The sequence below is a fragment of the Rhyacophila brunnea genome, unplaced genomic scaffold (assembly GCF_057557595.1).
Source record: "Rhyacophila brunnea isolate RB1 unplaced genomic scaffold, BYU_Rbru_1.0 scaffold_12, whole genome shotgun sequence".
Classification (NCBI taxonomy): Eukaryota; Metazoa; Arthropoda; class Insecta; order Trichoptera; family Rhyacophilidae; genus Rhyacophila; species Rhyacophila brunnea.
The window spans coordinates 230,970-303,058 of record NW_028232774.1 but is presented as its reverse complement, the minus strand read 5'-3'; the positions used below and the strand labels follow the sequence as shown (position 1 = coordinate 303,058).

The 72,089-nt window shown below is 32.8% G+C and overlaps 1 protein-coding gene across 2 annotated transcripts; it reads left to right on the top strand.

Moving 5' to 3' along the window:
• The first annotated feature begins 17,631 nt into the window (after positions 1 to 17,631).
• Positions 17,632 to 64,355, top strand: LOC147077604 (alpha-N-acetylgalactosaminidase). 2 transcript variants are annotated; one of them, XM_085940113.1, is made up of 9 exons: positions 17,632 to 18,072; positions 20,971 to 21,145; positions 57,643 to 57,736; positions 58,219 to 58,394; positions 59,111 to 59,272; positions 59,383 to 59,580; positions 59,789 to 59,953; positions 61,045 to 61,117; positions 63,834 to 64,355. In XM_085940113.1, the coding sequence occupies exons 1-9, from the start codon at positions 17,900 to 17,902 to the stop codon at positions 63,938 to 63,940; spliced, it is 1,323 nt and encodes a 440-aa protein (XP_085796239.1). In that variant the 5' UTR covers positions 17,632 to 17,899; the 3' UTR covers positions 63,941 to 64,355. The 2 variants fall into 2 exon arrangements, with proteins under 2 accessions (XP_085796239.1, XP_085796238.1); XM_085940112.1 differs by having other exon boundaries at positions 17,762 to 18,072; positions 61,045 to 61,120; positions 63,834 to 64,071.
• The last annotated feature ends 7,734 nt before the right edge of the window (positions 64,356 to 72,089 follow it).

The window sequence follows — 72,089 nt, the reverse complement described above, 5'->3', positions numbered from 1 at the left end:
TTTTAACACATCGAATTATGAAGTTGTGGATTATCACTATTTATCTGGTCGACCCGCCACGCCGGCCCCCTTGAGCGCGGGCCCAAGGCTAGAGCCTTGTCAGCCCCCCACCCTTGTGAGGGCCATGCATACAATCATCGCTTGAATCTAGTCTATTGGATCTATAGTAAAATAACATTAGCCCTGGATATGTGAATGTGTATTTTATTAAAACAAATGATGATTTTAAATTGATATCAATGAGCCGTTATGGAATTCGTCGACCCTCAATGTTACCGCTAATAATGAGCCTCTCTAAATTGTCATCAACTATGGACACATATCCCTTATTTCTTCTGGTACATATATATACGTATTTTATGCAGTCCACGGAATCCTCGCCATGCGCCTCTAATAAAGCCGACTATAATAGACAGGCCAGAGCACTGAATAAATTGCGAGTTATGTGATAGTGTTGGTCATTGATTATTTTAGAATGCAATGCAGTAAGCTGTTTGCAGTAAATGAAGATTTCGGTAGTGTACTTCGATCAAATCATAAAACGTATTACCATTTATACGTGCTTAACATCGCGGGTCCAGGGTTCGACTCCCAAAAATATATATTTTTCAATGTGTGTTTGGACCCATAGTATGGACTTAATAGATTGATCAAGAAGCTAAAATACATTTCTCGTAAAAAAAAAACTGTTAATGCCCATACGAACTTCTTAGGATCGAACGTGGTTAAAAAAATATGTAGTATTTAATATGAAATTATGATATAATCATCATTGTCTACAAACAATTTACTATATTGCACTCAAAGTATGAGCAATAACTATCACTACGAGAGAAATTTACAGTTTTGTGTCACAGCCTGACTTTTATTAGAAGGCCTTATCATCTAACAACCACAGAACAGATAATAAATAGAATTCCGATAGGCTATATACTAATACAGTAAATTTTGATGCAGGATTTTGAACTGTCTTTTGAATGTCCTACGAAAATGAGCCACGCATTATAGACATGCAATAATGTGTACAATACACCAATATTAAATGAGCTTCAATGCATTGCAATGTCAGTATTCGACGTATGACGTATTCTTGACACGTGTTTAAATTTATCCCGCATTCTTCTTTACTCGAGATCGGTTGCCTGCTTCTCCTTACCTGTTAGGTATTTCAGTTCCCATTATTTTTGAGTTCCCTGCTAACAACACATTGCGAAGCCTTGTATCTATTATTAAGGTTAAAATAGACTATATTATGATGATCCGGCACATATATGCTAAGAGCGATTTAGTTTCTATGATCATATCTATGCCATTCCGACATATTATACATACATATTGTATGACAGCTATGACATCGTATTTACACTCTGTGACACCCTGTGATACAGGACGCCAACATAAGAAACGGGTTTTTCGGCAATTATATATGACCGATCGTCATAGAGTCTATTTGAGCCATTATGTACTTACAAAATAACGAAACGTCAAAACAGGCAATATGGCAACATACAGATAATAATTATTTGTTTATGGCTACGAGGGTGGGTCAATAATTCCTTAGAAAAAAGCATTAAAACAGGTTTTATTTTTGTATTTTTTTTTTATTTCTCAACATAATTTCCTTGGAGCTCAATACACTTGGTTAGACGTTTCTCAATTTTTTTTTAAACCGTCAGAAAAATAAGTTTTCGGAAGGTCCTCAAAATAAGCATTTGTCCGATCGATGATTTCTTCATTTGAAAAAAAACGTTGCCCACTTAGCCATTTTTTTAAGTTTGGGAAAAGGAAAAAGTCACTGGGTGCTAAATCTGGCGAATACGGTGGGTGGTCGACCAATTCGAACTTCAATTCTTCAATTTTAGCCATTGATCGTAAACATGTGTGAACACGGGCACTGTCCTGATGAAAGAGGATTTTTTACCTGTTTAAATGAGGCCGTTTTTCTTCAATTTTGTTTTATAGCTGGTCCAATAAAGATGCATAATAATCCCCTGTTATTGTTTTTCCTTTTTCCAAATAGTCAACGAAAATAATTTCACGTGCATCCCAAAATACAGTAGCCATAACCTTACCAGCTGATTTTACGGTTTTCGCCTTCTTTGGACATGGTTTGCCTTCGCAATCCACTGCTTTGACTGTTCTTTCGTCTCGGGAGTATAGTGGTGTATCCATGTTTCATCTACAGTCACAAAGCGACGAAAAAATTCATCCGGATTGCGTTGCATGAGCGACAACAGGGCTTTAGAGGCCACCACCCTACTGCGTTTATTGTCGACTGTGAGCAAACGCGGCACCCATCTTGCAGAAATATTTTTCATGCCCAATTTGTCATGTAAAATAGAAATGACGCTACCTTTTGAGATCCCTGTAACCTCAATTATCTCACTCAACTTTAATCTTCGGTCACTTAACACCATATCGTGGATTTTGTTGATCATTTCTGGTGTAGTCACCTCTACAGGACGTCCTGAGCGTGGTTCATCCTTTGTTGATGTACGACCACGTTTAAATTCATTTAACCAGCTATAAATAGTTGCAAGTGAAGGAACAGATATGCCGTGAACTAAATCCAACTCATTTTTTATTTCCTTTGCTGTTAACCCTTTTATATTAAAATGTTTAATAACAGCTCTAAACTCAATTTTCTCCATTTTCCATTTTTCCATTTTCCACAAGCAATTTTTTTTTTTAAATGTACGAGAAACACACAACAACCCGACCAATCTGATTGAAACTTCGCAGCATACTGAATCGGTAGTGCCGCTGCATGAAAACAAACCGCTTGCAGTACTAGTCGCGCCACCTGTCGGCTTTTCTAAGGACTTATTGACCCACCCTCGTACCAATCCAACTACACTAAAGTCGTTCCGGAATCGCTGTCAATATTAAAAGTTCATAACTCTCTCTATGTTTCCAGTTTAATAGCCCAACTTCTTTGGTATTTTCTTATATGATACACGTCATGTTATCAAATCAAAACCGGTGGATGTCCCTGCATTACATATTTTGTTGTAATAGTTACCAATACGTAATCAGAAATTAGCATAGTAACGATGTGAAAATATTGCACCGTTCAAAGAAAGCGACAGGTGAGAATATTGTAATGGCACCATTTTTATTTAACTCGCAAGTGTAACAGTTACTGAAGATCTTATTATGTTGGTATAAAGATAAGCCATACTAATAATACTATTATTATGCTGTGAAATTACAGCCGTATAAAAGTGTATTTACATGATATCAATGTTAATATTATTATAGTTTGCATAACCAATTAAAGACGTTGAAAATTTTGATTTTTGTAAAAGACAATAGCTACCTAGATAATTTTCTTACGTGAGAGGTAAAATAACATTAATAGAGACATAAAACTGTTTTACGATGGTGAATTATTTATTTATTGTATCAGTAGCTTGAAGGAACTCATTTAATTAGTAAGATTATTTTTCATTTTCCTCGTGTACCTAGGTCATGGCCCCTACAAGGGGGGTGACAGGGCTCTAGCCTGGGGGCCCTGGCTTAGGTGGAGCCCGGCCTAGCAAATTGACTAGCCAAGTGAGATAAAACACATCAAAAAATTGCACTAATAGTATAAAAATAGGCGCTAATTCACTTATGCCATGATTAAAAATTTCAATTATGTGGTTATGGGATGCAATTTTTGATTATTGTTTGTCAATATTCGATATCTCTATATTTCAAGTAGGTGTTTTAAAAACATAAACAAACGCTAAAAATACACTAATTTTTACCTCGAACACTATTTAGAATACACAACTGTGATAGTCACACTGCCTTTAACTTTAGTGATAGGTAGGGAGGCCTTAAAAGATTCTAGCCTGGGGGGCCCGCTTCAGGATGTGGGGGCTATGACCTAGGTACATAATATTGAAATAAAATATACACCAACTGGTACACGGTAGGAATGTATACCTAATTGTGGCATTGAATCATATATTCATTGCTAAATATACGTATCAAATAAATAACTCAAGCATTTCCTTAATAGAACGAAAAAATCTATAATTCACATATTATTTATAAGTACATTAGTTTACATAATATAACCGTCTTTATATACGTTAGTAAATAAGAGATCTCACATTTTCGTATGTTCGTCTGTATATTAAAGGCAAGCGAGTAAAGATGTTGGACCACGTAAACTACCTCTGATGCCGTCTACGGGAATACTGGAGCGCGGATCTGTGATGGAAAAAAAACATTTTTTGAAAAAATGAAACATAATCTTCTGCTATCAAATCTGGGTAGGTACCTACTCGCTCGATGTAGGGCGATCGGGTGCTATATTATAACCGTACTTATCTACGGTTTTGAAACCTGGACGTTCAGATGACTTATTTGAGCTATCTCATCTCCATTACACTAGTTCAGCTACCCAACCTCCAAAAGTGGCTCAATTTCTTAGATGTAGGTGATTTGATGCGATTGGCCCAGGATAGGGATATGTAGTTAGATATTGATGTTTAAAACTATTTCAGTCAAAGCCACTGTAACGGAGTTCTACCACATAAACGTCAGTTTAATTCATAATTCATAATATAAATTTAATTACTTATAGCATATATTATCCTCGTTATATAATATACTTCACCTCAATAAATAGGTAAGTTTGTATTGTTCGCGCCCTTTTAGCCCAGTTCGTAAAGTACTAGGCTCTTACCCAAGGTCTTCAAATTTTATTTATGATGAGATTGGCGTAAATAATTACTTTCATAGATATTAATTTTTCTTACTATCCCTCCGGAATAATCTAATTTCTCCGAATATGTTGACATTCGGGATGCATATAGATTTACTATTCCGACTATAAAGGGCCCCCACATTGAGATGCATGTCACGGTGCTTGTCGCCTGCTGTCGCGGGCTACCGTTACGGGAAAAAAGTGTGGAATGTCATTGTTCTTGGTGTTTAAAATGTTATCAGACTGATGCTCCCATCCCGTAGCACATTTTGAACCTTTAAACGAACATTGTCAGTTGGCAAAATCTTCGGTAATCATTAAAACAAGAATGAGCGCACTTCACGTTGAACTGCACTGCATCAGCACTTGCATGATTCAATGAACGACAATTGAACGTTTTTATCATATTCCACATGCCAACACTTTTAGTCTGTCATGTCGAAATGTCAAACTAACGTACTTTTTTGTTTTTCGCAGTTGCCACTATATATTTTCCATGAGAATGTTGTCTATTATCTGTGGTCTGCAGGTTGTGTTATATTATCTATGAATGTCATGCCGCATGTATTTTAACGTGCGCACACGTAGAAACTGTTGAAATTATTTGAAATTAGCATGAATAATTTATAATAATTCAAATTATTATTACATTATAGTAGGCACTCTTCATCAGTGTCATTATTCAGTGAATTTACGAGATGGTGCACGTTCAAAATATTCTGAAAAATGACGAAACCATAGACGTTTTTATCGCCGTGAGTTCACGTGATAGTCCGCGACATGCACCTTAATGTGGTTCCCGCTTAACTGTTCATTTAGTTTGTCTTATGCCAGTATCTCTTCAAAAACCACAATCTTTGGCCCCACAACCCAGGATACCGGACGTCTCAAGTAGCAGATTCCACATTTTGACCACGGATCTTATAATTACGAATTAATTATGCCTGCACATTCGAAGTGACAATGTGTTTAATTAATTTTCGTTACAGAACATGTTTTAATGAAATCAACTCGTTTTCTTTAATGAACGTCAGCTGAATGCATTATTCAATGTGTTTATGACGCGATGTTAATATTGTTATTACGAGAAGTGAAAAGGAAAAGGAAAAGTGCAATATCATTCGTGAAGCATACTTATGTTACTATTAAATATTTTCATTTAAAATGTCTCTTAGCACGATAGCAGCTTTTTAAACAAAAAGTTTCCGGGTTCTTTAGTTGAGGTTTTACATTGTAAATGTGTATACACAGTTGGTAAGTGAATATATTATAAGTGAACGGTTTTAAATACATGCAAATTACGACCTCATACTGACGGAGATCAAAAAAATGGGTTACATGTAAGTTGTACGTATGCAGTTCATCGTGGAACACTTATTCGTGCGCCGCAGTACGCGAAACATGAGTTCGTATAACATTTTATCAAATAACGAGTTCTTCGTAGAATATTTCACCGTGGAATACATTTGTACGTAATCTATCTTACAAAATGCGACGATAGTTTGCAAATAGTATTGTTCCAATTAGATTAACCCTAACTTAACTTAACCTAGTAAAGACATCTCATAGAATTCGCCACATGTTGTAGCATATGTACAAATATACTCCACGGTGAAATGTTCAACGAAGAACTCGTCATTTGATTAAATGTTACACGAACTCATGTTTCACGTACTGCAGCGCACGAATAAGTGTTCTGCGGTGAACTGTTTACGTAAAAATTTCCGGATACGATATATTATATCAGATAACCTTCATTTCTTTTTATAGACACATAATCCGTTATTAACTCTAAATACCTAAATTATTGACATAGGTACCAACTTTTGGCAGCAACCCCAGGAATGTAGGTACCTACAAAACAGAAACAAGAGACTAAATTAAATACATATATAAAACTACATATGTTTTGTAGTTCAACCGCTTAACTAACCGATTAATTCCTGTGTCCTGTATTCCTGTCCATGGGTCAATGAGAAATGGGACCAATCTCAAGAAATAAAAACTAGAATTGAGATCGCAAGGAGCGCCTTTCTCAAAATGAGACGCCTCCTAAGCAATCGAGACCTTAACCTAGGTATGAGACTGCGTACGGTACGTTGTTATGTTCTCTCAATTCTTTTCTATGGTATGGAAGTATGGACGCTAAACCAAGTGATGTCACGGAGACTTGAAGCTTTCGAGATGTGGCTGTATACTGTATAGACGCATCCTCAAATTCCTTGGACTGACAGGGTGATAAATGTTGAAGTTCTCAATCGAATGGTGAAGGACCGAGAAGTTCTACGAAGTATCAAAACCAGGAAACTACAGTACCTCGGCCATAATGAGAGGACAAAAGTACAGCATTCCCCAACTTGTCATTCAAGGAAAGATCAACGGTAAGCGTAGCAGAGGACGGCGCCGCATTTCATGGCATAAGAACCTCCGTGATTGGTATGAGTACAGCTCCACTGAACTGTTCTGGGTAGCAGACGACAAAGATAAGATCGCCTTGATGGTGGCCGACCTCCGCTAGGGGATGGCACAATAATAAGAAATTTATAATACCTAAATGAATATGAATTTGAAATAAATTTCAATAAATAGTGATTTTAATTATCAATCAACGCCATCTTTTATTCGATCCGACGAAATGAAATTGGTCGCCCGTAAATCACATAACTACTAAGGAATTTTATGCCCTAATAATTATTATAATATGAGTATAGTATTGCTGTTACGTATTTGGTCTGAAAATATTTTTTACAGTGCCGAATCGAAGAACGAAAGTAAAACTGGATTAACCAGCCTCACTTAAAAATAAAATTCTGTATTACAGGCGCGTTCGTTTATATTTATTACATTAAGAACCGGTTTCGCGTTTCATGTAGGTTATCAACACTTTCGATTTGACCAGTCAGCGACTCGAAAAAACAGGTAATAATATTGTGTTAACTAGTTAACTGTATCACGCGTGGACAATAAAATCACTTTTATTAGTTCGATTTCTCGTCATGACTGATCATCGTGACGCGTTTTATCTTCTCGCCGAAGTTATTATGGGTCTGAGGGCGTCATGGTGACTTAACGTCGTTGTCATGGTTACTATACTTTCTCTTATTTTATTGCATCAATAGTTTGGGGTAGACTTTAAGAGCATACTTCAGTCTCTCTTCCACGGCGCTACATCCCGGGGTGGGATTTGGCCTCCTCCACAACCGCTCTCCACTCACTCCGGTCTCTCGCCACACTTCTCCAGTTACCGGGTCTTCCTATATGAAGCCAGTCCACTTCTACCAGCATACTTCAGTGAAACGGCAAATAATTTTCAACTATAAGTGCGACGAAATTTCGGAGTGGCTGCCAATTGGAGAGCGAAAGTCGAGCTGTGAACACGTCAATTTGTTTTGTGATGGCGTTGGGGGAATTAATTCTTAAATCGTGTAAAGATGACTAAAAAACGTTACCCTTTTACTTGAAAAAGAAAACTTGTCAATGAATATATTATTATTACTACAAATAGAACAATAAACATAACACTAAATGAACGCATGTTACATTTTTATGACCGATTATTAGTTCTGCACGCGTCGTTTGCACAATCTTCGCGTCGCGCAGTCACGATCGTTTTAGACCAGGGGCGGGCAAACTTTTTGGATGGAGGGCCAAATTCAAGAATTCAAAATGAGCGGCGGGCCGCAAGTAAAACACCATTTTTAGATATACACTATTTATTATCACGAAAATTAAACATTACAAAAAAATGAATGAGAAGAATGAAAGTGTTGTAAATTTTTTCAAATTCAGGTGTTAATTTTATGGTTGATATTTTCAAAACTGCTTGTAAATGGGCATCGGAGATATTTGATCGAAAAGAATTTTTATTGAGATTCATGATCGAAAATGTTTGTTCACATATATAGGTTGATCCAAAAACAACGAACATTTTTCTTGCATAATCTTTAAGTTGTTCGAATTTGTCTGAATTAAGGGCATTGTAAAATTTGGATATATCTTCACGACGATGCAATTCTCTTAAATCAGTGTCACAGTGCAGACCAATAATCTCAAGTTGTAGGTAGCTCTGTCAGTACACTATCAATATCTATTGAAAATGGATCGCGTACTGTTGCTAAACTTGTCTCAATTTTTCGGAAGTCACCAAATCTTTGTAAAAAATCGTCATTCAGAGTTTTAATAATTTTACCATATTCTTCACATTTATATTCTGGTATATTCAGCAACTTCAAAGTTGGAAAGTGGTCCACGTTCTTATTCGATATTTGTCGAAGGAACAACTTGAGTTTTAATTGAAATCCATTCAAACTCTTCACCATATCGTGGGCGTATATTATTTTTCCTTGCAACGCAGAGTTAAAAGTATTTAAATATATCACGATGTTCAACATAGAAAATAGTGGTTACATAGTGTGAGACGAGACGCAAGGAAGACATACTGAGATAGTCCATTAACGAAACAACAAATTCTTCAAATTTTAATCTATTGTCAATATTTTTTAAAAATATATAAAAAAAGTTATTCGTTATCAGAAGTACAATTAATGATGGCGGGCCGCAAAAAAATACCCGGCGGGCCACATGCGGCCCGCGGGCCGCAGTTTGCCCTCCCCTGTTTTAGACCGTGCCCCAGCTGAAGTATAGAATATAATCATCATCGCCAGCCGGGGTCGATCCACAACTGAATGAAGGTCTCTTCTAGCTCCCTTCACTCTTCTCAGTCCCTAATTCTTTGCTGCCATGTAAATCTAACAAACTTTATGAGTTTCTCTATACAGAGGGTTTTGGAGAGCGTCTGTAGGTGTTTAGTGTCCCTTGGGTACACTGTATGATAGTGAGCCCATTGCCATTTCATCTGCTTAGCGACATATATCACATCGCGTATTCTTGTCTGCTTCCTTTAATATTGCTGGTGTCATATAAGTTAAAAAATAAAATAAATAATCGTTCTTCTTCAATAATATTTTGAATTATCCACGGGCACTATAAAGGTTGTGAATTATTATTACCCATTTATGAATCAGAAATAGCAACTGATTTTATATTATGAAAAGGCTAATATTATTAAAAATTAAGTTTTCATTTGATTTTTTTATTACTTCAATCAAATCGATTATTTGCAAGAATCGAATATCCCTAATATTAAAAAGTTTTTTAAAGTTATGTTTGACATTGGCTCAACCGTTCTTCTGCATCAAATACACAACTTGTGAATATTATACCTGATGCGGAATTCGAACACGCGACCTACGGCTTCAAAAATAGACACTGCCCATATTCCACGGTAGACAAAGCTAGTATTTACATGTTATGAATAATGTCTACTATTATTAATGGTCATTGAGACATTATTTTTTTGTTTATGCTTAGCTTCAGGCTGTATTTATATGAGAAAGAACAAAGCTTCGAGTACATTAAAAAGAAATTTCAAATCATAATACGTATGTAAATCTAAAGTTTTGACGTGTTATTGACACGCTTTCAATTTCCATGACAATCAATCACGACCAGTGTTAAAACGAGAGTAAAAAAATGTAATTATTACCTATCTATCTGTACTATATAATACTCACATAATCAACGTTACCAGGGCCGTCGCTAAGGATATAGCCACCCGCGTATGAAAAAATATACTATTAATACTATCGACTTGATGGAATTTGAATTGAAATTCTAATGGATTCAAGCTCTGCACTATTCTATTTAAATCGTTTTTTGCGACCCGGGTTTCGCCTTTCGACATCTTCAGGCGCCGTGTACATTCACCAAAGGCAAACACACACTGACAACGAACTCTCTTTACTCTAGCTTATATAATAAATCAATACAATAAAGTAGGTAGTAGTAAAAACTCCATTACCCACCTATCAATTCAAAGGTTACAAAAATTACAATAAACAAATTATGAATAGTACGTTACGAAATAGAATTAGGAATATATTATTATTATTACTAATATGACAAATTATTTTTTTGTTCTGCACGCGTCGTTTGCACAATCTTTGCGTCGCGTAGTCACGATCGTTTTAGACCATGCCCCAGCTGAAGTATAGCCTTAAGTCAATACAAAAGTGCATACTTAATAATTGTATTTCACCAATTTTTACATTTCGCCACACACATTGATAATTCAAAATTTTATTTTGTATTCAGACTGGCGTAATACATAAATTTATTATATTATACGACGGTGTAGGTAGAGAGAGAAAAGAAATGAGATTGCCTGCAGCCGCCCCTTTATTTGGCCGCCCATTCGTGCCGCACACATTGTTCATAAGAATACTTCGGCCCTGAACGTTACATACTCTCAATGTACTCGTATAATGCACTTGTTAAAATATATATCACGATTAACTATTCTATTCTACCAATAGCCAGCTTGTTGTTATTTTGGTATGACTAAGCTAAATAGGAAATGTCATGTTTCCGACCGTATCTGCATAGTTTTTTTCTATTGAAATATATTTTGAACTCACATGCTGTACTTATAAGTAATTCATATTACGATTTAATACCCTAATGCATTTCCTACTCATGCACGAATTATAAAGAGTGTATAATTTTGATAGATTGGCTTATCACGTTGACTTTAATTGGTATCATAATATGAACAAAGTCGTAAAATTACATACTCACTTTTGCAAGTAAATTAAAATGAGTAACTCTCTATTATCTATAATAAATCTCTCTCTCCTAAATCTCTCTCTCCTAAATCTCTCTCTCCTAAAAGGTGAGTATCAAAGTGATTGAACTACTATATTTAATGTACACGTCTTATAGTAATAGTAATTAATAACAAATAATTACAAAATAAAAAGAACTTTTTAAATACAACGTTTTTAAATTTTCTGTTGAATTATTATGCTCAATATATGCTCAAACTTGTACTTGATATGAAGTAAATAAAAAACAAACAAACAAACAATTATAGAATACTGAAATGTCATTTTGACATTTCATTTTGATTTCCATAGTAACGCACGTATATATTAATATTTTAGTTGCTAGGACCACCCCTTAGCAACCAATAATAGTGGATTGTATTACGGATTTCTTCCGAAATAACTTTTCATACAAAACAGTATTAACTGAAAATGAATTCAATTCTACTTAAAGATGGCTAAAAGTATTAAAATAATGCATTGGCATCGTGTTCTGATATATTCTAAAAGTTTCAAATGTCTAGCTAGTCGGGAAGTTAGTTAAAAATCGATTGCAATATTTGTACTGGATAAACAACCACCGGACAAACAAGAATACGAGCTAATAAAAACGTTGTAAAATAATATTAGCCGCTTTGGGGGCACTGTAAAATGTGTTTTATTAAGTAGGTACTTTTTTTTTGACAAAAGGTAAAATAACAGAAACATTTATGATTTTTTTTATCTATTGTAACACTGGCACATTGTTCAAATAGCCGGTTTGGCTCTTCTGACAGGTGGCTATTATTATGTTCATGTTTTTCACGATTAAAGAGAATATAAATCTATGAAATTTAAGAATATAAAATTCTTTTATTACAAACACAATTTGAAAACTCGTCAGAGAAATATATAACCATTAGATTTTTTTTAATACGACACCCTGCAGATTACCGATTGCCAATAAGTAACACAACTTAGAAAGCGCTTCAGAGAGTATTGTAAAAACCATTCGTTAATTTCATGGCAATAAGTTATGGATATGTGTAGCTTAGTGGTAAAAACACACGGATTCGAATCCTCCTGGGTGTCGTATTTTTTCCAAAAAGATATTTTCTAGTGTTTTCAAATTATGTTTTATTGTTTTATTGGTTAAACGTTTGAAAGTTTTTAAGCAGAAAGGGGTAACCTGTTAATATATTATGTTGTTTAGTATCAGGAATAGTTTTAACAACTAGCAAGGAACTTTATCTTTGAAAAAACTCCAAAAAAGAAGTCCAAAAGAGTTATAGGCATCACATGGGCTCGGAGGTCAGTAAAGTTAACGTCGCCAAAACGGGAAATAACACAACCAGGAAACTTGGTCTGCAGTAACTTCTGTGTTTCGCGCGTATTATGACAAGTGGTGCCAACATGCTGAAAACATATGTTTTACAAGTCCATTGCGTCTAATTCGTGCAAAATAAAATGTTATTATGTCACCGTAATTGTTGCCATCCACCATAAGCGCAATTCCAATTTAATTTCCAAAAAATACGGCCCGATCACACCACCTGTCCAGAAACAACACTGTAACTTTTTCAGGATGTATTGGTTTATTTATACCATAAACTACTTGATTTCATTCAAAAATATCATGTAATTTTTACTACACAATAATTATTTGAACCATTTTTGATATTTTTATTTACGATTTCTACCGGTTGTTGTGATGTATAGTTTTCCATGACTAATTTCTCTTATAACTCTAGATTATGTAGGTCAAATTTTATATGATATTATAAAAAAAAACATTGACATCCGGGGAACACACAATTAATGGGAAGTGGTTTACTCTATCGGGTCTGGTATAACAAGGTGTAATAGATCGCGGGTGTGGAAAAATATGTGATAAACTTATACACGTATTAAGGTGTTGTTATTTTCAAAATCGGTTACGTCTTTCTCATAATATGCTTTAGAGTTTGAGACGTAAGCTTAACGATCATTTATTTTAATATTTGCTAACAGTCAGGTCGGTTTATGTCCCTTGGTTTTATGACCTAACTTAATTAAGTGTACCCTGTTTCAAAACTGCTACCACAACCCGTATGATAAGCCAATTCCCATTAATTTAAAAAGAAAATAGTGGTCTGATGATGACGCAATTCTTTGGTTACTTACTTGTGTAACTATAATTATTATTTTATGTGAGTTCCCATAGTAACGCACGTATATATTAATAATTTAGTTGTTAGGACCCTAGCAACCAATAATAGTGGATTGGATCACGGATTTCTTCCGAAATAACTTTTCATACAACACATAATTAACTGAAAATGAATTCAACTCTACTTAAAAATGGCTGAAAGTATTAAAAATGCATTGGATTCGTGTTCTGATATATTCTAAAAGTTTCAAATGTCTAGCTAGTCGGGAAGTTAGTTAAAAATCGATTGCAAGATTTGTACCTGATAAACAACTAACGAACAAATAAGAATACGACCTAATAAAAACGTTGTAATAATAAAATAATGAAATACTTCACACCACCTTTTATTTAAGAAGCCTTGCGCCTATTACTATATAAGATAACAATAAAAGTAAAATACTATACAATGTATCGATTGTTTACATTAATTTTACAATACAATAATGATTGGTCAGGAATGTATACAGGTATGCTAATGAAAAGAAGCTCTAGGTCAAAAGTCATGCAATTTATTTTACCGTCAGGTTCAATGACAATGCAATGCATTTTAATTACGCTCATTTATGTCGCATACATAATGGCAGTGATGCGACTGATGATTTACGATCAATACAAAGGTATATTGATATATACCTACAATGTGTCATGGAAAACTGAATATATATTAGATGTTTAGAAATAATGAATAATATTTGTGTTGAATAAGGCCCGTTTCAGACGGGACACCGGTGTCGCGCTCGATATAATATAGGAGGCATTTGTATTATGTTTATGAACGCCCTAGAGCTAATGCACACCCACGGTGGCCGCGCGGCATAAGCGTTGGACTATAAAGCCGTGGGTCCCAGGTTCGAATCCTGGGTCTGGCAAGTACACATATTGTTTTTCAATTTGTGTGTCAGGGTATGGACCTAATAGGTTGAGCAAGTGGCTGACATCCATTTCTCGTAAAAAAACAAAATCTGTCAATACAAACCTCCACTCTGTGGTGGCCCATATGATCCTATCAGGATCGGACATGGTCGAAAAAAAAAAAGAGCTAATGAGTCAACGCGTATTTAGTACACTTTTCCGTCGGCCGCTACATTCTCGAGTCGCTGATATTACCGCAGCCAGTTTTATGGTCTAATTTATAATGCGAAATTATGCGTTGACTCATTAGCTCTGGGGCGCTCATAAACATAATACAAAGGCCTCCTATATTATATCGAGCGCGATACCGGTGTCCCATCTGAAGCGGGCCTAAGATAATATCGCCGGTGTTTTGTAAAAAGGGCGAATTAACCAAAATGCTATTTTACAGGAGGAGGATTTTTAACTTTTGACATTTATTTGTTAATTACCTGTGGATGATTATAAATGTCTAACAAGTTTATAATAAAGTTTAGAAAGAATACTGTCATTATAATAGGCATTATTATATAATATTTTAAAAGACCTAATATGTCACATTCGCTTTTTATTCGTAATACTAAATGGATATTCGCCCATACGATTATCGTTGTTAAGTACTTTTCTGTGGAAATACAAATTCGCCGTGTTTACACAACAAAGCTAGTGGGGTACATATTTTATTTTCATTAAAATCTCGATTTCGCCAAAATGGTTGATTCGCCCTTTTTACAAAACACCGACGATATGTCAGCGATTAAAGAAATTAATGATCATTGGTTGGGCAATATGAGTGCAAATACACTCCCATCTTCTTATTCCCATTTGTAATAATACTTCCCTATTAATAAAAGTCTTTTATCAAAGACCAATTACCTTATATTATTTGAATTACCTGTAACGCATGAGAGAAAACATATTATTAAAACATGTAAAGGCCTACCCACATTGAGGTGCATGTCGCAGACTATCACGTGAACTCACGGCGATAAAAATGTCTATGGTTTCGTCATTTTGCAGAATATTTTGAACGTGCACCATCTCGTAAATTCACTGAATAATGACACTGATGAAGAGTGCCTACTATAATATATTAGTAATTTGAATTATTATTAATAATTATTCATGCTAATTTCAATTATTTTATCAGTTTGTACGTGTGCGTACGTAAAATACATACACAGCCTGCAGACCATAGATAATAGACAACATTTTCATAGAAAATATATAGTGCCAACTGCTAAAAACAAAAAAGAACGTCAGTTTGACAGTATGACGTGACATTCGAAAAGTGCAGGCATGTGGAATATGATAAATACGTTCAAAACGTCATGCAGGTGCAGATGCAGTGAAGTTCTACGTGAAGTGCGCTCATTCTTGTTTTAATGATTATGGCAGATTTTTCCAACTGACGATGTTCGTTTAAAGATTCAAAATGTGCTACGGGATGGGAGCATCAGTCTGATAAGATTTTAAACATCAGAAATAACGACATTACACACTTTTCCTCCCGTAGCGGCAGCCCGTGACAGCAGACGACAAGCACGTGACATGCACCTCAATATGGGAGAGCCTTTAGAGGCAGTTCCAAGAATTCTAAATTTGAAAAATCGGAGGAATCGTTTATTTTAATCCAGTCATCAAAGAAAACAAATGATAGTCTCATAATAGTTTGACAGTGCGGTAATATCATGTCAAACCATTAATGTATTGAGAAATTTAGTGTGTTTCCAAGATATTTAAGGAATATTATAATATGTATAAGGTTCTGTAACTATGGCCCTCACATCCTGAAGCGGGGCCACAGGCGGGCCCCTATAACTAAGGTCAAAAGGGCAGTGTGATTTTATATACTTTAGTGTTATCTAAATGGTATCCCCAATGGAACCTCAGGGTTATCATAGTACAATTAAGGCCGTTCTGTGTATTTTAGAGATTTTTCGTATTTTTATAAACCCTCTTGAATTATTCAGTTTTCGGCACTCGGCTTTCAATTATGAGGTACTGATCGCGACCCCATTTTGTGGGACCTATTCAAGTAACATGCAATTCTGCAATATCTTTGATAAATAGCCATTTTTAATAGTCAGGAAACACACTAGGTAGAAATAATTAAAATAAATTTCTACGCGTGAATTATTATATTTAATTATATCGATCATCATAATTGTGTACAATATAATCACATATTTGCAAATGTTAATACACAGTAAAATAGCGCCGCAGACGATATTTTTTTTACAATCAAAGCAAATTTGTGGTCAGTCAACACACTAACGTTTATCTCGTTAACTGGTCGACCTGCCCCACCAGGCACCCTCTAATCCCGGGCCCCCAGGCTAGAGCCCTGTGAGCCCCTCTCTTGTGGTAGCAATGGCTATAACCTACTGTAACCTCAGGCAACATACACAATGAATCAACAAATAATATAAATATTATGGATGAGAAAGAAACATTACCTAAGTGTCGCTGATTGACAAATGAACGAGTTCATCGATGGGGTGCTCGGCAAAGTCAAGAGACGCTACAATGACCTCACCCCACCAGGCTGATGTATCAGATCACAGAAAAATAATTGAGCCTGAATCATGTAAACTTGTGAGAGAGGTGGTATGAGAATGTTGATAGGTGGTACTGACACCTGGTAATATTTGCTATATTATTATATTTAGCTTGTCAGACATAGTACAATAAAATATTATTGGTGCCTACATTTACTTGTCTGTAACTCTGAGGTCTGCAATAACAATAATCCAAAACCCACTTTTTCATATTATATTATATAAAAGTTTCACAGCATACTGATAATATATTATGTATTACAATAAATACTTACATAATATCACCGCCAAGAGCCTGTAACTATTATCGGGCTGACTCATAGAAATATGAGCAGGGTTGGCTACGAGACAATTTTATTGTCATCCTCTGACGACTTTTGACATCAAAGTTGAGTAGAATCGTTTAGCCATTATCATTCAAACTACTCCCCCCCTTTCTGAGATGACAATAGCTAGCATAACATAATATCTAGAATGTATTTTTGTATTACCTACGCTGTATAATATTATATGTGGCAGCTATAAAGCCACAGTAAGAGGTAAATACTAACTAATATTAAATAAATAAAATATGTATTTCAAACAACATACTAATGAGAAAATTCTTTTCTGTTTGTTTCAGATCCCGTTGAAGAAAACTGGAAAGATTCCTATTATTTTAGTCGGAAACTGTGATATTATTCTAATATATAACTTATCAATAATTAGGTATCTCTCATAACCTTTATCTTGAAGAAATAAACTAATACTTAGTCACAAAAATGAATATTACATAATTAATAAATAAGTTATTAAAATTGTGCAGAGTGGCATATTTTCAAATCAAAATAGTCATCACAATCTAGGATCCAATACGTCCATTAAAATTTGGACGTGAGGTGCGATTCCCCGTGTGATTTTGTTTTGTTTCAAAATGGTGTCATCTAGTGGCATGATGTGGAAACTGGCAGCCGTCTTGTGTTGTGTTTTCGTCAGCACAGACGCCTTAGAGAATGGCCTAGCCTTGACTCCGCCTATGGGGTGGTTGGCCTGGGAAAGGTTTCGATGCAACACCGACTGCAAGAGTGATCCGGACAACTGCATAAGGTAACTTTTTGTTTAATTTGCCATACTTGAATGAACAAGATTGACAATAGCTATGTGTATCTCTTAGGTCAGGCATGTCCAACTTCATATAGGCTGTGATCTATCAGTACCAAACCTGCCAGTTATCTACTACACTCTCACGTTGTCATTCTTTAACTTAAACAAACGTATTATATTGAGGATATCAACGCATCTATTCTATACAGAAGACTGCTATAATCCGCTATCGGCGGCTATCGAGGGTAGTTTTTCATATTTTTGTATTGAAAGTATTATAATTTTTAAAATAGGTTTACAAAGTGTATAAAAATTTTAAAGCAATAGTCCTTAAACGAATTAGAATGTCCATTTTTGATACCTTATTTTTGTACCTGGGATTTATAGCTATTTAAAAAAATAATCTTATGTCATTAAAATTTGTCTTTATTCGGTCCCAATATATTGTTATTCGTGAAATCCTGTCTTTTTTTTATTACAACGTTTTTATTAGGTCGTATTCTTGTTTGTCCGATGGTTATCCAGTACAAATCTTGCAATCGATTTTTAACTAACTTCCCGACTAGTTATACATTTGAAACTTTTAGAATATATCTTAACATAATGCCAATGTATTCTTTTAATACTTTTAGCCACCTTTAAGTAGAATTGAATTCATTTTCAGTTAATTCTGTTTTGTATGAAAAGTTATTTCGGAAGAAATCCGTAATCCAATCCACTATTGTTGGTTGCTAAGGGGTGGTCCTAGCAACTAAATTATTAATATATACGTGCATTACTATGGAAATCAAAATGACATTTCAGTATTCTATATTTGTTTGTTTGTTGCAAAATAGCAAAAAAATGATTTGTTGACAATCGCCTTATTTGTCCTAATTTATTAATACATAGAATTGTCAAGTTTATATGATTCAACAGAAAATTTAAAAACGTTAATTTATCAAAAAGTTTTTACGTAAAAGTTTTTTTATCTTGTAGTTATTTTTATTGATAACAGTTTTTAAGTTGGTACTACTAGAGTTGACTTTAGGTAGTGAGATTAATTTGTTATTTGAATACATCATAATATCTTTGACACATAACGTCACTTTTAATATCATCAAACTTATTAAATTACGCTTATTAAACATTCCATTACAATAATAATAATAATAATACAGAGAGTACGAAGGGCAAACAGACATTGATTTTTCTTTGCATAGTGATATTATTATCATTGGTATGAACTAAGATCATCGACAGAATGTTAAAAATAATTATATATAACATAAAGTCATCAATAGTGTACTTATTCCCACTGTGTTCTCATCTGCATGATTATTAGAATTATGTCATATTATAATTGTAGTTAGGGATTGCAATACCGAATGAATTTATCAATACCGGTATTAGTTACAACATAATTATAGAAAAATATAAGTACTTTATTTTTAGTACTTTACTTTAATAAATATTGCTATTAAAATCTATTTGAAACATTATTTTGTAGTAACCTTAAGTACTTACCTACATTTATTAAGTAGGTTCACCTTTATAAATACGTATAGATCATAATATTGAAGAACTGCTGATTTATACAAATACTATAAGGCCCGTTTCAGACGGAACACTGGTGTCGCACTCGATATAATATAGGACGTTTTTGTATTCGAATAAAGGGGCCTTTGTATTATGTTTATGAACGCCCTAGAGCTAATGAGTCAACGCGTGTCCGGTACACCTTTCCGTCGGCCGCTACATTCTCAAGCCGCCGATACACTTGTTTTTATTACAAGTCCGAGTGCAGGAAAATCTCTCGCAAATTCAACGCTTGTTGGATGTACTATCAACATTCGATCAATAGTTATAGAATAATTATTGAAAATTTTTACCATGAATGTTTTAACAATTCTATACGTATATTTGTGGGATTTTGTTTTACTGTTATTTAACTTTTGTTGGGTTCAGTCAATATATTTGCTTTTTGGCATCATGAAACTTATACACTAAATATAATATACAATAATATAGTAGTAATTAATGAAAATATAACATTAAATTCATTTTCGAAAAATATAAACGTGTATGCTTTCTTAATACCGAAAATACCGGTATTTTCGATTTTTGAAAACGGTATTTCGGTATCAATAAATAATTAAATAGCGGTTTCGAAATACCGGTATTGCAATCCTTAATTGTAGTATACCTACTACGTTCACCATTAAATTTTAAGTATTTTCAAGTTTCTCCCCGCAGTATCTTCAATTATAAATTTATTTTCACATATTATAATCTCAAACGTTATTAATTATGTGTCCGGTAAATTGTACATAAATAGTTGTACCTACACATTTATATAGTTTCAATATTGAAATAAGAAATTAATATTGAAACTATATAAACACAATATACTTATAGATACAGATGTTTATAAAATGCGTAGTAATTGCCACTCGGCGAAATGCTGGATTGAAGAACGTGTCATATGGTCTAAATGCTATTATGTCATCTGTTATTTGAATAAATGTTGACGACCGTAATGTATATTATATACAATTTACATATAATCAAATAATCCTAGGCGACATTTTAGTTTACTTTTGTAACAAGGCAAATTTCAATATAGTAAAAGTGAACCATATTATAAATTAAAGGAAGAGTTCATATTAATAATAACAACCCCAATTCGAATATATATATTTATGGCACAATATCCACCAGATAAGTCTTTCCTACGAGTTGAGTTAAACATTTTAGAAAATCCCAAAAAAGATCTGAACGCCATTTCTCAGAACTGGGTTTGGTGACATAGTATCATATATTATGATTTCAATATGTATAACAATTACTTATCTATATACTGCCCATAACGCAAATATAGTTCTTATACCCCTAAAAAACATGTAACACCGTTTTCACTAGCGATCGTCTCTTTCGAACGATGACTGATCTGCTGGTGTCGGAAGGCTATGCCAGAGCCGGCTACGAGTACATCAACGTCGATGACTGCTGGCTGGAGAAGGAGAGAGACGCTTATGGACAGCTGGTACCAGACAGGACCAGATTCCCTTACGGCATGAGGAGTTTGGCAGACTATGTAAGTGTACATCATTTTACTTTTGTTTCTATTCGTCTTACTAGCTTATCTACTGAAGTATCTCGCATGTCCAATATTTCACGAAATTATAGATCAATAATTATAACCGACACTCTCGTAGATTGATAGCTTCAATCTCAACATTTAATACAGTGGAAAAATTAATACTATTATAAGGTGTTATTTTTAATATTGTATAATAATATTTACTACCTATTATTTTCATATTTTCATCAGCCTCTATGTACCTTGTAAATCATGGCGTCTGAACGTATAATATAACATTTTATATTTTTTGCAATCACTGACCCCAGGTGGAGTCAACAAAAACTAAAAAACAATAATAGAGTAAAATACATACAAAAGGAAAATGTATAAAACACTGAAGGTTCCGCAACCCCCATATTTGCAAAGGTTCACGTCCCGTTACGCGGCTCTTAATATTTGAAATCAAGGGTTTTCCGTTCAAAAATAATTACATTTACAGCTCTGGTGCACTGATGCATTTTTTAAAAATCAATACAAAGTTTGTATATTTTATAAAACTAAAATAACAAGCAGGTAGACAACGAGCTGAAAATAATACGCTTTCATACAAAAAAGCCTCAATGCAGTCTTCTCTTCTCTTCGAATACAATAGTCATATTTTTATTGACGTTCTATATTTTTATTGTTTATTGTGCTTTCACGAATACAATCCGGTAGACAATGTAAGTATAATATTTTAGCAAGAGCAAATCGCAGTGAGGTGCATAGGTTATCGTTATAGTCACGTCGCTAGAAATTTGGTGATTAACACTCTATTGTTTAAAATATCAATTATCTCATATTAAACTCTCACTTGTTTTGTATTCAGTGATTAATTAGAGTTTTATAAATCATATCAAGGTAATGTGTTTAAAAAACAAATGTACTTTACTGTAACTATACGATAAGAATGAAATTAAATTTTATATAGATTATAGGTTAATAAATTTCTGTATGATAGGTCACAGATTCTTAAACCTGTTATCGCTCGTAACCTCGTTCTTTTATAATATTATTATTTTTTGTTCATCGGTAAATTATGCATTATAAAATGACTAAAAAAATAACATTTTTGGAATTCACATTTACGAAGTTCAGATAGGCACATATCATTTTCAAAATTATGTTTCATATCCGACACCATACGTTTTTTCCGTCAATCTGTCACACATTATTTATTTTATAGTTTAAAACTTTCTATATGCTCGATATGTTAGTACTGCACTGAAAATATCTGTCAAACTATTATGAGAGTGTCATATCATTTGGTTTCTTTCGCGACACGATTAAAATAGACGATTCCTTTATTTTCGCGTCAGTCTAATAATATTCAAATTTAGAATTTGCGTTTATGTTGTATGTTTTCTCTCTCACCTTAACGCTTTTAATACGTCTTCAGCCGTATTAAAATCGGGTAACAGATAAATATACGCCGCAGGCAAAAAATGCTCGCTGTAAATCAATAAATGTTGTTCATATTTACCAAACCGTACAGTTAACCCGATTGCTAATTTGATCGTATCCGAATATTTGTCTTTTTTTAGATTGATTGAAAAACTATGCAACGGCGAAATATTTCTTTACTTAAAATTTCAAAATTAACTTTCATTTTTATTCGAATTCAATGAATAGTGTCATGTTTTATAATTGGATCGTATAAATCTTTATTAAACTAAGTGTTATTTTTTGTTAAAATCGGACTACCAGTGCATTTAAAAAACTATATAGTGTTTTCACCTATTCTACTTCTTTAAGCGGTCTTTTCTACGCTTATGTAGGTTGACAATAATCAAAGTGGTCTTTACCACTGAGACCGTGTCCTGAACAACAAGGTTCTGCTATTATGCAACAATTTCCTCATCTGCCCTTGGTTCTATACCAATTTTAATAGTAAAGACAAATAAGCGTTTTCAAATTTAAAACATAATTTCATTATTTTGGCAGAACAGTGCTTATAAAGACATCCCTTATAATGTGTCATCGCACAATATAAATTGTATAGTAAGGCATTTTCTATATACTTACAACAATATGAAAAAATATTTGTTTCAGCTCATTTGACTAGGTATACCTACGGAATAATTAAATTATTATTTAATTGTAAATATGTGTATATACAGGTGAGTATCTAATTCTCCTAAATATAACGGGGCATCAAATATAACGCGACCAATAATATTATGTATATTTTTTGAACAATATGTAAAATATTCCAATTCAAAAATAAACTCTATCGCATCCCATCTAAAGTGGTATTAACATAGTTTATCATAAACTGCATCCATAAAGAAGCCTTCAAATGAGAAGTTATATTTTCACCCGGAAATGTCAGCAAATCCGTATTCAAACCACATTTTGTTGTTTCACATTAGTGTTGAATGAGTAGTTTTCTTCTAGTTTGAATATAAAAGCGAGCGCTTTTCACACAACAATATTTTTAGTTATAGAAAACATCGTGTTATATTTGCAACAAGTTTACAATTGTGCGAGAGCAACAAGAAATCTTCGATGGAAAAAACAGTAGGTACTACTTATATATTGTTCGTCCAAATCGCGACTCCTAGGGCGTAATGCTCAATTCGTACTTACCACAAACTTACAGTAAAATTGGTAAATAGCCGAAATCCATCTATTAACTATAGATAATCATAGACTACTTTTGTTATGAACTCGCCCCCTTGCCCCCCTTCTGTATTTCCATTTACCGCTGACAGCTGCTGTCAAAATACATTTACGTGTCTTTAAAACGGCCAATACACTCAAATTCATTTAACAATTGATCTCAATATGGATATTGAACAACTATTAAATATCCGTGACATTTAATACGACATATTTTCCTTTACTTTCTTGATTCGGTACATGTTTTAATTTAGTAAAACCGATTATCGAATTGAAATGTCAGTGTCAATGAATTATGAATTAACTTTTCTTATTCAGATTTAGATATTTATGTAATATTAAACCAATAGATAGGTAGTTGAAATATATAAGTACTTAGTTACCTACACACCAACATGGTAATATTAGTTTTAATCACTCTATATAATTATTCACATCATGGCATATTTGTATTAATTGTAAATGACAAAATCTGACATTTCAACGGCAAGTGTTACCGTATCGGGAAAAACATGGGTCAAAAAATAACTTATATTATTCACTAATTGCGGAGACATTTAATCTTTTTAATTAAATATTAATTGTGTATTTATAGTTATTGAATTTATTTTGTATATTTTTCATATTTTTGTCATCGTTTAAAAATTACAAAATAATTTACCTAAATTATGAAAAAGAGAATTTTTATATATGGTAATATTTTCAATAGAAAAACAGAACGAAGCTATTGCAGATTTGGTGGACCATAGACAACTCGATCATAACTATGAAAGGCTTTCTGGATAGTGTTTTGTTGTAATTATGACAGACGATTGAGCATCGCGCTCCTAGTTTAAGTAACACAGTGGTAGACATATTCAGTTAACCGTCAATTAAGCACTGCGAAATCTCACCATTTATTTCGGGTTTCGTTTTCATTGTACACATTATGACAGTTCTCAATTTTGATGGAAAGCAAAAAATAAACATAAACCATCACCTGATCGATGTGAAAGTATTAAATCAAGACGTAATGACATTTAGTCTGCGGCGTATTTGTTGATTCAATCATCGCTTGCGGTTGGCAGAGCCCATGTCGTGTCGTGATATACCAAGCGCTGGAAAATTGCTCACACCCAGGGAGAAGAAACCATAGATAACAACAATGATGACAGACTGCGGCTTCTGTGTTAAAAAACTAACAAAACCTACGTAGGTTCATATTGTATGTATAATTTCACACAACATATTATAATTTTATAAAATCCTGCCAAAATTATAGAAAACGATTATTACCACGTTTTTCTTAGCTCGTATTCTTGTTTGTCCGGTGGTTGTTTATCCAGTACAAATCTTGCAATCAATTTTTAACTAACTTCCCGACTAGCTAGACATTTGAAACTTTTAGAATATATCAGAACACGATGCCAATGCATTCTTTTAATAATTTTAGCCATCTTTAAGTAGAATTGAATTCATTTTCAATTAAGTCTGTTTTGTATAAAAAGTTATTTCGGAATAAATCTGTAATCCAATCCACTATTATTGGTTGCTAAGGGGGTGGTCCTAGCAACCAAATTATTAATATATACGTACGTTACTATGGAAATCAAAATGATATTTCAGTATTCTATATTTTTTTTGTTTGTTGCAAAATATCAAAAAAATGATTTGTTGGCAATATGACATTTCAGTATTCTATATTTATTCATTATTTCTATCAAGTACAATAAAAAGTTTTTATTAATGCATAGAAATGTCAAGTTTATATGTTTCAACAGAAAATTTAAAAACGTGGTATATAAAAAGCTCTTTTTATCTTGTAAATATTTTATCAATACAAATAGGTACATTTTATTTTCCTTATTTTATTTATTGCAAAAAAGAGTTTTTCAGCTAACAACAAATTTAATGCTGTTCTTATTTTAAATACAATACGTTGGAAAAATAAACTGACATTAAAATTAACTAGTTTAAGCTTGAGATACAAAAACGTCGTTTACGACAAAATATTGAATTGTCGACTTATTGGTTTTTAGAAAAAGAAGCCGCAGTCTGTCAACAGTTTTTTTTAACTATTGAAACGTTTACCCTACAAATATTTATATTTCTCTTCTTTTTTTGTTTTTTCCACGTCAGATCTTAAAATGATCATGTTATGGGCCTCTACATGGTGGAGGTTTGTATTTAAAAAAAATGTTTTTACGATAAATGGGTGTTACACACTTGCTCATTATATTAGATTCATACTCTGACTTCAAACACACATTGAAAAACAATAGGTGTATTTTCCAGACCCATGACTCGCACCTGTGACCCCGAGATAATAAGCCGACGCGTTAGCCACTCGGCCATCGTGGTCTCAATTATCATATCAATTCTCTAAGATGTCACCGTATAGTGAGACTTCTTTCTCAATGTAAATACGCAATGAAACTGTTTCTGACGTCTTTTTGGTATTTGATTACCTCACTGGCTGGAAATCCTGCACAGACCGCTGCTGAGGTTCTAGAGTGTCAATCTAGTTCGTAATTGAACCCAAAATCATAGAATTTAGAGTATTCCCATCCCTGGGTGCCATTTCAGAATTATTTCATTTGTTTTTTTAACAAAAATAGCCAAATTTTCTCATACAATTCAAATTATTGATAAAAAAATAACTCATTGGAATTTACGGTTTAAGTCATATTACGACAATTACGATGTTAAATTATGAAAAGGCAGTTCAAATGAAATTTAGAAGACATTAGATACCAATAATCTGATACTCATTGTAATAATGCAGATTGTAGCTTGGAATAAAAACACTGTTTTTCTATTAATCCCGGAATCCTCAGATTTAATTAATACTAATTCCAAAATACTGGTTATAACCATTTCATTCGAGATTATAGTCTCCAGTATGTACATAACATGTACCTATATTATAGTTTTTTTCCATATTAAGCCTGCCTGTTTACGATCACTGACATACAGATCAGTCACCTATACATAAGTAATTAGCCACTTCTGTGTACATGGCATATTGAATATATTATTTCACTACTGTTTGCAGCAAGTAATTGTATCTTATAAATTGCAAACCAGCCGGTTCTAAAAACAGATGTTTCGAAACTGATCTTTGATTTATTTTGCTGATAGAAACTTTTCGTATTATACTGGTTGGGAATCTGGATCCCATATAAGGAATACTTATATTAACAATGAGTGATAACTATTAATTAAAATGATTTTATGATAATGTTATGTCTCACATTTTAAATTTCCATGTAATTTGGCGGCCGTAATTTCGAGTAAAGCATGCATATCGAAGCGACCTTCAATATCGCGACTATACTGAAATTAAATTTGATATAATTAAAAAGAATTTTAAGTTAAGTATAAAAAATGGTTTTTTCAGAAAACTCGACATGTTTTTAAATAAATATACAATACAGTAAAATCATAAATATAACTCTAAAATATTATGTATTATACGTTTATTATTATATTAAATTTATCATATTTACTTGTAAGTTTCGATTAAACCACAAAATTAAATAATAAGTAGTGATTTAAAAGTTAACAAAAGACTCACATTCACATTTTATTTTTCAATTTGTGTTTGGACCTAGCATATATACCAAATATATTGCGTGGATGGCTAAAATCTATTCATCGTAACAGCAAATATCTCGTCTACTTTGTCGAGGACCATATTATGATTCTCATAGAATCTAACATTGTGATATGTGATAATAAAAATAATATATTGTATTTCATGTATCTTCTCGGGTTGCTTTATTAGTTTCGATAATGATGCTGTAAACATAAAAATATCAGCAAAATTTATATTCACACAAATACAATTTATCATTTTTACCAACATGAGCAACATGCGACAGGTAGGCGTTTGATTGCATTATTCACAGCGAGAAACATCCCACTATAAATACTGATATGAGAAATAATTATTCAAGTATATTGCTTACCGTAGTATATTCTTGGGTTTTCACCGTGTCTCCTTCTACCTTCTTTACTCGAAGTTTCGGGCTCGTTGCAGAGGCCATTATCAAGAGATCATCAAGAGATTATCTCTTGATAATGGCCTCTGCAACGAGCCCGAAACGTCGAGTAAAAGAAGGTAGAAGGAGACACGGTGAAAACCCAAGAATATACTACGATAAAAAACAACCGTGAAAGCCTCAAACATTATATATTGCTTACAATGGTGCCAACTGAAGTACAACTACAAATAATTACACAAGAGTTTCTAAGGAGTAATGCCATTGCAATGAAGTATAATTAAAAATACATAATAATTAAGTTCTGAGGATTGAATGAACACAAGTGCACAATGTAACCAAACTGGGAAAATCGACTTTAAAGTTAATAGTGCGTTTGTAAGCTCTACATAATTGTTTTCATTATTCTATAATTATTAAGAGCATACATAAGTGAAACGGCAAATAATTTTCAACAGTAGGTGGAACGAAATTTCACAGTCGTCGCCAATCGGAGACTAACAGCGAGGTGTGAGCATGTCAATTTGTTTTGTGATGGTGTCGGAGGAATATATTTTTAAGTCGTGTAAAGATGACTAAAACACGTTCCGCATGTACTTGAAAAAGAAAACATGTCAATGAATATACTATTATTATTACGAATATAATAATAAACCTTACACTGAAAGGACGCATGTTGATTTTTTATGACAAATTATATTTCGTTCGGCTCGCGTCATTTGCACAATCCGCGCATTGCCTAGTCACGGTATTTTTAGACCATGCCTCAGCTGAAGTATAGCCTTAAGATATTATTCTCAAATACATACTCCAATATTACCATTCTAAGAAAACATATGTATTTACTTATGTTTATAAATGTGTTTAGTGTTTTTCTACATACTTTTATTTTTCAAAGGAAAGTAATCAATGGCATCGATGAAAATGCTTAAAAATTTTCATATATGCAGTAAGGTTTCACGTTTCAGTTATATATTATTTGTACTAAACCCTTAAATATTAATCTGGTTAAAGTGGTTCATTGCTTTACTTTTATAATTTCGCAAGGAAAATATTATATTAAAACCATCGCGTAAAAAATTCATTACTGAATTAGAATAAGTGCAAAATAATAAATCAAATTGCTGGTCCAATTAATTTAATACCAGTGAGTATGCAAAAAAATCCACTCACACAAAAAGGATTTTGATGTTTTGTTATTTATTTAAATTGTGTCGAATAATAAAACATTCTATTGTTGACATATTTTATTAATACACAAATATGTCAAAAAACCATACATTTAAGGCGTTTAATACTTAAACAGGTTCTCCCACGATAAATCTGAACTTGGCAAGTTGTTAAGTACAATATCATTGTGTAACCAATGTCGCTTTGCAATACCTTCATAAAGCCTCTTGGATTTATCTGGTAACTGGTTATGTATAGTAAAAGTGTTTGTCATTCGTGGCCAATTCATTAGTTTGCCATATTATATTAAAAGTTCAAAGTTTAAACTGTAGGTTTAAACTGTCAGAGACATAAATTTCAATCCCACAAACATGCAGTTTTAATTGTGTATACCTATTTCAGTGGGTTTCAGACTTGTTCGTCTTGTAACGCCATTTCTAACTAAATATTTTTACACGGTGCCCTTAAAATCAACAATTAGTAGAATGAGCGAGCATATTGTTCTCTAAATTGTTTTTCAATGTTTGAAACAATCAGCCTTTAAGTAGACTCAAAATGTCGCCCCATATTATTTGTAGTTACAAATTTGATGTAAAGGCTTTCTATTTAAAATAAATATGCCCCCAAGAATTTTTCAAATTCTGATATAAGTCGTTAAGTGCTGCAGGCGAAAAATTGTCAACGCCACGGAATCTACTTTAAATATATATATTATTTAAATTTCTTCCTTAATTTGACACCTCCAATCAACACAATACGTCCTCATAGCCAGGCGAGACGTATCTATCGCTACCCACATTTTTTCAGATTTAGAATTTATGTCTTCTCTTATATTATCTTCCTGAAAATGTTCATTTAAACCAGTTGCTAACGTGAGATTAGTGTTTTCACAAAAAAAAAATATTTTGTGTGAGAAAGTGATCGAAGTTACAAATAGATGGGATTTATTAGTTGTGATTGAATAACCGCCAGTTGTATTAAGATTGTCTGGAATATACCTAATACATTTTTGTTCGGGCGCCGCGGTGTATATTGAAATTTAAATTATTATACTGACAAAATTAAGGATGAAGCTGCTTATAATAACAATTATGATACAATATGTTGTTACCACACTCACGTGAGTTATTATAATATATTTCCTGAATGAAAATTCTAAATTATTTCCAAAAATTATAGCACTCATTTCCACGAGATTTTGTAAAAAAAACTGTCACTAAAATACAAGTTATGCAATGATAATTGCAAATAATTGTGTAATAATTATATACCTATGTATTATAAATTCTTCGGAAATACTAATCATTTCCTACAAATGGCGTCAAAATGTCAACACAGTCTTGCACGAGAGCACATTATTTAGTGGGACAAGGAAACACAGTCAACATTTTTTAGTCAAATTAACTTTAATCGCACAGTTCAATTCTAATAGTCTATCTTTTGCGTAAAAAAAACAGTATATTTTAAATAATATAGGCATTAAAGAAAAATTCTCATTCTTACTGATATAGCTTTAATCATACACTTAATATGAAAGTGGAGTTTAATATGGTCACCATGTGCAATGGTTAAATTAACTGCATGGTAGATTCATTTGTAGTAAACATCACGCTTTAAGATGTTGCTACCACAGTACCTCGAGAGCCTAGCGCTCGCGTTTTACGCGCGAGAGATTATACGCCGCGAGTGCATATGGAAGGCTCAATGAGGTCGCCTTTAATCTCGAAAGCTCTGTCAAATTGCGCAATCTGGACAGGCTTAAAGTTGTTCGACCATCGTGCCTAATATCCATTTCTCGTAAAAATAAAAATCTGTTAATACAACCTTCAACTCTCTGGGGTTCCATTTGATCTTATTAGGATCGGACACAATCAAAAAAAATAAATGGTTTTAAAGGTGAAGTTTAGTTACTATACGATTGTACAATAAACACATACTTACATAGTTTTATTACGTAATTATATATTGATAAAGTTTGAGGATGTGGACCATTTACAGCATCTATGGACCGCACGCCACTGGTAGATATATACTTTAATTATAGTCCAAAGTCCTTGGTCCTATACTCTTAACTAAACAAATGTATTATAGCTTTCCGTATATGGCAAAATGATAAAGTATCAATGCAGCGAGTGGGTATATTATGCATTATTGTTATAAATTATAATATAACATGACATGCAGTAAAGTTATTACTGACAACAATATCGGCGTCACTGTCACTAAACTTGTCACACTTTTGACAATGAAAACAAACGAGAAAGTCGAAGTTTAGAATGACAATATGCAAATCTGACATTAATATTTCAACGGTGCAATAAGAACGACATTGAAATTGAAATTGACTTTGTACGTTCGACGTGATTTTTATTAACTACTATACCGTGACTAATGGTAAGCGCCGTATCTAATGCGTAAACATAATTTGATCTTGAATAATATAATCTATATACCTACTTGAACTTTCATAATATGTTGTAAATTATCAGAGAGGTATATACCAAACCAGTGGTCGGCGTCCAACATACAGTAAAGTTCCATATAATTGTTTTAAAGCATTGGTCACTCTATAATGTCACACTATATTAGATTACTTTAATTGAAATGTCATGAACGTATACAATAATATTTAAACATTATTGAACCCACAACATAGCTTGTGTATATTGTCACTTTTTCTCCTCGTATTCTTACTTACTTCTTACGTATATCTTATTATTTATGGATGCCTTCATCATGAACGAGAAATAGAAAATTCGGTTCGGCAAGTGACATGCCATAAAGATTGGACTATAGTGACTTCATTTGAGTTCAACTTTGAAGTTACACTTCAGTATTTAGCAGTTGTATTTTTTCTCTATTTAAGTACTTAGAGCAGAATTGTTTTAAGTCAAATTAGGCTAAATATTATTTAAATTTCATTAAGTACCTTCGGTCGATAGTATTAATATTAAATATTATTTGTATGATTATGTTCCATTCATTTTTTGAGTCTATTCATAAGAGAAAGGCGAAATTTTTAAAACAGTAAAACCGTAAGTACATTAACATCAATGGCGTGAAAAATATCAAATTGCGCTTTCCCATAAGTATTATTTTTTAGATAAGATAGTCTTGCTCTCAAGTACAGATATTTTTCATCGCTGAGAATGTGTGCCCATAGTAATGCGTTATACTAAAAACAGTTAAAAGAGCAAAAATGTGACTTTTTCATACAAGAAAATCTGTCTAGGATTTTTAGTTAGCGCATTAGCACTTTCGCTCAATTTCAATTTTCAGCACTGTTAAATTCGATAAATTTTAAATCCAAATCCCTACTCAATGTTCAAAACTTTTAAACAATTTTTATGTATTTTGTAACTGTCATTATTATCAGGCTACATAATATAATTATTATATAAACATTGGCGAGTCTTTTCGCAAATCATTGAATGTGCTTGAAACCTTTTTTGCAAAGTTCATTCATAATTCAAAATTTAGTTTACAAAAATGTGATTACGTAAATAGTATAGCGTCCAAAGTCTTTTTCAAATTTGGAAAATTTTAAAAACTTCAATTAACCGCCATTCTCTAACCTAGGCCGTGCCACCAAAAATCCTTCCGTGTGCCATAGGTTGCCGTCTACGAGACTAAAACACATAGTCTACTGCTGAAATACATAATATATATGTCGTCAACGAATATATTCATAAGTGATAAAGGCTGACACTAAAAGGAGAACGATTTTTACAATAATGTTTATCTAAAATTCCTGGAGCTTTTCAGGTTAAGTATTTTCAACGAAGATTGCCACAATTTTACAACGTTTTTATTATGACGTATTCTTGTTTGTCCGGTGGTTGTTTATCCAGTACAAATCTTGCAATCGATTTTTAACTAACTTTCCGACTAGCTAAACATTTGAATATATCAGAACACGATGCCAATGCATTCTTTTAATACTTTTAGCCATCTTTAAGTAGAATTGAATTCATTTTCAGTTAATTCTGTATTGTATGAAAAGTTATTTCGGAAGAAATCCGTAAAAAGTAAAACACTATTATTGGTTGCTAGGGGTCTGGGGTCCTAGCAACTAAATTATTAATAATATATACGTGCGTTACTATGAAAATCAATATGAAATGTCAAAATGACATTCCAGTATAGCTAGTCAAGTCAAGTTTATATGATTCAACAGAAAATTGAAAAACGTTGTATATAAAAAGTTCTTTTTATCTTGTAATTATGTAATCTTGTGTACATATGCAGTCTTCAATAAAACATAGTTAGGTCGATCTGTAAGTAAACTAACGTTTTAACAGACTTTTTATAAGGAATAATACTTATTTCTAATTAAATCCATGCTCTAGCTACAATCTAGATGTAAATATAATATACATGGACAATGACGAGCGCTTTACCAATTCTGTCACTGCGGGTCACAATAACTAATTTTTGTTAAATGGTATTCATCATCAGCCGGGGTAAATCCACTGCTGGATGAAGGCCTCCCCAAGCTTCTTCCAACTCTCTCGGCCCTGTGTCATTCGCTGCCACGTATTTCCGCCGAACTTTACCAGTTCATCCAGCGGCTTTTAGGGCGACTCTGTGGCCGTTTCGTGCCCCTTGGGTACCACTGGATGCCAGCATTTGTCCAGCGGCCATCCTTTCGGCGAGCAATGTGCCCCGCCCATCTCCATTTCAGCTGTTTGACAACGTCTATTACATCGCGTACTCCTGTCTGCTTCCTAAACTATTCGTTTCTCTTACGGTCCTTTCGCGTGATGCCCTACATATACCTCTCCATGCCTCGCTGTGCGACTTTTAGCCTTTGGACATCTCTTGTGTTGAGGGTCCACGTCTCGCAGTCATACGTGAACACGTATAGCACATATTGGTTGAATACCCTACGCTTAAGACATAATGGTAGGTCACTCTTGAAGATACTATTCAGACGTCTGAAAGCACTCCATCCCAGCTTTGTTCTTCGAGCAATTGTTAAATGGTATATTATCATAAAAAGGGTGCATTTATTATTTGTAGAAATGTGTATGATATAATACAGTGCAGTACGGTACAGGAGAACTGCAAAGGCTAGAGCTCAATTTGGACTATAGCGCCATAGAAGAAAAAGAATGAAGTAACTTTACAATAATTATTCGTAAAATTTATGAAAATTAATAGTTACACATGTTTTTTTTTATATATACGTCTTTGTTATTTTTTTGTTCACGAATATGAATTAACTTTCTCCCCTGTTAATATTTATGTTTTAACGAATTTCCTTTCCCAGCAACAGTTAAGTACCTACATAACGCTTTAACAGAAATTAATATTTACTATCAGCGTGTTTTCACTTTCAAAATAAATAATTGCATACATTTTACGATCCAGTTGTTTCAACGAATTACCTATATGAGAGCGGTGAAGTAGTAATACACGAAGTGGATGCGTAAATAATTTGTCATCTATTCCAGAGGTGTTGCAGTACTTACCTATTTTAACGACCACTTGACGTTTCCTAATAATCCATTGCTTTATCCAGGGCTCGAAATGGACTGGAACGTACCAGAGTGCCGTTCCTGTTCGTGAAATCGGTGGCTTTATCCAATCTGAGATTTTAAATACAAATCTTTTATATTTAATATGATGGGAAACAAAACATAGTCATTAAGTAAGTAGATTACAACATCGATTTCCAAACTGGGAGGCGCGGAGTGTTGCTAAACGAGGCGCGAAAAGTTTCACAATTCACTTAAAACCAGAATTCATATTTTCATACAGTGAAAGTGACGTGACAAATATTTATTTGAATATGTAGATGTTGAATTTATTTAAAATTGAAGAAAAAATTAATGTAGCCACAGGTTTTCAGTTTGCAAATGCATAGTTTATAAAACGGCCGCTAGTTATAAACTATACAAAAAAACAGTCCTATAAAAGGTTGTTTGCAAACCTGTCAATTTTATAATACCTCACTTCTACACTATTGTGAGGCGCACTGGCTATCGCGTGAAAAAATGAAGTCTGAATAAAAGGGTCAAATCATAATGTTGAAATTCGACGCAAGTTTGTTTAGGAACGATAATGTTGTTGTATTTGGTTGAAATTAAAAAAAAATGAGTGAATAAATCAATGCAAGGGCCACTAATGCATTCACTGATTTAAAAAGATAAAGTGAAGGCATTCATAAAAATTTGGAGCTTTGGAAATCAAAATTACAAAAAAAATAAGTTCGCCATGTATCCACATTTAAATTATTTCTACTTCAGATATATATTGAGGCAAGAAAAAATCTATTTACTGAGTTCTTGGTTAGTTTGATAATGCACTTTCAACATTATTTTATTAATAGTAAAAAAGTCGCCTGCGAAGCTGTTTTGTTTCAGGACTATTAAATATGTTTGAAAGATCTTGATCTCGGGCCCGCTTCAGGATGTGTGGCCCATGATAAAATATATTTGTCAATGAACGATATATATTTGGATTGACTACTATTGAAATTGATTCTGCTAATAAACAAGCACATTCACCGCATGAAAAACAAATTAATTTAAAAATGAATATATGTATAAGTACTTGGTAAAACCTTGTTTATTTTTTTTTAATTTTTGTATTAGTAAAACGTTGACTATTTAAAAATGTGTCTGTATTATTTAATGAAATAAAGGGGGGGAGGCGCCAAGATTAGTTTTTTTTTAAAGGGAGGCATAGTTACATAAAGTTTGGAAACTACTGGATTATCAAAATAATACATTTTGAATTTGAAAAGTTACATAATAATAAACATTATATCAGAAAATGCTCCTTACATGACGTGTAATATTGTGTTGGTTTCATAAAAAGACAATACATATGTATGCATTATTCTATACAACGGACAATAATAAATATATATACATCAATTTCGACATAATATGACGTGTATAATGTTTCATATAATTTAGTCTTGTTATTGATATTAAATGTAATGTAATGTTCCACTACCGTTACTGTAATTGTAATGCAATGTTTTTGAATAATCGGTGAACGAGTCTCCAGCGTTTTTACTGCGATCGAATCATATAAATCACTTCTATTTTGCGGATGTTTTCATGAACAATTCTACAATACTGATACATTTTTGATTGCGTTATTATTTTAATACTCATCAGTCATTAGTAAAACTAACAGTTGATTTTGTATTTAGTATAAATGTTGAAATGCTCACTCTAAGAATACTAATGTAAATAATTTATTCCTATTTTAATTGCAAACACGATATTCAAGGAGGTTTTAATGGATACCTCAGATATATTATCTAGCATTTAAAATAATAACTAACCCTAGCTACATATTAGAAATAGTCCATGAATGACTTCACACAGTTTTCAGTATTTATGACCCTTACACAAAGTACGTCAAAAATCTTTTAACTGTCTTTTAAAATACGTCAAATTCATATAAATACAATAAAAACAAAACTGCTTTCAAAAATACACAACTAAACTTAGTACATATGATATAAAATAATTCACTTAATTGAATAATGATTAGAACGGGCTTTATCCGGAAGATATTGCCAATAGCCTGTATATTCAAATATGTTTTTAAAAAATATGAATAATTCGGAAGAATTTTAGTATTTTTTAATTTTTTTAAATTATTTATAACCATGTCCTTGGTTTTTCGTATAAGGTGGTTGGTGGTAATTTTGAACAATCACAAACACCCAGGCTTTGAGAAAAACACATAAATATAGTGTCCTCATCGGGAATCGAACCCAGAACTCTCGGATGGAAGGCCAGCGCTTTACGCACTGCACCACGAGAGCCGCCCAATTTTGATTAACAGTATTGTACAATTTTATTAAATAACAAACAACCTAACCTAACCTAACCTAAACTACCTTTTGACAAAACTAATACATTTATGAGGGCCTAGTGGCGTAATTGTGCAATAAAATATAATTTAGTGGAAAAAATAGTTGTCCCCATCATGGTGATTACCTAATCAAAACAATGTTTGTTATTTTGAAAATAAAGATTTTTTATAAAATAAAAATACTCATCATAATAATATATCTTGATAAGTAGTTATTATGTGAATAACTGTAGAACTGTACATATTTTATTGTTTCAGTTGATAATGTCCATCTGCTGCAAATTGTTTGGATCAAGTTTAGTATCATCTTACACATCATTTTACTCTACAACATTCTAAATAGAAATAGTGTAGTAGAAATTTTATCTTTTGTTATTAAAAATGTGGTGACAATTTCTCTGTAAAAATATTGCTCTCTTGACTTTTACAGCGTAGTTATTGACCTAGATAAAGATCACCTAACGATTTCATTTATTCTAATAAAAATAGCAGCTTTGCAAGATTATAAATACAGTTATTAATTTCATATAATTCATATTTCGTTAAGAACCGTTAAGAGCAGACTGTTAATTTATTTAACTGCATTTCTAACTATTATTACACGGCATTCAGTAGAATCTGGATAGATGAATTAACGTTCGTCAGCTGAATTATTCTAACTCATATTTCAAATATTTTGAAGGAGAGTTTTTTAAACAGTCTACTTTAGTTATTTACCATTTATATATACAAATGTATACACCATTTTATTTATCAATAATCCTATTAAAATATGATGCGTACAATAATAATAAATTAATAATACAAAAATTCAGTAAGTTGATTCAAAGAAATCTCTCCTAAAAAATTAAAATGTAAGTAATAATAGTTCTGAATTCAGCTGCGTTGTCTACAATATATTGACAATAGTAGCTTTATTTATAAATATAGTTATATTTGAAAAAAAGTCTAAGGCGTTACAGTAAATAAATATAATTATTGTTTTCTTTTATTTTGTTAACTGTCAATAAATTCATGGTGGAACTGAATTATATTGTTGTTTTTATTTAATAAAACGCAATTTTTTTTTTGTGGTACTTATTCCACTTTTAATCAATAGATTAGGACCGTTGTTGAAAGCGTCCCTCTGAGGCGGACGAAACCGGTCCTAATCTATTGATTAAAAGTGGAATAAGTACCACAAAAAAATGTAATTATTGTGTTGTGTTTTTTTAAGGCTAGACTAAGCGACAGAGGAGTTTTTAAAAAGAAGTCACAATATTTGTATTTAAGCAATAATAATTACAAGATAAAAAGAACTTTTTATATACAACGTTTTTAAATTTTCTGTTGAATCATATAAACTAGACTTGACTAGCTTAAACGATCAAAATAATTGTACTTGATAGCAATAATACTGAAATGTCATATTGATTTCCATAGTAACGCACGTATATATTATTATTAATAATTTAGTTGCTAGGACCCACTTAGCAACCGATAATAGTTTTACTTTTTGCGGATTTCTTCCGAAATAACTTTTCATACAAAACAGAATTAACTGAAAATGAGTTCAATTCTACTTAACGATGGCTAAAAGTATTCAAAAAATGCATTGGCATCGTGTTCTGATATATTCTAAAAGTTTCAAATGTCTAGCTAGTCGGGAAGTTACTTAAAAATTGATTGCAACGTGATTGTACTGGACAAACAACCACCGGACAAATAAGAATACGAGCTAAGAAAAACGTTGTAAAAAATATGTGCTAATATAGATTAAAAATACAGTTATGCAATTATTTAATATGGAACGGATGTCAGGGAATGATGTAAATATACAAACTGTATTTTAATACAACTACATGTAAAATAATATTAATTCAACTTATAAATAATGAACATACATAATTTTGAAAAACACTTCTGAGAAAATATATTATAACCAATAGAAAAAATCTTTTTGAAAAAAGTAAGACACTGCATCTCCTGGGTTTACAACCCAATCCACGCATTATTCACTATGCTACAAGGTGACATACTAAGGACGATAAACTTTAACTATAGGCTTTTTATTCGTTGAATAAATACTTAATTATAAATAATGCATTGTGATAAACTCTTATAGCCCGTTTTTCACCCACGATGGCCGCGTGGCTTAAGCGTTGGCCTATTGCGTCGAGGATCCCAGGTTCGAATCTTGGGTCTGGCAAGTAAACATATTGTTTTTCAATGTGTGTATAAGTCAGAGTATGGACCTAATAGGTTGAGTATATGGCTGACATCCATTTCTCGTAAAAATAAAATCTGTTAATACAAACCTTCACTCTGTGGGGGACCATAATATGATCCTATTAGGATCGGACATGGTCGAAATTACAAGGAACTTATAGCCCGTTTGCATGTACATGGATTTACTGACGAGAGTACATACTATCGCGACTGTAACGATACAATTTAAGTGTTAAGGCGTATTATCATGCATGTTGCAAGACAAGTTTAGCGGCTTCCGAATTTTTACGCGTAGTTGCAACTTACATGACCTATGCGCATGCGTAGTAGAACGATGGTGGCGAACCTGCCGTAAAAAATACGGAAGAAATACACCGCGCAGAGCATTTTGACGTTTACCAATTTTCACAACCTGTCAAATAGCACCAATAGCGCGTCTCGCTTACGCTTGAAGAATGAGATTGGCGATACAGTCAGCACTTTTGCGTTTAAACAGTTATTATCACGATAAATTATTTTACACACTATTGGCGCCAGTAAATCCATGCATGTGTACATTCGCTATTACGCGCTATTTGTAAAAGTGACCTATGACATACATTATAAATAATCAGGATACATACTTTATTATCATATCAGTCATTATTGTTTTATGAAATAATCATTGAGAAAGATGTTTGTGACCTTTTATGATGATTTATATTCAGTCATTATCGTTGTTAGCATATAACGTGTATATATATTCAATAAAATACCATCTTTATTTGCCTAGATCCAAGACAAACATTATTAGCTTATTTATATATAGATAATAATATTACTCTCTAAACCAGCGGTGCCCAACCCGTAGCTCGCGAGGAACGTGTAGCTCGCGTACCGTTTTAATGTGGCTCGCGTATTCAGATTATGTATTAAGTGCGCAGTGTATGTCAAAAATCGACAAAATTGCTACTCATTGTGGCAACGCCTACGGCAATCACCAATCACCACTCACGAATCACCACTCAACAAACATGGCAATCACCACTGGCAAAAAGGCGAGAGTATTAATATATTAGTCTTAAGGGTGAGACGAAGCGCGTTCTGACAATTATATTTATGATATAGTTACCCTAATAATTATGTCGAATGCTCGAAAGAAACCCAGGGGAGAAAAGGCCAGGGGGAAAGCCACGCACACCATGGGGTGATAACGTTTCAAAAGATGCCAACCAGCTGCTAAAAATCAGGAACTGGAAAAGACGTGCGGAGAACCGTACCGACTGGAGGACGGCGGTTGAGGAGGCCAGGGCTCGACTTGAGCTGTAGCGCCATCGAAGAATAAGAATAATTATGTCTTAATATGAGCCAGGAAGAAAAAACCGACATACACTTACAATTTTCAAGAAGATTGGAAAAAGAAATATTTTTTTATTTATTTTAAGAACAATTAATGTATTTGTTTGATTTGCGGTTCAACAATTGCTATTGGAAAAAAGTGCTACGTAGAACGACATTTTACAACGGTTCATAAAAAATATGGTACTGAATATCCTATTAACAGCAGTTCAAGAAAATCCACATTAGTTGCCCAACAATCTATATTTACTAAGTGCGTAGCTAAATCAAGAGCTGCTACAATTTTTTCATTTAGGATCGCACGTAATGTTTTTAATTTGTAGTAGATTAGAAATCGTAATAAGCAGTAGTAGTGTAATAACATAACATGCTGCCATCGTGTTTACTATCCAACAATGCAATAAATCCAACCAGGAAACACAAAAATAATGTTACCCTCTGGGTGTGGTTGTAAAAGGTACAATTTTCGAGTATGGAGAAATATGGGATAAACTTAAACACATCTTAAAGAGGATTTTATTTTCAATATTTACGTATGAAATATGCATTACAGTTTGTCACGTTAACGGATTCAATATTGATCACATTTGAGTATTTTCAGGGGGCTTTTTACTTCTTGCGTTCAATGTTTTTTCTCTTATTTTCTGGCTTATTAATCTGTTATGTTTTGCCAACCCATATAATTTTTTTTCCGGTTCAACTACAAAAAATCGGCATAAAATGTTTTAATACAAATACTTAAATACTCTCTCTAGTGAGTTTACCTGTTCGGTGGAAACTTATTTAATGCGATTCAACTAATTTCTGCAAATGTAAATGTCTGCAGTGACACTAAGAATTTCAAGAAGTCTGTTTTCAGTAATAAAACATTACATCGAGCGTGCAAAATAATAATTTTATGGCTTTAAATTGATGTATTGAACAGATTTGAACTAGTATGATTTTGCAGTCATGCACCCTGCAAGGTCTAGCAGAATAGTTGGCAATCGCCGATCGTTCCTGCTATTTATATTTCTTTATAATTTAAAAAACATTTAATGGTATAGCCATGCCGTAGACAATTGATTTTAATCACGCTTAAGAGCATACTATCTGAAGAATACAAGTTTTGATTCGATTTAAAAATAAATATAATAAAACATACTGTAATATTATTCGTTACAGTTTAATAAAATAAAATAAATAATAGGTACAGTACAACATCATTTCACTTTCGTTTTCTCCTCTGTTACCTTTATAAACGACGTTTCCTTGTTTAGAATGGCAGGCTTTCCGTCCATTAAATATCGCATCGGCAGATTCCTGATAATCTTTTTGTATTGCAAAATCGAATCATATTATATGTACGTTACAATCTAACAACAATCACGTTATTAGTCGAAAGGGAAAAGGTGTTTTAATGTAAACGCCAGAGAAGAGGTTGGCAACCTTTACCCGATGGAGAGGGCAATACGAAATTTGACAATCACATGAAAAATACATACATTCGAAATATTGTTTATACTTACAAATATGTAGAAAATCACAACGATTTTTTTTTAAATATAAACAACCATGAAGCAAAACTGGGCTTTGTTTTAATTTGATTTTAAAAACATTTATCAGTTTTTCATATCAATGGTGTCTTTTCTTAGCTCGCCTACCATATTTTTGTCAACGAGATTTGGCAATATATGTGAGGGCGTATTCCGTAATTCCGCCAATAGATGGCCACGGTAGATACCTATTACCATGGGCCCCACATCGGGGGGGCTGATATTACTCTAGCCTGGGAGGGGCTGGCTTAGAGCAGAGCCGGCGTGGCGGGTCAAACAGCTAAGTGACAAAAACCACAAATTTGCTCTTATAGTAAAAAAGTCGCCTGCGACGCTATTTTCACGAATGATTATTAACATTAAAAATATGTGGCTATCCGATGTAATTTGATGATTGACATAAATAATTAATGATGACGTGTAGAATTTTATTTTATAATTATTTTAACAGTGTTTCCTAACTTACAAAATGATTATTTTATCTAATATGGCGAACGGTTCATTTTACTTGGCTACCACAAAAGGAAGCCACAATCAGTGCTTCATAACATGCTTAAGTGCCGACAACTCAGTAAATCAACTGTGTTTATTTAAAAATCTCTAAAAATACACGGAATACCCTTAACCCTGGGGTTATGTGGAAACCACCTGGGGAACACTACTTTCTGTAGAAAATCACACTGCCCTTAACCTTAGCGATAGATAGGGGGCCCGACATAGATCCAGGCCCGCTTCAGGATGTGGAATCATGTCTATTACATTCTCCTTTCAATAAACAAAGTAACTTACAATAATTGTTGTATTAAATTTAATCTACCGTTGTAATAATCAAATTATGTGTGTTACAAGAAAACAAGAATAACTTGGTGCAAGCAGCCAAAATCGATTGCCTATTGTAACCTACAAATTACGAAATTGAACTTGAGACCTTTTGCGGATTGGATATATTGTAATCTGTTACAATAATTATTATTTTGTTTCATCATAATAGTATTGAACTTAACGGGCAACGCAGCCCACTCGATACCATTTCAACATCTTAATAATGACACGATGTATTACGACCGTCGATTCAAATATTTTTAATTTTACCAACGATTCGATTATATAGTATTATTTATTTTACTTTGTGTGCTTCCATTGTGCCACCCTCTACTCCTGGGATCGAATCTTGAGCTCATATCAGCCTTCATCAGAAACATTTTTCTTCTGTCAAGTCTCGCTTACCACAATTACTCTCCTGAATATTAATATGCAGCTATAATATGGACAAGGAATGCTAATTATTCTCTAGAGTTTACTTTTTTTATCCAACAGACACGAAGTACGCGTCTATAAACCACCATTTCAAAAGCTTTGTTTGTTTAGTGTTTTTTTCTGTGAATGTCCTCACCTCTACTCCGTGCAGAAGGCCCGAAAAACATAGCATCTTTTGGTTTAAGAAGTAGAAGTATAAAAATTACCATGCCACATATCGGTTGCCTGTTACTCCACACCCGTTGGGTATTTCAGTTCCCATTAATTCTGTGTTCCATGTCTTGTACATTATTCATTGAATGACAAATAGTTATTTGTGCACCATCAGGTATTAATAAAATCATACCAATTCATGAGATATCGAGCACTAGCACTACATTACATTACGATTACATCACCATGTTCGATCCTCTCTCTTAAGGAGCATGTTATGGGCCTTCACAGAGTGGAGGTTCTATAGACATATTTTTGTTTTTACCAGAAATGGATATTAGCCACTTGCTCAGCCTATTAGGTTCACACTACTCTAAATATATATTGATTAACAACGTGCTGCACTACACCTACCTAATGACGTAAATATAGTGTAGGTATACAGTGGCCTTAAAAACCACTCACTAGAGTCAATCGAGAGTGGTTAGCATACCTTTCAGACAATTAGAGAATGTTTAGATTTAGATTTTTTATTGTCGGTTTACAGGAAGCCAACGCAAACAAATTTTTAAAATAGCCAATATACTGGAATATTTGTAAGGTTAGGTTAGGTTTTCATTCTTGAATTCATGAATTTTGCCAAAATCGGTTATAATTAGCGTGGTTCCCGCCTGGCTTCCTGTAAACCGACAGGAACGCGGCTCAGGTTCATGAAATCTTCAATATTATCGCTGTGTCTTGGGAAAAATAATTTGACCGTCTGAGCTAGATAAATATGTTAATATTTTCGGAAAATTATTGAGCGTTCCGGTTTGTAAAATTTTGCATTTCTAGAGCTGGAATTATTTCAATATAGGTACAAGCGTTTGAAACTCATATTTTTTTTAAATATTAAATTACGATATAATATATATATATATATAATTACCGGCCAATAGCTAATAACCGGCGGCTATATTATACTGGTCTTGATAATGGTGTTACTATTGAAATAGCTATCAACGACAAATCTACCCGGTTCTATCCAATCGTGAATGAAAAATCATCTTAATTTTTGAATGTGTATTTGAAAGTATGTGTAGAATTTTAAAACTACTCGTAGCATTAAGAAAACATGTGTTATGCCTTAATATGTAATTCATTTACAATGCTATTTATGGAATAAGATAATATTGACAGTCTTTTGTTTGTTATTAACAATAGTATACTTTCATTGCACGCCGTAAAAAATAGTTATACACATTGTCCATGCATGGCTAACATGTTACTACGATATAATATAATAATGCAAGTCATTAGATATTTTTTGGCTTTGTCCCTAACACCAACCATAGAACACAATACTACTATCTACCTATCAGCCTCGGTAAGAGATGTGTCTTGCATTCTGCCAATTCACGCACTCAGAAAAAGGTAAGTATCTATTGTTAGCAACGTGTGTTTATCTATTTTTTATTTAATAAAACCTGTTGAATACTTTCATTGTCAGCATCTATCGGCAAATAACTAGACATTATAAATGATATTATGTTGCATTATAAAAAAAATCTGCTTAGTACAGTGGCGTAGGTATATAGCTATAATTAATATTAGGCCGACTCTATATAAGCAGAAATCACCCAAGGACCATTTCTTTTGTATTTGTTTATAAGTATAAAATGTCGTAATAAAGTTGGTATAACCAAATTATTATATTATTATTATTTTAAAATAGAAAGTTAACAACAAAGTTTTTTTTTAAAACAAACCTTCGATAGAGATGGGGCCTGAATTTATTAAAGTAAGCTGGAAAAAAATGACCTCTTACCTATCAATTTTCACGTAGAGTCAGATAGGCATTCATTGAGATTTTCAATCATTCAAGAATAATAGTACGTATGACGAACTGAAACGATATCGATAGTAAAACCGCAAAGTCTCCATGTGGTACCGAATGAATTCATTCATTATCTTACTGATGCATGTTTGATTATTTTATGGATATACCTACAATAAATCTAACAAAATCGCTTAAAGTGCTGCCCATAAGTAAACTTAAAATGTTGCTTATTCCATTTTCAATGAAATTTTAGGTAGGTACTGCATAATATTATTTACATTACAGACAACATTTTAGTCATTCATCTCGGCTAGTAGTATAAACGGACAAGTGCAATAAAACGTACTGTTTTGACATAAACATCCACTGACGGTTAGAGTAGACTTTCGAAGGACCACCGACAAAATTTATAATATTACCACCCCTTCTTTCTTCATTTTCCGCCCCTTATGAATAGCCATCCTTCAGAAGCGCACGATCTGCCTATCCCCAGAACACGACACTGATTAAACTATAATACCAGCGGGCTACAGGAATTGCGAATGATAATCAGAATCACTGTTGTGTCATAACACTCATAATTTAAAAAAATACCAGGCGGCAGTGCCGCATGTCAACATTCTTGTCGATGTGCTCAATGCTCTAGTGCGTAGAGAGGAAGAATATTGTGTATGCGTGTGCGCTGCATTACAGACAGATAAATCAAGACAAATATCGTGGGGTTCCTGACAAAACTTGGTACGTATGTCGATTTATAGGTATTTTGGGTTAACATCGGATATAATATATAAATATGTGTGCTAGAAAAAAGTTCAAGATCATCTGATATATAGAACATACACATAAAGCACAAATAAATTAGCATTATGCCTGATTTTAGAGGGCGTGTCAAACTTTAAATTGCAATTACTCCATAACATGATTTCGAGATTTACCAACTTTTGGCAGTAGGTAACCCACGATATATCACGTATATAATACTGTTTTATACCTATATCAACTATGAAGACCTCTTGTGACACAATTAAATGAATTTAGTTGATGAATCATTTCGATTCAATTTATTCTATCGATATAATAAGAATTTCATCCAGTAAAAAGAACATCAACTGTCTAGAAATTCAGTGGAACTTTTTTGATTAGGCCCCTTAATGCTTGACGTAGGTTACAACTCTTGCAATAAGACTACTTCACCTCTGTTTAATAAATCAAGCTGAAATTAAAACTAATGTAAAAATTAAATAGGTTCTTATAAATAATACAATCTTTCAGTACGTTGGACAACCTCCGATTGATCATGATTTCCTCCGATAACTCTCTCCATCTCTTTCTTTATAGTAATTATTAATTAAGTGCCTCATGTTTACAACAGTAAAGTCACCGATGTATCTGCTCTATCTATCAATTCAAGTGTTTTTTTTTTTGTTTTATTATGGTAAAACTTTCATTTTTTTTATTCAATGACCACCTTACGAATAGGTTTTTCAAGTGATTGTTTTACGAGACATGGGTGTTGTTAGCCACTTTGATTAACCAGGCACGTATACAAGGGGGTTTCGGGTCCAAACCAACCACAAAAACGGAAAACTACATATTATTAAATTATATAGATAGAATATTAGTTCTTCTTAATCTTCGTCAGGACCTTATCACTGAGGATCGTGACCCTGATGATTTGGCTGTCGAACAGCCTTTTCAACGGAATGGCCCTACTCCTCTCGGCATTCTACGAAACGTAAGGTCCACACATGGTATTCATGATTTAGTGAAATCTTGGAGTATCGAAGATTTACTGGACTGGACTGGACGTAGGTGCGAAAGGGCAGCAATAACTCGTAAGTGAGCACGCGTAGTTATAGCGGCAGGCTAGATGTTCATCGCTGGAGTGTCAAAGCTCGGAGTATCTTGTTATGGGGAATATACTTGGAAAAGTGCGGTATTCTTCGGTTGAAGTGACAAAAAATTATAACTAGTAGGCGGGGTAAATGTAGAAATAAGCGGCATCTGTGATATTTCATTAACACCCCGTCCGCCACCTTAATAATAAATAAAAAGATATGTATTCAAAATGGATTCCCATAAACCGTTGTTATGTGTGGTCAATCTATTAGACCCATGTTCTGGCTCCAAACATTGAAAAATACCATATGAATTTGCTAGACCTGGAGTTAAAACGTCAGTCCTCATTGCCCCCGAAGAATAAAATGGCGGCGCTTAAGGTTCAAATAGACTATATGACGTTCGGGCACATAATGCTAAGAGCGTTTTAGTGTCTATGATCAAATCTATGCCATTCCGACATTTATACATACATATTGTATGACAGCTATGACATCGTATTTACACTCTGTGACACCCTGTGACACAGGACGCCAACATAAGAAACGGGTTTTTCGACATATATATGACCGATCGTCATAGAGTGTATTTGAAGCATTATGCATGTTCTCGCCTCATAAGTAGGCTGCCGCCATCTTTTTTAGTTTAAAAAAACGGAACTCGCTGCATCTATGTGAATTCAAAGGAAACTTTTTTTCTCAACGGCGGTAGCCCGTAAAAAATATTAAAATAAAATAAATGAATGACATGTTTTGCATCATTTAATCCTTAATATCGGCTCACATATTGTCTTGGCCCTGTATTATTATGTCGGTAACGCAATATAATATTATAACTATTATAACATGACACTAATAAGAAATAGCGGTATATGATAAAATAATATAAACAGCTTCGTGTAACCATTTTGTAACTTTATACGCTGACATTCTTGGGTTGAAGCTTTACTATTTCAAAACCAATAACGATAGAAACCTACCTACCAGGTGTATCACTTATCTTTGTGAATGTTTCACAAACGCTAAGCATAAAATAGGCAGAGTTGCTTAGAGCCTCATTCTAAAAGGGGAAATAGTATGTCGCTTTTGAGTTGGCTTCTTTGTTACTGGAAGATAATTTGCATCGCGAAAATGCATTCAACTATGCAGGTATGTGCAAATTGTTTTACTGTCAGGTAGTCAAGCAAAAGCTCGTTATCATTATATAAAACTATGTGGAATGTAGATACATAAATCATTATTTGAGGCGTGTTTATTTACAAATACTACAGGTACCTACCTACCTACCTACTTCGTTTTATTATTACATGGATGTACAATATACCTATTATGACAAATATATTGTGTGCAGTAACTATAGAGATGGCCGGAGTAAAAATTCGCAACATTACAGCATTGATTTAAAAAACATATTGGTTTCGTCATATATTTTCACTAGCTACCCTTACCAAAAAATAATACAATGAGTAACTTGACAGGAAAGAACTCAACTGACGCGGTATTAGCGGTAGACGTTGAAGTTGTCATTCAACATACTTTAACCCAGTGTCTGCCAAACTTTTTTACCTGGCGGCACATGGGGGAAAAGAAATTTGTTTACTTCAAATAAAAATTCCCCATTTTTTTTATTAATATGGAAAAAAACGTACTAGGTATAGGTAAGAATGATATACTTACTTCTTCTTATTGTGCCATCCCCTAGCGGAGGTCGGCCACCATCAAGGCGATCTTATATTTGTCGTCTGCTACCCGGAACAGTTCGGCGGAGCTGCACTCGTACCAATCACGGAGGTTCTTAAGCCACGAAATTCGGCGCCGTCCTCTGCTACGCTTCCCATTGATCTTTCCTTGAATGACAAGTTGGGGAATGCTGTATTTTTGTCCTCTCATAATGTGGCCGAGGTATTGTAGTTTCCTGGTTTTGATACTACGTAGAACTTCTCGGTCCTTCCCCATTCGATTGAGAACTTCAACATTTGTCACCCGGTCAGTCCAAGGAATTTTGAGGATGCGTCTATACAGCCACATCTCGAAAGCTTCAAGTCTCCGTGACATCTCTTGGTTTAGCGTCCATACTTCCATGCCATAGAAAAGAATTGAGAGCACATAACAACGTACCATACGCAGTCTCAGACCTAGGTTAAGCTCTCTATTGCTAAGGAGGCGTCTCATTTTGAGAAAGGCGCTCCTTGCGATCTCAATTCTAGTTTTTATTTCCTGAGACTGGTCCCATTTCTCATTGACCCATGTACCTAAATATTTATAATGGGTTACACGTTCGATTGGTTCGCTGTTAATGACAAAATTTGTGTTGGTGTCTGGTGTCGCTGTTTTTGATACTAGTAATAGTTTTGTTTTCTTGAGATTCATTTTTAAACCATAAGAATTACTGACCTCATTAACCTTTTCTACCAGTTGATGTAAACTTTTTAAACTATCAGCAATCAGCACAGTATCATCGGCATATCGTATATTGTTAATATGTTTGCCATTAACCATAATACCCACCGATTCACCTTGTAAGGCTTCCTTGAAAATAGCTTCCGAGTACATGTTAAATAGCAAAGGTGACAATATACAACCCTGTCTTACACCGCGACGAATTTTTACGTCTCCACTGATTTCGTTTTCAATCTTTATATTCGCTGTTTGATTCCAATATAAGTTAGCTATCAGTTGAATGTCTCTTGCATCGATGCCTTTCTCCTGTAAGAGTTCGAGAAGTTTAGGATGTCTTGTACTTACAGGTACATATAAAATATATTAACGAGAAGAATGAAATTGATTTTACTCATCATCTATCATCTGTAATCGTTTACGTTTTTAATTTAATTTTCATGAGCACTGAGAAACTCACACTTTGGACCCACGTTGGAAAATGGGAACTACAGAATAAAAATGAACCACGAGTTGGAAGAGCTGATTGAACAGCAAACAATCATAAGATACTGTAAGTCCCAAAGACTACGATGGGCGGGATATGTGGAGAGAATGCCTGAAGTTAGAACGCCAAGGATCATGGTGAAGTAGCTACCCTAACGGGAGAGACCCAGAGGCCATCCAAGAAGGAGATGGGCTGACGCCGTAGAAGTGGACTGGCTTCATATAGGAAGGCCCGGTAACTGTAGAAGTGTGGCGAGAGACCGGAGTGAGTGGAGACCGGTTGTGGAGGAGGCCAAATCCCACAGGATGTAGCGCCGTGAAAGAAGAAGACTGAGAAACTCACAAAGATACGACGATCCAAACGGCAACAGAGATTTAATGGTTTTAATAGCTAATCAATGCCTCCAACCCGAAATCCAAAGTGCTGATAACTCTAGTTCAGAAAATGAGGCTTTGTGTATTAAATGTTCCTCCACTCTTAATGTCAGGTGTTTACCGTTGTATCCTTCGAAAGGATAATCAAGTGATGGAAAATGCATAGAGATTTTTGCACTTCTGACAAAAAAAATGCGGCACATCTGGAATCTCGCGCGGCACTAGTTTGGAAGACACTGCTCTCATCCCACAATTTTTCTCGATATGGAGAAAAATATGTATTTTGGAGATAACAATATGTATTAATTCAAATAAAATACAATAATAATATAATAACTACATAGGTACTCATTACATATAATTGAATAACGATCAGGCCCGTTTTTTTCCAGTTGACAAGACATTCTCAATTGAACTGACTAATTGAATGATAAAATTGGAGTGTTTGTCTATTCGATTGTTTGATTATAACCTGAAAAAAATTATTGAACCCGATATTTATGAAACTTCCACAGTAGATAGACTACATTGTCGGTGCCAACTTACTAGACTTTTATATAGAAGTCTCAAAGGAAAAATCTAAAAAAATAACGCACTTGTAACAATATGAGGTGATACACGGATTGAGAAGCGGGTGCCTAAAATTTGAACAATTATTATTGTATATTATATCTGTCAACTTTTTCTTTCCAAAGACTCTTTGGTTTTACACTTACGATATGTGCTGAAATAAAGGCATGTATACGTAGGTACACGAGTTTGACTTATTCAGACAACATAAATAATATCCCCTTTAATACCATTGGTTAAAAGTACAGACGTAGTCTATATTCAATCATTGAAAATTTACACAAAACTATATATAAAGCAATGATTTTTAGGTTTGAAATCACGATTATCCACAGATGAAAACATAATTTTCATAGGTATAGGTACGTAGAGTTGGGTTTCGGGAATTCTCGAGAAATTTTCTAGATTTTCAATCCCGAATCTCGAAAATTGAAATTTTTAATATTTAGGGAAATCCCGGATCTCGAGAATCTTTTCTCGGGATTCAGGATTTTTTTATTATCAAATATCAATTGAAAAAACAATTTTCTACATGAAAAAAGTGGACAGAAAACACAAAACGTTCAAAGACTGATCGGGGCATTTCACACAATTAAGCCAATGTCGACTCAAAATGAGCGCAATTTTTGCAACATCAGGAATTTTTTTGTATCAAAAGCGTACGCGATTGTCAGATGCAGCAATTGACAGTCTGTGTTTTTTGAAATCCCATTTTAATAAATAATGTTTTGAAATATTTTTGTTTTCCTACTTCTATTTTGTTTGTCTGCTTACATACATATTTTTACAATGATTTTAGGATTTTCACAGTTTTTTTAAAATTTCCCGATATCTCGAGAATTCAAAATTTCATCATTTCTCGGGAAATACCCAACTCTAGGTATACCAAAGAGATTGGACTCCTCCCCTTCCTTTCAATCTCTTTGAGGTATACAATATTTGGATATTATAAGTATAATGATATGGATTAAATACACCAAACAGAATTACTAACTCAATATTAACCAAAATAAACATAGTACTAAAAAGAATTTGAACTATACATATGATTAGGGACCTTGAAGGTTATATCTGTTATGACATTTGAAATTATTTAGCAAACCCATCAAGCATGGTTAAGTTGGTAAACTCCGCAAATATGAACATCGCCCAGTTGGAATTCCGATTTTTTTATTCGCGCAATTTATGGCGACCATTGTGTTTACTTACCAGAGTGCCGTTATAAATAATTTTACACAAATTTTATACGATTTTTCAACTAAATAATAAAGCCGAAGTGTATTGTTACTGGCTGCTTATCTATTCATCGCGGCGGATTGTCTTTTTTATAGGCCTCGCAAATTGGTAAAAAATGTCGTAGTATAAAAGTATGTGAAGTTCTCTTCAGGTGAGTTGCGATGCGAAGTCACTTGCAGTTAATTTGATATGTGGACCAATGATCCTATATTTGCTTCTATTTGATACATTTAAGATCTATATCTACAGAAGGGGGTTTTCATTAAATCTTTGGCATTAAATCATCGATATAATCCTGGTATAAGTAAATGGCATTACTAATAGAGGTTCCGGTCAAAGAATCTCGTCTCGACAATGATTCTCGAAAAAGCTTGATTCTCTTTTCTCTTCTGTGTAAACATAAAAGTCGAGATTTGCATTTGTCGAGAAATACATAATGAGATTCTCAAGATTTCACCACGAATATATTAGTGTTTATTCCGCGAATATGTAATTGAAGTTGATAGGATGGCCAGTTAGGCGCCCTTTTGTACATAAGATTTTACTGATTATCATTTTGTAGACACGTTGAAACATTATAGAAAATTTCACTATTTATTAAACTAGTTAAAACTAAAATTGTCCTGTTGTTACACCCGGTTTCTTCATATAATGGTAATAGTAGGTAAATTAACAGGTTGTATAATTTCTAAAATGTTTGTTTCATTAGCTATCCAATTTTTTCCACTGGCACGCTATTTTTTGCGACACTTGTATAAATAACAATTTATTTATTTATACACTAAAATTTGAGGGTCATATTACTTATCCAGTTTTACTATTCACGCCTCTAATACATATTTGGTAACTTTTAGATTTATTTCATTTGATTAAACGAATGCCTTTGTCGTAAAGATTTTTTCATTTTTAATTTCTGCAGCTTGAGTAATAATATTATCTATTTTCAAGTTGTTTTTCTTTACAATATGATTGAAAAAAAACATATAATATGCGTTGTTATACATGTAAGTTAATTATGTCTACAGCAATAATTATTATTGTAATTTAATTGACAAATAATAATAATTGTAGTTTACCATTTAGGGCTACCAACTCAAATAAATGTAGGTAAGTACTCGTAGTTTCTTTCGATAATAATTAAGAGCATACTTCAATGAAACGGCAAATCGTTTTCAACTATAGGTACGATGAAATTTTGGACTCGCTGGTAATCGGAGAGCAAAAGTTGAGCTGTGAACACGTCAATTTGTTTCGTGATGGCGAGGTGGTTATTAATTCTTAAATCGTGTAAAGATGACTAAAAAACGTTACCCATTTACTTGAAAAAGAAAACATGTCAATGAATATATTATTATAATAATATATTTAATTATAGTATCTTTAGAATTATCTTTAAATGTGTAAATCTTGCCCATTTTTTGAATAATAAAATGCCTAATTCTTGTCAAATTTGGGATCACAGAGATTATCAATATAATTTTTTATCGTAAATATTTTTCTAAAATTATCTCATCATAAATTATACTAATGGTTTTATAAATGCGTTTAAAAATTAATAAATGTAAAAAATCTTAACACCACTGCACAGTTATGTACCGAAATATGACTATATTCTAAAACATTAGAGCGAGAGGTTTAAAAGAATACTATTTTATGTAATAAAAATACTTTATGCAGTCATCAAATGTTTAAAATAAATATAAAGGATAATAAGGCTTCAAAATTATATAAATAGACTAGCTGACCCGGCAAACGTTGTTCTGCCATATAAATTATTTCTAGTGAATATTTTGGTTGTTAAATAAAAAATAACGAATGTATCGTAAGTGTGTGGGGATGGGATATATGACAGAAAGAGGAATAGAGCGCTGTAGACGATGACCGCCGATAAAAACAAAAAAACATCAACCATTCATTTTCTCAATTCAAAATGAGTAATGATGTTCATAATGAATGAATTACCTGTGACAGGATCTCGTTGTTTAATGTTTATGCAATATCCGTCTTGTCCCTTCCAGAAAATTAGCGGATATTGGAGAGCGTCGTATGAACGGTGTGTGTCAGCGATGAACTCCAGATTATTGTTTCTTCTTCGAATCACGATTTCTCGCGTCGATGTGCGGTCACCAACCATGATTCCAGCAATGTCGTCAACAACAGGCGCATTGAATCGACGCACGTGCTCTCCAGCTGGTGTTTTATCAGTATTGATGACAATAGCGTGATTGTCACTTTGCAATTCGTGCATGTGTGCTTTGAAGAATTTCAATAATTCATTGTGCTCATTCAACAGGGCGTCCAGTTCGCCGACGATACGCCTGGCATTAGGCGAATTGAGGCTATTGTAGCCGCAATGTGCATCCACATGATTGATGTCCTCACCGCCCATGAAGTAGATTTGTAAAAATGTATGTGGTTCGTTTGGCATTGGCAGCAATGAGCCTACTTTGTGGTATACTTGGCCTTTGATTTTGAACGTAGAATGTAATTGTTGACCATTTGCCGCAGTATTGTGAACTATTTCTGTTGCTCCGAACGAAGTCTTTTGGAAGCATGAATTGAATGTGCGAATGGACTTCAGGAGCAGGTTTGAATCTGGAACCGTGCCGATGAGCAAGCCGTTCAATGGTTCTGGTGGTATCTCAATTTCTGTTAGTTGCACTTTTCCTGATGCGCAACACATCCCGGCTGACTCATGTTTGAATTTGAGCGCATGTTAATGGGGACATTCTTTGTCCATAGCACCAATCAGCACTTTCGGATGAGCGGAATATTCAATATCTGGTTCGTACTCGAATGCAAGACGAAGGAACGAAGCGGATGTAAATGTTCGATGTACTTGTTGGCGTTGTCGGTCATTTGCTCTGCGTGTGTTAACTACGAACCGGCGCTCTTGGCTCCGTTCCAATTGTCGTTGTTGATTTCGTTCAGCTCGTGCCTCTTGTGATTGGGATGCACGCAATTGCAACATGCTTACACGCACGTTTTTGTTATCTTGTTGGATTTGTTCGTCTGTTCTTTCTGCTCTACTATTTCGTATGTTTGTTGCTTTATTCGTTTGACGGCCCAAATGGCCCCCCTTGCGTCTTGATGGCATTATGCACTGTAATACACGCACATAAAAATAGATAAATTAAAATAAATCGTACAAAATTTTGCACGCACTGCGTTGTGATATGCCGAATGAAATGTCAAAATGACGCGACGCTTCTCTTGAATTCTTCTCGGACGTAGCGCCATCTGTCATTCAACAACATAAATAATTTCGTTCTGTTTGAAATACGAACGACGGTTAAATTTGTTCATACAAAAATAATAAAATCGCGAATAAAAAATGGGAGGGTGGGGGTAGGAGAGTGAAAATTTTGGGTATTATAAGTATTTTTTGATGCAAAATAATAAAAAAAATACAAAAAGAAATTTTCAAAAAAATAAAAGAAAAAATTTTCTGGATAGAGATACCCTAATCACATAGCAGTATGAAATATACTTGTTGACCTATTCTCATACCTAACAAATATAGATAAAAAAAATCATAAAAATCGGTTAAGCCATTTCGGAGGAGTTCAACCACAAACATCGTGACACGAGATTTTTATATATAGAGAGATTATCTACAACGTTTAAGTTATGTCCAGGATAATGCTTTGAAAATAGAAAAAAAGCTTCATTTTGACCCACGCTGAGCACGTTCGCCCTTAAACAAACAACATTTTCTTCACGAGAGAACACGAAAAATGGAATCTAATAAATTGTCATGATTATAATTATACGTTTTAAAGTTTTCCAAATAATCAGCAATAAAACATTTCTTTTATTCAACGAATACTTCATAAGATTTTGAGAATGTAACTCCATATATTGAACATACATAACTTGAAAACACCTCAAATATATACCGACCTGAAAAAAGTAATATTTTGAAAGAAGAAAAAAACGATGCTCGATGGGATTTGTACCCGTATAACAACTGGTATCGCGTCACTGTGCATTGATTACTGCGATTTTCTCTGATTTTATTGATTGACCAATTGTCTTTCAGATAATTTCTCATATGTGTATTTTTTTAAATTTGAAAACGGTCGTACTTATTTATCTGACATGTCGTATTGACCTAACTGTCTAGTTGGATGTGCACAGCCCTGCTTAGCATATCGTGTTGGACGCGTTTGTTCACTTTCGCGCTCACTCGAGCCACCGATTTCTTCGTTGGTGTCACTAAGACTTGATAACTCTCGTTTTAGCCACTCTGCCAGACGTTTATGTTCCATAAACACACTTTGAGCGCAGTACAAAACTGTTAAAGTGTTTACACAATCATGAAGAATCAATCAATGGCTGGGCACGTTGGTCATGGTTGGGAAGACACCGTCCAGCGTCAAATTTCACTTTGGCTAGTAAATGAATGGCTAATTCGACAATTTTAATTACTTTAACTGTAAACATTTGTTGGAAAGCCATTGGATACCTGCATTAATTAAATGAAAATAAATCACCGGTGCCATCTGCTTGAGCAAACTTTTTTGGGGTCGCCTGTAAAAAAAATATAAAAAAAATAATCATTAAATAAAATAATTGTACATGTGAATTCACAATTATTACATTTTTTTCATGAATATCATTCATCAATCATCAAATTGTTTCTTATGTACTTTGTCTACGTTGACATAATATTATGTGGTGTACATCTACATACACATACAAAAATGTTACACAAAATAGACGTAAATATGAAATTCATTCCGTAAATTTCTTTCAATTTTTTATTCATTGAGTTATTGATTGCAAATGAATCAACATTATTTGGTGACCTCTTAGAAAATACCTTGCGACTTGGGTGCAATCACGTGACTTCTAACCCACCTAATGACAGCTATTATTTCCTTTGCCTTTAATCTTTAATTAAAGGAACTCTCACAATGCTAAATATTTACATTATTTAGAATGTCATACATATTGTATGTATAAGTAATAATAAACAACGTAAGTCATACTCTAAAGGTAAATTGTCGCAAAGCGCAGCGGAATCATATACTATATTATAATTATGACCTTAAAGCTCCTATTTTTATTAACATGTTGATTGAATACGGTAAAACGAAATATTAAATGTTATGAAATCTTTAAATATATTTCTAATAATTGAGCATGGTCATTATCTTCCTGTTTTCTACACTGTATAAGTAATAAGGGTATGCAATAAGGAGAATATTTGTATGCAGGGGATGTGAAACAAATCGGTAAATCATAGTATTTGTACCACTGTACAAGAGTTGGTTTAACCACTTAGTTTAACCACAAAATATAGACTTGTATTTTAATAACTAGTATGCCTGTGAGTGTCATATTTAAAATTGTAAGTGTAGCTAACTGTGATTTTAACTTGTATCCAAAATCTTTAAAAATTCTAATCATACTTTAGTAGAACTTTTGTTTTGTAGGGAACAATTTCAAAATCATGAAATTCGCGGATTTTATTCTTACACAATTTAGATAGAAGGGAAGTCAATTTACAGAATCTTTCAACGTATTAAATAATGTTATTATTCATTTTAAAATAGATTTTTAACATAGGTACATACTTACTTAATTGTTCCAGTATGTAACGATTACTAACTATTATATTGTTTCTCTTTTCCAGGTCCATTCTAAAGGATTGAAATTCGGCATTTATGAAGACTATGGCAACTTCACATGCGCCGGATATCCTGGTGTCGTCGGTCACCTGTCCACTGGTAGAACATTTTCTAATAATTATTGTATTCCTATACCGTATATGGTGTGCTGTAACTATGCATATATATACATAATATGCGGCCTCTGTGCACAGAGTAGAGTGATAATCATACCTGGGTTACAGCAATATTATATTTTCTTTTCTTAATTCAAATTATTGAGAATATTATATATTTCAAACAAGAGATGTCGCTGTTTATTTATTCTCTCTCCATCTATTGATATTAGATGAAAGTTTTTATTTTTAAATAACGTATAAAATACGTATTAGTATGCCTAAGAATATTATAGTATCAAACATCAGCTCACAACATTACTAATTTATCATAATATAAATTCACAGCATCCATTAAAAGTATATTTACATAACTAAATAGTTACTTATTGGTTCCACTACCAACTTTCATCTAGAATATTAAAATTGATAACAACGTGTAAAATAATATTATGAATAAATAATTATTATTTTATTAAATTTTAGATGCCGCCACATTCGCTTCTTGGGACGTAGATTACGTAAAGCTGGATGGTTGCTATGCCCTTCCACAAGACATGGACGCAGGTTATCCTGAGTTTGGCAGAGAGTTAAACAATACAGGAAAAGCCATGATCTATTCTTGCAGCTGGCCTGTCTACCAAATATATGCAGGCATGCAGGTTTGTGCTTTTTTTCTTGTGTCTTGGTTCTACATCGTAGATCAGAATTTAGCCTCTTCCACTGGCTTGATTCCCTCGATAATCTTCTTCAGTTTCTAAACTTCCTTCACACAACCAACACAAACAACGTCGCTTCCGCTAGAATACATACACAACTGTGGTCTTTCATCTGCCAGTATTGGTTACAGAATATACATATAAATTTCTATCAGCTATCTTATGGTTCTGTTTTATTCTGTTAACCTTATTTTCGGAAGTTTGTGAGTGCCACACTCTAATAATGTTTGTTATCAGGTACCTTTAATTGTTTTAACAAAATCTTTATACCTACTCAGGTATTCAATGCTTAAAATAATTCCCTGAGAGCTGACAATATTGTGTCTTATTTGGACCAATTATCGCCATGATTTTTCACTGATTCTGCAATGTATTTTTATTTATATTTAATGGTATCCAAAAAGTATAGATCCAATAATATAAATCAATACTATCCGTAATCGATATTTATAACAGTTGGGTTAGTTAATTATTGTTTAACACATTTAATAAAGCATAAATGAATATACATAATTTGAAAACCCTCAGATATATACATATCCGAAAAAATACGACGTCCGACAGTATGTAACCTGTAACCTCTGGATTTGCGCCAAAGTGCTTTAATACGTTGAATAAAAGAAATAGTTTATTAAATAGCATACTTGTTTATATTACAGCCAAACTTCTCATCCATCATCCAGCACTGCAATTTGTGGCGTAACTTCGATGACATCCAAGACTCTTGGGCATCTGTAGAATCTATTATCGACTATTATGGAAATCATCAAGATGCTATTGTTCCTAACGCAGGACCTGGACACTGGAACGACCCTGACATGGTAAACAATCAATTTTTAAGCTTGCTCTGATGTTAAATATCACTCAATCTTAATCCATGAAAGAATCTGTTTATAATACCTAAAATACATAAAACCTATTTATTCTTCAGCTGATCATTGGAAACTTTGGCTTATCCTACGAGCAAAGTAAGACTCAAATGGCAATCTGGGCCATCATGGCGGCGCCTCTTCTGATGAGCGTTGACTTGAGGACAATTAGGCCAGAGTACAAAGCCATCCTGCTCAACAGGAAGATCATCGCTGTCGATCAGGATCCTTTGGGAATCCAAGGAAGAAGGATATACAAGGTAAAAACACAGAATATTTTTCGAACTGAACCTTCCATTATTGACTAGGTTTTTCTTCAGCATCTTTGGTACACACTGTTTGAATTTAAAAAGAACCGACAATTACATGTTCGTGGAATTTACGAATATGATCGTAATATAGATGTGATTAATTAATCTGAAAATCTTCTGTGTGTTCAATATTCTTCAATATTTATAATCATTTTAGCACCGTGGCATCGAAATCTGGTCCAGGCCTATCACACCAGTCTACCAAACGTACTATTCCTACGCAGTGGCATTCGTCAACCGAAGAACTGACGGAACTCCTTCAGATGTTGCTGTTACCCTCAGAGAACTGGGACTGACCAACCCTACTGGATACAGAGTCGAGGTAAGCATTTATTACCACTTAATAATAATGTAAAAATTATTTCATTTCATCTTCCACCATATTTTCTGTATGGAAGAATGGAGACTTACGGAAACAACGCTCAGAAAACTTGAAGCCTTCGAAACGGTTTATATATAAACGCTTAAATTAGCTGGAAAGATAAAGTTACGAATGTTCAAGTAATGTCTTGGATGAAAAATACAAAAAAAAAGCAAAAGGTGGAATGCTGATATACTTTCCACGACATACTTCAGTGTACCTTATCATTTAAGGTAAGATTTTAGGTAACCAAGGCATCTGACGACAGAATACCCTGGCTCAAGAATTTCAGATATTGGTTTGAGATCAGCACTGCATCCCTGTTCAAAGATGTAACTGATCGAAAATATGTGGCCAAAATGATTGCCGATATCCGATAAAAGACATGGCACAAAAAGAAAAAGATATTTGTTGCGAACTGAGCACATTTATTATACCCCCAAGACCCACTATAGCCAGGCCGTGACATGATGCTGTTTACGTCGATAGTAGTGCCAGTTATTGCTCATACTTCGAACGCAATATTATGGTAAACTGTTAGTAGAGAATTATGATTTTTGCATATTCAAATAAATGATAATAATTTTCATTTAAGGCGAACAGGTTACCATATTACATTCGAAGGTAATCAATCACTAGTATGTACAACCATTGTAACTCGCAACTCAGTCTCAGTGTCACGGCTTGAATATAGTCGGCTTTGATTAGACCTCATTATTTTTAATTATATTTTTACGGACATCTATAAATTACCTTCATTAATCAATATAACAATGATGAAAACAAGGATTTTCAAATATAAACTTTAAAAAACTGTACAATGAAAGTTTATTAAATCCTTGTTTGGTTATTAACTCATTTTTAACAATATAGTATAATTTCTAAAGCCATAATATCCACCATGTTTTTTTGTCAATCATACTTACATATACTTATAAAAAAAAAAATTAAATAAAATTGTAGGTAATCTTTTTACGTGTGTTTCCGGCTCTAATATCTATTACATTTTACATATTATAATAAGTGAATTTAAAATGTGTCTCTCTTTCCAGGATTTGTACGAAGATGTCGACTATGGAATACTATCTCCCCAGACCAAGATCAAAGTCAAAGTGAATCCCTCAGGTAGCTTGTGTTATTCCATTTATCACTATTTACTATAATATACATTACTCTCTTCATTATCACAATATATTCCCATGTATTTCAAAAGATGGCAATAGTTAAAACAATTCAGAAACAAAAAGAGACCGTAAATCCTTTCATATATTTTTTTTAAATATTATCTTGTAAAACAAGTAAATTGTCATTTTAACTCTTAAACAAAGCATGTGGGCCTCGTCGGAGTGAATGTTATATTAACACTGTTTCACGAGGCATAATAATTATTATTGTTAGCCATTCGCCCCTACGCATGTAAAAAAACTTACATTAATAATTGTTTGCGCACTGCAGGAATGAATCCACGACCCACTACTCTGTAGACGACTGCTCTTAATAATAATATGTTGTTAATAATATTATACACTTTAACTGTAATAAAATTGGTACTCCCTGTTATTGAATTGAATTGAATTGAATTGAATTGAATTGAATTGGTTGGTACACATCTACATTATAATTTATTATATTAACTTGACTACTATGGAGGGTTAACTACTTACCGTCGTTCAATTGATTGTAAACTTGATGTTTTTAAAGCTCTTATTTGGACACAGTGATCAACACACAATAGAATTATTGTTTTATAATGTCAGTCAAATTTCTTCAAATCGCAGTAAGTACTTTTATTTTAATCAGCTTTTGAATCTGTCTGAGTAATTATTATTCAGGAGTCCATGTAGATACATATGTCTTCACGAATCCACCACCGACCTGTTCACCACTTTCCTGTCAACCGAAAGACTTCATTTGGATTAACACAGATAAACACAAAACAAAAATTATACTTTTTCAAAATATTATGTAAAAATACAATATAAAAAGAAAAGATTATAAATAACATTTCGGTAAATACCATACTTATCTAACATAGTATTAGTTTAACAATTATTACAATTTAAAGAGTTTGATTTCTTTTTATATATCAATTTAAGTGTATATTAGTTTATATGGATATCTATTACGAAAAACCATAATAAATATTACTAAATTTATACCCGAGAGCCAGACTACTTAGTCTCCTAAAACACATTCGGGAAAATGCAGTTTTGATTTTTCATGACTAATGACAACCTACCTTTACGCGCCCCAGTATTGTTCAAAGACTTTATGATTTCTCTTATGAATAGACTCAATGTGTGAATTAGGTCTGACAAATATAATAATTAAGGTACAATACAAGGCCGTCTATAGTCAGGCTAAATTGTGATGTCCGATAGTAGGGCTAGTTATTGCTTAACTACGACCACAATGCGGTAACATGTTCGCTGTAAATGAAGATTTATTTCATTCATATTAATAAAGGTATAACCATTTTTTCAATATGAAATAATGATCACTTTCTACAATATTCCACTCTAAGTAGGTATAGGTAATAAATAGCACTATGCTCTAAATATTCTAAATGCACACTTGACTCATTTTCGCCAATGTTTTTAGATTTAAAATGTAAACTAGATCTGTACGTCTCATTTCCTGTTGGTGTCGATAGAAAGTAAATAAAATAGAATAGTAAATGAATTCCAATGTTACAAACTATAGTTATATCACAGACATCTATCGACAGAATATGAAGCACACTAATAATTTACATTTTCTTTTTTTTCTTTCGACCATGTCCGATCCTAATAGAATCATATGGGCCTCCACATAGTAGAGTTTTGTAATAACAGATTTTGTTTTTACGAGAAATGGATGTCAGCCACTTGCTCAACCTATTAGGTCCATACCCTGACAGACACAAATTGAAAAACAATATGTGTACTTTCCAGACCCAGGATTTGAACCTGGGACCCACGGCGTCATAGTCCAACGCTTAAGCCGCGCGGCCACCGTGGGTGTCAAACACATACTTTACACATATTTACATTTGAAATAGTTTTAAATAATCAATAGGCAAGTATCTAAAAACATTTCGACTTATTATTTACATTTACTATCTTTTTTTTTATCATTGAAATATAGTTTAATAAGTTCTCTCAAACGGATCAAAGATTTTTTTTTAATATTCATATTTTTTTGTATTTTTTTATTTATTTTAAAAATACATATTTTTCTATAAAATAAAATCTCTCTAAATATAATTATTTTATTTCCACGTTTTTCTTAGCTCATATTCTTGTTTGTCCGGTGGTTTTTTGTCCAGTACAAATCTTGCAATCGATTTTTAACTAACTGCCCGACTAGCTCGACATTTGAAACTTTTAGAATATATCAGAACACGGTCCCAATGCATTCTTTTAACACTTTTAGCCATCTTTAAACAGAATTGAATTCATTTTCAGATAATTCTGTTTTGTATGAAAAGTTATTTCGGAAGAAATCCGTAATCCAATCCACTATTATTGGTTGTTAAGGGGGTGGTCCTAGCAACTAAATTATTAAAATATACGGGCGTCACTATGGAAATCAGAATGACATTTCAGTATTCTACATTTGTTTGTTTGTTGCAAAATAGCAAGAAAATGATTTGTTGACAATTGCCTTAGTTGTCCTACATTATTAATACATAGAATTGTCAAGTTTATATGATTCAACAGAAAATTTAAAAACGTGGTATATAAAAAGTTCTTTTTATCTGTAAGTATTTATATAATATTTTGAGTCGAGCTTGGTCACAAGAAGTGATGAAAACCACATTCTTCGTCAACCTCTTTTTACAATGATGTTATTTTTACAGGTGTCGTTATATTGCGAGCGGACGCCCAACCCTCTTTCCAGTACAGAAGTTCCACTTCCAGAACGCCATACGATCCCCTCAACGATGTCTTCAGACTCAACGAATAGAAAAGTCTAAATAATGTGAAGTGATACAAATAAAATAGTTTTGGGGGGGAAATGGTTTGCTTCGAACATAAACAATAATAATAATAATAATTAGTGGTCGAAGTGTGGGACACTTTTGTGGTTTCATTTTACTGAAAAATAAGAGATTTTTTTCTATTCTGATAAATAATAATATTTAGTTGGGGATTCAATATAAATTCCTAATGAAATTTAAAATCGTGTAAACATTTAAATATAATTAAATGATCTTTTTTACATGCTGTATACAATACTATCTACTACCTTATTATTAATTATTTGAATATAAATTCTCAATTGACTTTAACTTTCATCTAAGTAGGCATTGAATAAATTCAAATTAATATGTGCAGTATTTTAGAATGAAAATATGTACATATGGTTAAAAACAACGGGGAAAATATATATTTATAAAGTAACTGTTTTATTTAACATTATATTATTATACTCTCTACATTCTACAATATGATACAGTTAATTTGTTTTACAGGGGCGTGTTAGGCTAGAATGGTTAGATGGTAATTACCTGTGTTAGGGAATATATTTTTCATCAAAAGTATCGCTTTCAAACCTTGAATGATTAAATTCGAAATAGGTATGTATACACGCAATTAACCCAAATTTTGTATTTGTGGTAGTCCTAATGACAAGTACTAAGTGATCCAATTTTTTTTACAGATAACTTATTTCCTGTCATTGTGACTGTAATCTGTAAACTTTGACACTTTTACATAAATGAAAAGTGGTTTGGTCTTTTCTGGCGTAGGTATTACTAAATTGTAGTTAGGCCTTTCTTCATATATTCATAATAAAATATTGTTCTTGTAATATTAGGTACACATGACGTGCTTTTTAGGTTAAGAATAATAAAAATAGGTAGTGATTATAATAGGTATATCTTAAGTGTATCTTAACTTTTGCCATGTGGAAGACTGGTGTTTTTTAATATGCCAAAAACCCAAAATCTATTTTTGTATCTCTATTTTCCCGGCAAAGCTTACTAATTTATTTTAATATTATATTTCATATCAACTTCGCAATAAAATCACTTAGGTGTTGTTTAAAAGTTCACTCGTATAATTACTAAAAATAGTACAGAAAGATTCAACCTTATGCCAATAATAAAAAAATACATGCAATTTTTTTGTTCTGTACATAAGAATAATATGATACATTTATTCATTCGAATGTCAATACTGGTATTCATTGAGTAGCTAGAGAGTTCACAATTTTATTAGATTAACCATTATTTGTTTAATATAATTATTTACACCACTTATTTAGTCATCACGCGAAATTGTTACCAAATTCTGTACATGAGAGCAAGTTTGTGTATCGTTTTTAGCGGCGTGGTGTCAATGGGACCTTTTGATTTTAGAAAATTTTGGTTTCTGTTATGAAGGCCATGCATTAGTTGAGGCACGGTCTAAAAAGATCGTTGCTAGGCGATGCGCGGACTGCGGGTCGCGGGTGCAAATGACACCTGTCAAACGAAATATTATTTTTCATATAAATCCAACATACGTTCATTTTATGTTCTGTTTATTGTTCTATTAGTAACAATAATAATATATTCATTGACATGTTTTCTTTTTAAAGTAAATGGGTAACGTTTTTAGTCATCTTTACACGATTTTAGAATTAATTGACCCGTCGCCATCACGCAGCAAAGTGACGCGCTTCTGGCTCGAGATTCTCTCAGTGAATGGCAGCGAGTCCAAAATTTCGTCGCGCCTACAGTTGGAAATTATTTGGCGTTTCACTGATGCGTCACCTGAATACCCTCAAAAAGTGATTTTTTCCTGAAGGATACATCGATACTACAAAATCTTACATAGATTTATAACACACTGGCTCTGAAACATAGAATTATAATCATCTGATAAAAACAATACACATATTTAGAAAACTATCTCATCGTACCTATGTCGGTAGGTATCCACATTAATTATAATATTTATACTTTGATTATTTTCAATTATTCAAAATCATGAGATTCACAAAAGATTTACTTTCTTTTAATCAATAATATTGTAAATATTTTTATATAAATTTAGTGTACTTCATTACTAATTTTAATATTTTTTTAAGTTAGTAAAACATTATGTAACTAATTAAAATTACTACGGTTATATAATAATATTATGTAAGCCAAATGACATGACACCTTCATTATTTCTTCATAAAATAGTTTGTTAACAAAAAAATATCTATTGAAATTCACTACTCGTATATTAAATTAACTATAACTTCTTTATATATCTATATAATATTTATATAACTTGCTTCTATGAATGAAAGATATTTTTTTGTCCATTGTACTAGTGTCGAATATATAATATATTATGCTAGCTATAATATTGTTGTATTTCACTATATTAATTATAATTGATTATAAATAAAACAGAATTATAAAATTTTCATTATTTATTATTCAGTTGGCATTGATTCAATAGCCAAAGAAAAATCTTCATCTGTTCAATCCAATTCAATTTATAATGTTTTTATTATCATTTGTTTCCGTTTAAAGTGTATATTAATATTATTACATATTAGATATCTATAACTTATTCTGAAATCCCAATCATACCATCGATTTAATTCAATAAATTATAATAAATTGGAAACTTTCAAAAATATATCTTTTTAAATACATAATCAATAACTCTATCTTCAAAAATTATTATATTGTATTTTATATTATTTGTATTTCTTTTTTTACACAATATTATTTAATACAAATTTGTATGTGATATTATTCTCCATACTTTATTATAATAAATAGGAAAATAACATTAGTATTATTCAAAAAATAATATTTTTCAGTGATATAATATTCTACATTCTTACATAGAAATTGTGTTCGATAATGTACCTCATACAACAAAATCAACAGCATTTTATGATCTTGTTTTTTAAAGAACAAAATTACTGGGAAATTGATGAAATAAATTTTAAATATTACATTCATATTAGGTATTTAAATAATAAACATAACAGAATCATCCATTGTTAAACTGTGGGTATGTGTAATATCACCAATTATTTTTCATATATAATACAATAATGGGTGTATTATTTTATTATATGAAAACCTAATGTAAAGTAATATGATTGTGTTTGTTCTACCTATTTGCCATTATAAAGGATGAAAGGATTGTAATATTAATGTTAGACATTAGTCATAAATGTATATCATTTTTAAATGATAATAAATAGGTACTATTTAAGTTACCAAAATACATATTTGATTTTTTTATTTCCCGATTTACCATTAGGACTTACCTATGTTAAACATCACACCAACTGGGCAGAGTAAGGAAACAACGGCACTTTTTGATGAGAGTAGTAAACTTGGTATCATACATCATGTCTACACCCATTGTCATCAGATATAGTGGACAAGATCACAACTGCTGTCTGCCTAAGTAACCGGCATAGGGATACTTCACTAGAGTCGTATGATAATAAATACCACAATTCTTCTAGCGTACATCACAGGAATATTTTCATGGTGCGAGCTCGTCTATCTTTCACAGAAAAAGAATCTCCGATATGATCAAAGAATCTGGTTGTTGAATTCCTATGTCAATTAAATGTTTTTTGTAACGTTTCTTTAAAAATAGCCGCCATCTCATTTACGGCACCCTCAGATCAGAAAATATATCATATGTTTAATAATCGCAGAATACATGATCTCATAAAGTTCGGTGGATGTGCAGCAAAGAACTAGAGACCGAGGAAATCGGAGAGAGTAGGGGAAGCTTTCATCCAGCAGTGGATCGACCCTGGCTTATGATGATGATGATGTAATTTATTAATTCTCAATGTAACTGTAATATTATTATGTAACTGATTGTTTGCAATAATAAAATACATTATTATTTATGTTGTTTAATTGGTGCAGAATTTTTTCTATATCTATCAGTAGCGAGGGGTGGACGTAGGCTGTTAAGATTCGACATAAATAGTGCAAACTAAACTTTGTCAGTCATAATTATTTGTTTTCATTGAACTAAGAATAGGTACAATTTATTAGTAGATGGTGCTGGTTAGTTTTTAAAATTCGATGAAACCCTGCCTAACCCAAACCATAATAGTTTAGGTATGCTATGGGTGATCCGACAAAAATAGTGCACACTTTTGCAGTCATACTTATTTGTATTCGTTGATGATGTTTTTTAAAATGCATTAATCCCTGCCTAACCAAACCATAATCGATAAAAATATTCTTCATCGATAAAATATCTAAAATTGCATAATTTTAGATATTTTATAAGTAAACGGATATGTTTGTCTAAAATCTATTATGGCTTGGATTAGCCAGGATTTAATTGAAATTTAAAAACTAATAAACACTACCTATCTACACACTGTAGTAGTACCTAGTTGAACAAAAACAAATACGATTGACTGACAAAGTTTAGTGTACATTATTTATATTGAATCCTAACAGCCTACCTCCACCCTTCGCCACCGATATCCATGACAGTATAAGCATAATACCTATAAGTATTAGCAATAATTGAATTACTGTAATAAATTAATATCTTAGAAATGATTAGGTACCTACCGTTAATTTATTTATAGTGTGTAATAATTGCTTTAATTATTATCTAAGGCTTTCTCTCCAATTAATAATAAATTACGTCGCAGTAACATTAAAGATATACAGACACCTTACATACTAGTTATTGAATTAGAAAATTAAATATAAAAGTCCACCCTGTATAAATAAGGTATACAACTACCTGATGACCTCAGTAGAAAGAAGTTTGTCAGGTGAAAACGTAAGGACAAATCATCAAAATGCATTATTTGGTAAGTACAACATATAATCATTATTATCATTTTATAAAACATAACATAATATAGTATAATTTATAGCTTCTAATGGGACACGTAACTGTTTTTTTAGAATATTGAATGCAATAATATTCTTATTTCTATTTCACAATACGTAGCAGCACTTAATATTCACCAGAATATAAGACCGAAGTTTATGTAATAAAAACCAAGTAATATATTTGTGTTACTACAGTTACTGTTTAAAGCATTATGAATTATCACCACTAAGGCATCGCTTGGCGGAAATGGGATAACTGGGCGCCGAACTGTCGAATGGAATGAATAGACGTTCGTTACGATTTTAAACATAAAGTAGACAAGGAATTTTAGTTTTTTTCAGTTTCTATCTACTATTTAATAGTTTTAAATCATTTTGCTCCTAATATAATGTTTTTTATTGCTGATTGAGAATTATCATGCCTGAGGCTTTATATAAAAAAATGAAAGAACTCTCTTCTCATTGTAACTTAAACATATGCACAATTAAATCATTATTTACGTGTGCATATATAAATTTTCACTAAGTATTTAATAATAATATAATAATTTTAATATAAATAATAATAATATTAAAAGTATATTTTAAAAGTACATATAATTCACGAATATCTATTTATTTTCGAATTTCATTAGATTGCGTGGTGCCCAGTTGTCCCGGCGCCGAATCATCCTCGACCGTCGTTTGGCAATAGCTTGAAAAGATTATAGTAATTCAACTTAATATTATGATTCAAAATCTAAGTTAGAATGAATAAAATAGTAAATTTTAAAACATCATACTTTCGACGTATATCCACGATAAATCATAATGTCCAATCTCTGTCTAAAACGTAAAACACTGCGATGTAAATACATGAAGAAGTCTAACCCCGTAGCATAAATCTTGTATTATGTAAAATTAGCCATCGTTTACAATGTTTACATTGTAGATGTAGATGTAGACCTATATTATCACGGTGAAACACACAGTGACTAACCATTCCGATGATGGTCATTTTTTTTATTATCATTAATTATGGTAAATTTGCACGTTTTTGGTCTTTCATCAATCCAAATATCATCATCACCAATCGACTTATCTTTCATTAAACTAAATTAACTCAAAACAAATAAATCACTTGTATAACAAGTAAACTCATCACGAACTGTCAACAGCATTAAACCAAAACGATACCTAGAACAGCAACTAATTATTATTATGTTCGTGTCTAATCTTGTCATGTATTTTTTCAGAAACTATTTATACTTCCTTGCTTACTGGCTTTATCGAGTGGAGCCAGTTTGAAGAATGGAAATGACAATAAGGAATCTCCGAACAATCCTGAAAGTAGTAATGACCGGAAACCAGAAAAGAAACAACTTGGTGCTCTTTTGGGATCGATTGGCTCCGCAACAGGTATTTTCTATATATAACTATTATGATTGTGTATAAACAGCTGACATTATTATTTAATTTGTATCATGTATTTATGTAAAAGAAAACGTTACATAATACTTCCAAGATAATGGAATTCATCGATTTCCATAAAAATCTAACGAGTGGTTATAATAAAAATGAGTATTGTCTTGTTTATTACTGATACCGGCAGAAGTTACATCGTATTCAATAAAATATAAAGACTAATTATATTCCTGTAGTGAGATGCTAAAACATGATAAATGTCCGTTTTTATAAAATTTTCAGGAGAGCAATTTTAAACTTCGAAAGATATTCAAACAATGAACAAATCACAATATTTTGACACAGCTTATTTCTCCAAACATATAAGACCTAGACAAACCATACTTTGATATCTAGTATAGGTATCTCACTGATATGAGTGTGAAGGTATACATAACTCAATTTGCCAAAAAGACAAACATATCATATTTTGCCACCTTAGGTACTATATATTTTACAACGTTTTTATTAAGTCGTATTCTTATTTGTCCGGTGGTTGTTTGTCCGGTACAAATCTTAGAATCGATTTTTAACTAACTTCCCGACCAGCTAGACATTTGAAACTTTTAGAATATATCATAACATGATGCCAATACATTTTTTAATACTTTTAGCCATCTTTAAGTAGAGTTGAATTCATTTTCAGTTAATTCTGTTTTAAATGAAAAGTTATTTCGGAAGAAATCCGTAATCCAATCCACTATTATTAGTTGCTAGGGTCCTAACAACTAAACTATTAATATATACGTGCGTTACTATGGAAATTAATATGAGTGTCAAAATGACATTTCAGTATTATTTCTATCAAATACATTTTTTTGATCGTTTAGGCTAGTCAAGTCAAGTTTATATGATTCAACAGAAAATTTAAAAACGTTGTGTATAAAAAGTTATTTTTATCTTGTAATTATTTAGATATGAAATTTACTATGATAGTTAAAATATTATATAAAACTCTTCATAAGTTCCAAAAAGTTTACACGTTAGTTAAGTGGGAGAAACCCTTTTTTCTGTGAGACAGTGAACTACTATAGTGGTCCTAATAATGTATTATGAATTATTGAAATTTCAATAATTCCAGGCGATGTTAATTCAATACACTCAGTACATAGTCATAATAAAAAATCTACTGTTGCACCAATTAATAAACTCCAAGACAGTTGTTTCCTTTCACGATATAAAAAATATGTTTAAAAAGTAGTTAACACAGTTTAGCTACTGGTTTCAAACATGCTTTCAATACGATGGAAAATATCACATGGCTTCGGAGAAATGTTACTATGTCGTGTTTAATTCCAAGATTTGGGAAACAGTTTGGTAAAGTACAGGCTCACCTAGCCCACTAGTTAGGATTTTAGGGTGTCGTGAAAAAATCTTTATTCAATAAGTCCTCCCTGAAACGATCAGGTTTGAAAACTACCGGTGCCAAATAGTTTAAGATTTTTTTCCCTCCAACATTTCACTTTTTGTTGTGACGTGAAACGCCCTACATTAGAATTATAAATATCTGAAGTTAGCACAAATTTTTCAAATAATTTATTTTAGCAGACAAAAATATGTCTGTAGGTATAATGTATTACATAAATTAATGTGTCTTCTTGTATTCAAGGAACTGCCGCTGGTACCTTGCTCTCTCCACTGTTGGGGCCTTTAGCCCCCGTGGTGGGGGCAGCTGGTGGAGCTATTGGAGGCACTGTGATCACCCCTCTCATCAATGCTGTCGCCAACCAACTTGGGTATGAACATAATTATAACATTATGTGGAATATTGTTCAAAGCGCCATTTACTTTAATAAGCTGCGCTATTAATATAATAGGTAATCGGACTGAAAAAAATAATTA

What these genes read in the sequence shown, in the direction of transcription:
- LOC147077604 (XM_085940112.1), top strand. Translation starts at nt 17,900, where the DNA reads ATGGTGTCATCTAGTGGCATGATGTGGAAACTGGCAGCCGTCTTGTGT. An exon ending in GATCCGGACAACTGCATAAG is followed by an intron (nt 18,073 to 20,970) that starts GTAACTTTTTGT and finishes CGTTTTCACTAG; the next exon opens with CGATCGTCTCTTTCGAACGA. An exon ending in CTACTGGATACAGAGTCGAG is followed by an intron (nt 59,954 to 61,044) that starts GTAAGCATTTAT and finishes CTCTCTTTCCAG; the next exon opens with GATTTGTACGAAGATGTCGA.